Source organism: Primulina eburnea, chromosome 11 (assembly GCF_022965805.1).
Source record: "Primulina eburnea isolate SZY01 chromosome 11, ASM2296580v1, whole genome shotgun sequence".
NCBI lineage: Eukaryota > Viridiplantae > Streptophyta > Magnoliopsida > Lamiales > Gesneriaceae > Primulina > Primulina eburnea.
In genome coordinates this window covers 40,841,635-40,901,161 of record NC_133111.1, presented here as the reverse complement: position 1 = coordinate 40,901,161, position 59,527 = coordinate 40,841,635, and the positions used below count along the sequence as shown (strand labels likewise).

Here is a 59,527-nt window from a genome sequence, read left to right as displayed (position 1 = left end):
TGTCTCTAAATCGCACATATTTACTTTTAAAAACTTTCTTTTATATATAAAATAAAAAATAAAAGTACTCTATTATTCGATATGCAAAATTTTTATAAAATCGATTCAATCCGCAACAAGAAAATAAAACTCTCATATATAGAATAGGTCAATCTAGCCCGTAGAAATGAGCGATTTTTAAATAAAATAAACACAACGAATAAGTCGATATTCCAATTAGTGTAAGTAGAGAATATGTCTCACACATAAAGTATGTCGCACTTAATATTTTGGCTTTTAATCCAACGACAAGTGAAAAAGTTATAACGCAATTCAAAAGGTGACAAAAAAAAGTGCTCGACAAAAATATATATTTTTCCAATACAAATGAATCAAGCAAAGGGAAAGGCGCCATTAAAGAAGATACGTGCATGGTCATGCTTTGAACAAAAAGAAAAAGATCAAAGGCATAAAATCATTCCAACGATATGGAAAATCAAAATCACAGCTTTTTCCCAATTTAAAATGGAATTTTTGGGCTGGAACTGAGGTTTCTGGTATATATATGATCACACGAATGAAGGAAGAAATGAACAGAATCCACTAAGGAATGGATAATATTGAAGAATATTGTTATCGGCTTTTTACACGATAAGATAATGAAATTATTACCATGGATTTCTGTTTTTCTTTAACGTGTAAATGTAGAAGGATTAAATATAAGTTAGGAATATATAAATGATTAATTACGTCTATGATTAGAAGAAAATCATCTTCTTAACCATCTTTCCTTTAAAATTTTGCAAGCTACGCGATAAGATATATTGTAAATTACACGAGACTCACAAATTTTAACGATACCCGTATATTCGTGTGAAATCTTGCAATACGGCATCATAACAAATCTGGAGATACTAGTATTTTTAAAGTCATACAACAACTCAAATATTGTCATCAGGGATAATGGAATTGGATATACAGGGATGGCCATGATATATTTATCAAAAGAAAAATGATGAATACACATGAAAGTGCAGTCCAAGATAAAGTCTTGGAAAGAAATAATGAATGACACCATTTCATTACAAGATAAACGAGTGGGCTTTACTTTAAGAAAAGTCGGTGACATATGATCTGGTCCTTTTACGTCTTTTAGGATATAAATAATAATTCCAAACTACATATATTGTCCTTATCTAATAATCAAAACGATTCATATTCCCAGTCCATGTTGTGCACGAACATGTCCTTATCCTTACGATAAATTTTGATCAAGATAACAATTAAAGTCGCTAAACTTCATTAATCGAACATGCGCTATCATCCTTTAATGACAAAAACTTTAGTGAAACAGTCTCACAGATCGTATTTTGTGAGACGGGTCTCTTATTTGGGTCATCCATGTAAAAATATTACTTTTTATGCTAAGAGTATTAATTTTTAGGCAAAAAACTTTTGTGAGACGATCTCAAGAGTCGTATTTGTGAGACGGATCTCTTATTTGGGTAATTCATGAAAAAATATTATTCTTTATGCTAAGAGCATTACTTTTTATTGTGAATATTGGTAGGGTTGGCTCGTCTCACATATAAAGATTTGTGAGACCGTCTCACAAGAGATCTACTCTTAAGGGCAAAAACTTATGTGAGACGGTCTCACGGGTCGTATTTGTGAGACGGATCCTTTATTTGGGTCATCCATGAAAAAGTATTATTTTTTATGCTAAGAGTAGTACTCTTTATTGTGAATATGAGTAGGGTTGACTCGTCGGTCTCACATGAGCAAAACTTTTTTAAAGTTATTTTTTAAAAATTTGAATTTTATATGATCATTGATTTAAATTTGAATTTACCGATTAGTTCAAAGCATTGATTATTATTTAGCAACTGTTTGAAGGAATTTACAAATCGGACAAGGGTTGTGCCTTGAAAGGGGGACAAGAGATGAATTTCGAACGAAATATTATGGTTAATGGGAGCTGTATGGCTTCAATCATTGTAGCACGCATTAAAGTGCGTGTACACATGTCCACTGTACACACTCGACAAATGCATATTCGTTTGTTAGTGCCTAACAATAATTAACAAGAAATAGATAGTATTTACGATTAAAACGTGTATCCCTATTTTTGAAACGTGGCACAATACTGTATATTTCTATAGAGTAATTTTAGGATGTAATTTTTTTTTTATTTTCTGTGATTTTGATTTTTTTTTTTTTTTTGACGTGAGTTGATTTAACACCAACGTGGTGGTGCTCATATGTACGCAATGTCAAATCAGTATTTTCAATAGAAATTATTAAAAATTGTTAAAAATTAAAATATTTGCGACAAACCGTATAACAATTTGTTAGATCATAATCATATATGCCTAACTAATAAATTTATGATACATTTATAAGATCTAGCATTTATCGTTTGTATATAGTTTGTGTTAACGATATAATTATAACATTTTTGACTGTACAAGACCTCAACGACACGTAAAGCAATTTTACTCTATAAATTAGGTATGTATGTTCATCAAATTTCGTTAATTAAAATTTTTCCATCGATACAAACCTCTAAAGTTCAACAAAATAAATATGTAAAGAACATTAGGTTATGATTATTTATACAGTGTCGTGTCAATTTTTCATCTAAGTGTATCCAGCTCAGACCGCACACGACCCCGACCCGACCAAACCTTGCTTGATTATGATATTGATTAAGGTTTCTAAACATAGCCAAAATCCAAGAAGTTGGATAATTATACCAAACACACCACTAATTAGCAACAATGGTGGGGCTTGGCGGGCGGGAAGACGGGAAATAACAACGGGACAACACGAAACCTTATCCACCAAGAAATTAAGGCAGCCATCCATCATTCCCTGCTGAATACGCTGAATAATAATATAAATATAAAATATCCTCAAAACGGAATCAAAATTTCCTATCAAACCAAATCATTTGTAGGACCCTTCTGTCTAATCGTGATCTTATTACATATTATTGCTTTATCTAACTACATTTATCTATTATTAAAAGATAAAAATTTGTGTGAGACGGTCTCACGGATCGTATTTGTGAGACGGATTTTTTTTAGGTCATCCATGAAAAAGTATTAATTTTTATGCTAAGAGTATTACTTTTTATTGTGAATATGGGTAGGGTTGACCCGTCTCACAGATTAGTATCCGTGAGACGGTCTCAAGAGTGATACAGTTTAGTTTTATTTATTTTCATTAGTAATCTCATGTCCAATTTTTCAAACTCATCCGGATATGGGACGGGTCATGGGTCCTATAATACCAACCTCATACTCGTCTCATATATGTGGATATAAATGTTCTAAGGTTTAGTTTTATTTATTTTCATTTTTTTAGTAGCTCACCTCAACCATAACGATTTTAGCTATTTCTATGTCAACTGTTGCATTTGAATATGTTTTTAGCAATAGTGGAAGAATGGTCGATCCTCATCTTAGTAGACTTAATCCAACGACTTTGGAGGCATTGATGTGCTCGCGAAGATGGTTGTGAGATAAGGTGAAAAGGTAAATAAATTACAGTTTTATTTTGTTATCATACTTTCATTTTAATTTTTTTACTGTACTTTCTCTCTTTAATTACATTTTTTCACAATTTGAAATTAATTACAGTTTTATTTTTTCAATGTACTTTCTTTATTTAATTTTGTAGTTAATTCTTCAAGTAATTTACCAACTTGTCTCACCATTCTTGATGAAGAAGAAAATGATAACGAAGATTGTGTCTGAAATATTGCCTACTCGCTGATTTTATATTGATCTGTTTAAATTATGTTATGACTTATTTTGGGGATGTCAAGATTTTTTTGGAGAGCTGTAACTCTTTTGTTTATGTAATTTTTTATGTAATGAAAATACTTTGTTTGTTATTAGTAAGTGTGGTCGAAGACATGAATTAATTTTTCGCAATGTTGTATTTAGAGGTTTGTTTGTTTCATAATTCAGTCATGTGAGAAAAAAGATTATTTTTTTATTTTAAAAAAATTCGGGTCTCATAGGTCTATCCGGCCCCGTTTCGTTCGAAGAATATTTAACCGATGTGAGACGGGTAATGCGTCAAAGTTTTTTTTCATGGGGAGGGTCTTGGGTTTAACCAAACCCATCCCATTGACATCTCTATGCGTGAGGACCTCAAACATATAGTTCCTTTTCAATTTTTAATTTTTTACCTTATTTAATTTTTTCCATGACCTTTTATTTAAAACTATACGTGTAATCCTAAGTGCAGGATAATGTTTAAAGACATGAGTTATATACACACACAGTAATATGCAATAAGACAATATTTAAAAAACGATAATGGTATACATCAAAATCTTGGTTCTGTTGTGAAAAAGTAAAAATTTACGGTAAAAAGTAAAAATCTCAAACTCTCAAAATTATCAAACTACACACTTTATAATATTTTTCTCTCAACTCAATTGTTATTTCATTCACAAATGAGTGCTCTATTTATAGAGTTTCATATACAAATATTCCAAAATAAATTACCTCATTACATACATCATCACACACTAATTTTCAATATTCAACACCTAATTTTACCTAATTTTCAACATTCAACATTCAACATACATATTTTAATATTATATTTTCAACACTCCCCCTTGTGATGATGATCATAATGATTGTCTTCATTACGTGTTTTTATACTGCCTCGTTAAAAACCTTACTTGGAAAAACCCATTGGGATAAAAACCATAGTAAGGGAAAAAGAGTGCAGTCACGTAAACTCCCCCTGATGTTGACATGAACAGTTCTTCACAAATTTCGTAGATTGCGCATCCCAATATTATATATGTGCTTTCTGAATATTGACGTAGGAAGTGCCTTTGTGAAGAGATCTGATGAGTTTTCACTTGATCGAATGTGACGAACATCAATACATTTATTCTTCTCAAGCTCCTTGGTGAATGCGAAGAACTTAGGAGGAATATGTTTAGTTCTGTCGCTTTTTATGTATCCTTCTTTCATTTGAGCAACACATGCAGCATTATCTTCATATAGTATTACAGGTTTCTCGTCGAATGATAATCCGCATGAGATTTGGATATGTTGGGTCATTGATTTTAACCACACACATTCACGGCTTGCTTCATGTAGTGCAATAATCTCGGCATGATTTGATGAAGTTGTTACTAGTGTTTGTTTCTGTGAACGCCAAGAAATTGCAGTGCCTCCACGAGTAAATACATATCCAGTTTGGGAACGTGCCTTGTGTGGATCAGATAAGTATCCAGCATCAGCATAACCAATTATACTTGGATTAGCATCTTTTGAATACAAAAGTCCCAAGTCTGTCGTTCCTCGTAGATAACGGAATATATGTTTAATTCCGTTCCAGTGTCTCTTTGTTGGATATGTGCTAAATCTTGCCAACAGATTCACGGCAAAAGATATATCAGGCCTTGTACAATTTGTAAGGTACAAAAGGGCACCGATGGCACTTAGATATGGTACTTCTGGACCAAGAATATATTCATCATCTTCACATGGACGGAATGGATCTTTTTCTATGTTTAATGATCTAACAACCATTGGAGTACTTAAAGGATTTGCTTTATCCATATTAAAACGTTTAAGAATCTTTTCTGTATAATTTGTCTGGTGAACAAATATTCCACATTCTTTTTGTTCGATTTGCAAACCCAGACAATACTTGGTTTTTCCAAGATCCTTCATTTCAAATTCTTCCTTCAAGTATGACACAACTTCTTGAATTTCCTTACTCGTTCCAATGATGTTTAAATCGTCAACATATACAGCAATAATTACGCATCCGGATGTTGTTTTCTTAATGAAAACACAAGGGCATATTGAATTGTTTACATATCCCTTTTTCATCAAATGATCACTTAGTCGATTATACCACATTCGACCTGATTGCTTTAACCCATATAACGATCTTTGTAATTTCACAGAATAACATTCTCTGGGTTTTGAACTTTGTGCTTCAGGCATCTTAAATCCTTCAGGGATTTTCATATATATATTACTATCAAGTGATCCATATAAGTAAGCTGTAACAACATCCATAAGACGCATTTCTAAATTTTCAGATACCGTCAAGCTAATCAAATACCGAAACGTAATTGCATCCATCACAGGAGAATACGTTTCTTCATAATCAATTCCAGGCCTTTGAGAAAAACCTTGTGCAACAAGTCGAGCTTTAAATCTTACTATTTCATTTTTCTCATTTCGCTTTCGAATAAAAACCCATTTGTATCCAACAGGTTTTACACCTTCAGGTGTAAGGACTATAGGTCCAAAAACATTACGTTTATTTAGCGAATCTAATTCAACCTGGATGGCATCTTTCCATTTTATCCAATCCTGCCGATTTTTACATTCACCAAAAGATTTTGGTTCATGATCTTCGTTATCATTTATGATGTCGATTGCCACATTATAAGAAAATATATCATCAATTTTATCTATATCTTTTCGGTTCCATATTTTTCCAGTATTAATGTAATTGATAGAGATTTCATGATTCTCGTCAGTTTGTGGTTCTAACAGAACATTTTCATCATCATGTGTTTCTTCAGGAACACCATTCTCTATTTTGTGATCATCATGTGTTTCTTCAGAAACATCATTCTTTATTTTGTGATCATCGTGTTTCTCTATGAATTTTCTTTTTCGAGGATTTTTATCCTTGGAACCGACTGGCCTTCCACGCTTCAGGCGTTTAATGACATCATGAGTATCTTCCATTTGTTTCTTTGGAATTTCAATTCGAGCAGGGGCATTTGCAGCATGTATATATGATTTAGTTACCCCTTTTGTGTCTGCAAATGCATCTGGTATTTGATTTGCTATTCTTTGCAAGTGCACAATCTGCTGTACATCCTTTTCACATTGTTTTGTTCTTGGATCCATATGTAACAATGATGATACATACCACGTAATTTCCTTTTCGGTATGTTTCTGTTCTCCCCCTAACATTGGGAAGATTTCCTCATTAAAATGACAATCAGCAAAACGTGCTGTGAACACGTCTCCTGTCTGAGGTTCAAGATATCGAATGATTGATGGACTATCATAACCGATATACATTCCAACCTTTCTTTGAGGTCCCATTTTCTTTCGTTGCGGTGGTGCAATAGGCACATACACCATACATCCAAAAATTCTCAGATGAGAAATGTCTGGTTCTTGACCAAATGCAAGCTGTAATGGGGAGTATTTATGATATGCACTTGGTCTGATGCGAATTAATGCAGCGGCATGTAAAATTGCATGTCCCCATATAGAAATAGGGAGTTTTGTTTTCATAATCATTGGTCTAGCAATCATTTGCAGACGTTTAATCAATGATTCAGCCAATCCATTCTGTGTATGTACATGAGCAACAGGATGCTCAACAATGATTCCCATAGACATACAATAATCATTGAAAGTCTGGGAAGTAAATTCACCAGCATTATCAAGTCTAATTTTCTTGATTGTATAATCGGGAAATTGATTCCTCAATTTTATTATTTGAGCAAGTAATCTTGCAAATGCAACATTTCGAGTTGACAATAAACATACATGTGACCATCTGCTGGAGGCATCAATCAATACCATAAAGTATCTGAATGGTCCACATGGTGGATGGATTGGTCCACAAATATCACCCTGAATACGTTCAAGAAACATTGGTGATTCAGTTTGGATTTTGCCTGGTGATGGTCTTATAATAAGTTTTCCGAGAGAACAAGCTTTACATTGAAACTTATTATTCTGAAAGATCTTCTGGTCTTTCAACGGATGACCATGTGTATTTTCTATAATTCTTCGCATCATTGTTGAACCAGGATGTCCCAATCGATCATGCCAATTGGTTAATATCGAAGAATTATCAACTACCATGTTTGATTCAATGGGACTTATATGTGTATAATGCAATCCAGTAGGGAGCATTGGTAATTTTTCAATCACATATTTCTTTCCTGATTTATATGTGATAAGACACATATATTTCTCATTCCCTTCATTCATTGTTTGAGTATCATACCCATGGGAATATATATCATTAAAACTCAACAAATTTCTTTTCGATTGTGGTGAATATAAAGCATCATTGATCAAAAATTTTGTACCATTAGGTAACAAAAATTGTGCTTTACCACATCCTTTAATCAAGTCTACAGGACCTGATATTGTATTCACCGTTGTTTTTGTTGGTTTTAGTTCCAAGAAATATCTTTTATCTCGGAGGATAGTGTGCGTTGTACCACTATCGGGTATGCAAACTTCAGCTTTGCTCATAGCATTTTCCATATTTGAACTTCAAAAAAATATGCAATGAAATAAATTACTGGCAATATATATTTAAATATAACACATATCATAATTATACAATAAAACATTATTTTATGAATACATGAAAAACAAATTATTGTACATTTATATTCTACCACTATATTGTTCATTTTCAGAAAAATCATTGAGAAAATCTGCAGCATCAAAATTGTTCATTTCTATCCCACCAACATGTTGATCATTTCCAGAGAAATCATTCATAAAATCACCAGCATCAAGATGAGTTGAATCACTCAAACGGTCACTGCGTTCAGTGAAGTTGGTCTCCTTTTCTTTCCCCTTTAATGATTCTTTATAAAGTTTACAAAGGTGCTCAGGGGCTCGACAAACTTTGGACCAATGTCCTGGAGTACCACATCTGTAACAAGAACTTTCATATCTTTTTGAGTGATTCTCATTAACACTTGTATTCTCATGATGCCTTTTCTGTGGATGGTTTGGGACGCTCTTTTGAGATGAGTTATAAAAATAACTATCTCTATTATTTTCAAAACCACGGCCTCGACCACGACCACGGCCAAATCCACGTCCACGTCCACGTCCACGACCTCGACCTCGACCTCGACCAAAATCTTGTCTTTGAATTTGATTTTGGTTCCGAGGTTTAAATTCATTTTTATTTACAGCATTTACTTCGGGAAATGCTGTTGATCCAGTGGGTCGGGACTGATGATTTCTCACTAGAAGCTCGTTGTTCTTTTCCGCCACAAGAAGACAGGCGATGAGTTCAGAATATCTGGCAAATCCACGTACTCTATATTGTTGCTGTAGAGTAATATTTGATGCATGAAATGTGGAAAATGTTTTTTCAAGCATCTCAGATTCAGTAATCTCATGGCCACAAAATTTCAATTGCGAGATTATTCTATACATCGCCGAATTGTAATCACTGACTTTTTTAAAGTCTTGGAATCTTAATGTATTCCATTCATCCCGGGCGGTCGGAAGTATAACTTCTCTTATATGTTCAAATCTTTCTTTTAATCCCTTCCACAAAGCCATGGGATTTTTTTCAGTCAGATATTCACATTTCAATCCATCGTCGAGATGTCGACGTAAAAATATTATGGCTCTTGCCTTTTCTTGTGACGTGCATATGCCATTTTCTTTAATGGTCTCGCTTAGACCCAATGACTCGAGATGCATTTCTACATCTAGAGTCCATGGCATATAATTTTTCCCAGTAATGTCAAGAGCGATGAATTCGAGCTTTGTCAAGTTTGCCATGGTGGTACTAAAAATCACGATGCATTTTATTAGTTAATGAATATTGCAATACAAAGTAATGGATAAACAACAAGTACAAGTATTCGTAAAAATAAAGAAAACACACGAGGAGGATATTCTCCGATAAATACAAGACTCGTGAGTATGATAACTAAAATAATTAAAAATAATCTTGCGAAAGCCATCTTCTTTTTTCTCCGAAAATTTGATGAAGAATAATTTTTAGAGAAGAAGAGAAAGTTGGGGTGATTGAATGAGTTTGAGAGATCATATTTATAGGGCAAAAACTAGCCGTTTTGTTACCGTTTATGACCGTTGGTGAATAAAAGAATAAATGTATGTATTTGTATAATTTTATGGTAATAATATGGTATATATAATATTAGACATGTTTAAATAATTATATATATCATATCATAATATTATAACGACTGTCATAATTTATTTTGTTTAAAAACCTTATAGGCTTTTATACTTGTCGTATCCCTTGCCGGGAGTGTGGGATGTCGTCTTAACATCCTCCCAGGATTTATAACAAGTTTATGAAAAATTTATTTTATTATTTCTAATAATAACATTATATTGTATATTAAATAAATACACAATAAATAAATAACAGTAAAATAAATATAATTACTTTTGTTACCTTTTTCTTCTGTTTGGAGCTTGGAAAAGTATGTAGGACTTTTAGAGCTTCGTGCTGATAACGTGTTGTGAAAAAGTAAAAATTTACGGTAAAAAGTAAAAATCTCAAACTCTCAAAATTATCAAACTACACACTTTATAATATTTTTCTCTCAACTCAATTGTTATTTCATTCACAAATGAGTGCTCTATTTATAGAGTTTCATATACAAATATTCCAAAATAAATTACCTCATTACATACATCATCACACACTAATTTTCAATATTCAACACCTAATTTTACCTAATTTTCAACATTCAACATTCAACATACATATTTTAATATTATATTTTCAACAGGTTCAACGATTAAAATTGCCCCATTTTAAGACTTTTGCTCACACAAGCGACAAATGTTTATATTGTTAATGCAATTAAAAAACCCAATTGTTTTTTAAATATTAATTGTTTGATGGATCGGATGGGATTGGAGACTTGATTAGATTAAGGATTGTTTACTAGATCATAGGTGGGTATGAATTTCTAATCATCGGGATAAAGTGTTATGCCCAGGACTATCACTACACAATAGGTTCATATTGAAATTATTTCGTATTCATTCTCATTTTACGAAAATAATTAATATAAGTTGTAAGGCCCGAGACCGAAGAGGACGGAAGGCGATCGTCATTGCCATAAGGTTGCACTGACAGTAAGCAGCTCCTGGCAGGCTTCTAGCTGAAGGAAACATGAATGAACCGATCTAACATCGGAAGGAGAATGATTCGAAAACTATTGTGCAGTTGAGGAGTGTTTAATAGAGATATGTATTACTCATATCAAGAATATGCATCTTATTTTCATGAGCTTGTCACATAAAAACTCCAAAGTTAAGTGTGTTTGACTTGCGCCATTTTGTGATGAGTCACTGGAAAGTTCCTAGGGTGTGAGTGAGAGTGAACATATAAGCACGTTGGAAATATTCATCTTGGTACAGTAGGAAAAGTTATCGAATCTGAGACATTATAGTTGATATCTAAGACGACCTCTCATAGTACGGTGTGGTTCAGGGATGAACCAAACGGAAGCTGGTAGGCATGTGAGGCTCGAGGTCGAAGAGAGCGGGAGGCGATCGTCGGTGTCATGAGGTTGCACGGAAAATGAGCTGCTCTTGTCAGGCTTGAGTTGGGATAATTTTGAGATTGATGACCCTCCGGAAAGTTTCTTAGGGCATATGAGTATGAACATAAATACTCTAGAAAGACTCGTTTTGATACAGTACGTGCATTCGTCGAATCTGGGACATTACACAAGTTGCTAAAAGAGTCTATTGTAAACCTTTATATAGCATTTTAAACTTTCATTTTCAATTTTCCTCATTTAGAACTCGATGTTATCGTCGTTGCATGTCCCTCGATCCATCAACGTCGGGGATCTGGAGATGAATTTTACAGGTTTAAGAGGTGACTCACACCCACATAGCACTTTGTCTCTTGATGCACAATGAAGCCCTATAATAATTACTTCAAATACCAAAAAATCAATTCAATTTATTATAAGTCTGTGTTATAAATCATTATAAAACATTTTAAACTTTTATTTTCAACTAATTTGAAATAACGATATCACATAAAGTGCAAGTATTTTTTTTGTAGGACATAATTATTCCAACTCACGTGTCTTCCACTAGCATTAATGAATCACACAAGGAATGGTGGGGTACTAGGTGAAACATGTTTCCACCAAAGATTAAATCTTGCACCAATTATCACCATCTCACAGCAGATCCAATAAAGGAATTTATATTATTAAAAAATGAATTTATATAATTATTTTTTAAAAAAATATGTATATGTATAAAAAAATATTTTACTTCTCATAAATCATTTTTTAAGTTATTTAGTATAGTATATTATATTATACAGGGGTTTTAATTTTGAATTCAAATGATCAGCTGCTCAATTTTATGTGGGGAGGACTTCAACGCTTATCAAGTTGTTAATAAAAATCTCGTCCACTAAAATATGATATATTTTAAATCTTATACAAATTATATGAAAACTTTATCAATCTTAGTCTGACGGAGCTCTAACTAGTCTGGTCCTGGTGAAATCTTGTGAACCAAGGAATCTATAGTAAACTTCATGTTTTTCATCATAAAATTTTACTTTTTGATAACGCGTAAACTTTTATTTGAAATTTTTATTATTGTCGAATTTTAGTTTTAACTTTGTATTTTTTGATTGTCGATAATTTTAATATTTTTCATCATGAATACTAATATAGCACCATATTTTTCATCGTTGCATTTTTGACGCATCAGTATTATTTTGAAAAAATGATTAAAATTGCAATGTATAAATATATATTTATATCACGTAAATATTTGATAACATAAATGACCAAATAAACGCGTAAGACCAAATTGCAGCTTTTTTCATTTTTTTTATTGAACATAAATTTTAGATTTATGAAATAATTAAATGTTTAATTGATTATATAACTTTTAAAATACTTGGCCATACAAGATTTATCTCTTAGCTTTCTTTTATCTTATCTTTACTTAATCAAGAAGTTTTTTTAAACATTCATAAAAAAAAAATACTTCTTTGAAAAATTATACACACATACATAGATGCATGCATACATAATAATATCGCTTCATATTACTTGGAAAAAATTAATATTATTGAGATAATATTAGTTAATTGCAATATGATATATTTCAAATTACTTCACTTGCTAAGATGAAGAAAATTGAAGTGAATTTAAAATTCACCTACTATCAAGTTTTTGCACTTTCAAGATAATTATTATTGATTTCAAATCTTCTCAAAATGGATATTCATCCATGGAATATTTCCCGAAATCAAATATCAACATTCACGTCCAATTCCCTTAAAATAAGAGCAAAAACTTATGTGAGACGGTCTCACGGGTCGTAATTGTGAGACAGATCTCTTATTTGGGTCACTCATGAAAAAGTATTAATTTTTATGCTAAGGGTATTACTTTTTATTGTGAATATAGGTAGGATTGACCCGTCTCACAGATTATGATCTGTGAGATGGTCTCACATGAGACTCATTCTAAAATAAGAACCTCTATTTTTTTATTTTTTTTATGAGAAGAACTTATCATATAACCTAAAAAATATTGAATTATTTTTTATAAAAAAATATTGATTTTCAAAATTTAGCACATTGGATCAATGATTGAACATGTAAGCTACATTGGTGACCCGACTTAACGTCAACATCGCCGACAATGCATTATTGAATGAGTTTGCAAAAGGCTACAGATTAGCAGGCCCTCACACCCAAACACTCCCTATCAGACTTTCTAGTTAAGCAAAGATCCTGTTCCTATATCAATATTCCATCAATCTAATTTATATATAATATCATATATACAAAAATATATTGAGTAAAAATCTTGCTCGTGTAAGAAGGTAAATTAAAATTATATTATTTTTTGAGAGTCAAAAATATATTATTTATATATAAACCAAAAAAAAATCTAGGGAGGCAAAGGTGTTTGTTTGTTGGATGATTATAACACTAGGGAGGCAAAGCCTCTGCCATCGAAGACATGACAAAACTACTGATTATTGATTCCATTAATTACCTTATAATTAATTGTTTGTTGGATGATTATAACACATCTTTTTCTTAATCAATATAATTGAGATACAAAATCAATATGCTATTACTGTAAAACGTAGCGAATACTGTAGACGAGATATTGACCTAATGATTAACGTTGAAGCTCTGAAACTTACTGATATCAGATTCGAGTCTCGTTGATTACATGTAGCTTTCATTATTTATTTAAGCATATTTAGTTGTTTTTTTGTATGTTTTTTTTGTCCGAGATAAACAAGTCTCGGATCCACGTTCAACTTTTGGCATTAATATAGACAGAGTCTGAAATAAAATCATATGTGTAATCTAAAAATCAATGTTGGTAAAACTAACACATGGTGTGTTCATACTAACTTATTTTCTCTTTATCTCTTTCGTAGACAACAAACCAGAAAAAATAATTAGTGATGCAACTGTTATTTGAGACAATATCACGAGTGGTGAGTAAGAACAATCATCTCTGATGAATCAAAATCACTATCTAATTCTGGTCAATTCACAGGATGATTTTAAAAATTTTCAAGAAAAATACTCTTGAATATATTTTCGCCCTCTATGCTGCTAGAATCGTTCGGGTCGTCAATATTTTTCGGATCGAAGCCGACACACAGTGTACTCGATCTACCTCATCTTCCATGATATTCCATCGGATAATACATTCCATCCTCCACATTCCATATTGCATTGATTGGAAAAGAAGAAAAGAAAAATAGTCAGCAAAGGAACATGACACACACACACACACACACACCTATTTCTTACAAATGAAACTAAGGATGGGGTGAGAGACATGCCATGTGCTCTGTTAAAATATAGTCTTCACAACTAAGTTGTGGGCATCCTATGAAACAACTTTCCCGACCATAAAATTAATTGTAAAACGCACTCATCTCTCCACTTTCGACATTTGTAGTGAAGAAATGGGTTGATTTGGATCACACCAATATGGAGGATTGGCCTACACGACAAATATTAATCTCCATGATATTTTTTAAAGATAAAATTATTGCTTTTTTGTGTGATTATTATGGATATTTCCAACATTAATCACTTTGTTACGTTAAACTACTCCACACAAGCAACATGCATTAAAGTATTTTTTTTGTACGTACAAAGCCGAATAGGACGGGAAATCATGGACATTTCCGCTCTTTTAATTAAGTCTAATTATCTCATTAATTTTTTGTTATATCATATACGAATCTTTGAAAATTCATATATTCTAACTTCTTTGATCCAGTAAATCATCAAAGTTCGATCTTAGTGTAATGAATTGTTTTTTTTTTTTTTATTTTTTGTTTTGTCAAATGCTAACTAACACACTTTGGCAATGTCTATTTCAAGTGTATGTCATGTCAATGATATAGAGTATCACATCAGCACTTCAATATAAATGACTAAAAGTCGAAAAAATAATCATCTTACACTAAATCAATCTATGACCACTTGCATTGTGACGCTTGGTGTCGAAGAGGATGGCAGTATGATCGTCAGTATCATGACGTTGCACTGACAATAAGCGGTTCTTGGCAATCTTTTAGGTAAAGGGAACATGAATAAACCGATCCACACATCGGAATGACAGAGATTTGATATGTACTACTCTTATTAAGAATGTGTATTTTCTTCTCGGGAGCTTGTCATGTAAGAACTTCATTGTTAAGCGTGCTTGACTTTGGACGATTCTGGGATAGTTGATCCCTGGGAAGTTTCCTGAAGTACGTGTGAGTGAGGACATAAATACGTTGAAAAGACTAGTCTTGGCTTCGAATATGAGACATTACATGCATCACAAAAAACCGAAATAGAACAACTTGTCGGACCATTTTGCTAATTTTCTCATTCTTATATATGAATTTAACACAATTCTTTCTCTCGTCATTTTTTTAAATCATCCAAGGAAAGGATGCCCACGAGCCACAATATCATCAAAATTCCAAGAATAGTATCTAGGAAATGTTTTTTTTTTAAAAAAAATATAAGCCGTAGATTAGTAGCACGTCTAGAACAAGCTAGATGTCAAACTTTCAGCACAATGGGTGCATTAATTATTACTCAAGGTTAAAAAAAACAAATGGGGGCGAGAAATGATGAGGAGAAAATGGAGTTTGTGGTAATAACAGTAGAAATTGGCAAGATAATGGGTGGCGAGAGAGCAAACGAATCATTATCTTTGACGTGTGTCCCTCATTGCCAAGGGCATCAAAGTATTCATTCTTTACACACATTGATTCTTGTCATGTGAGATTGATTTCAAAGGGATTCCTTGTTGTTGGTCATTATAATTCAAGATAAGGTGTGGTTCAATTTGTCAACCAAGGTGGAGTCGAGACCAACTCGAATTCAAATTTTAAAATATCAAGAGAGATTTCTCTTACACCTGTTACTGTTACTGAAACATGATATTCAAACCGCTGCGGTGTTTAATTATATGAGTTATACTATCTCTCTCCACATTGATAATGGGCAAAAACTTGTGTGAGATGGTCTAGCGGGTCGTATTTATGAGACATATCTCTCATTTGAGTCATCCATGAAAAAATATTACTTTGTATACTAAGGGTGTGTTTGGTTGAGTGGATTAAATAAGGATAGATTAATAGTCCAATATTTATCGTTAAAATTTTAAGTTGTTTTAATAATCATTTTGACCCGGTTTAAGATCCAATTTTATGGATAACTATTTGATTAATAAAATTGGATCTTAAACCGGGTCAAAATGATTATTAAAACAACTTAAAATTTTAACGATAAATATTGGATTATTAATCTATCCTTATTTAATCCACTCAACCAAACACACCCTAAGAGTATTACTTTTTATTGTGAATATCGATAGGGTTGACCCGTCTCACAGATTAAAATCTGTGAGACAGTCTCACATGAGATTCACTTTCGGTAATGAATTGATCACAAAACTTTTTTGAAACGATATTACGAGTCAATTATTAAAAAAAAAATTGATTTGGAAAATATATTAGAGTAAACTTAAATACTAACAAAAGGCAAAAACTTGTGTGAGACAGTCTCATGGGTTAAATTTTGTGAGACGGATCTTTATTTGGGTAATCCATGAAATAGTATTGCTTTTTATGCTAAGAATACTACTTTTCATGGTGAATATGGGTAGGGTTGATCGTCTCACAGATTGAGATCCATGAGACGGTCTCACATGAGACCTACTCCTAACAAAATTAAATAATAAGTGTTGTGTGTGTGAGAGAGAGATGGGGGGCCTTTTCATTATTTCCACTTTCCAAAATTCCAATCAATACTAATTTAATCCTTTGATTATTTAATCATAGAAGTCTACCCACCCACCCAATTCTCCCTTTACAAAAGTCTCCTCCCATTCTTTGTTGCTCCTCATTTCACACAAAGAGGAGAAAAAAGACTTTCAATATATACTTTCAAACGCCATTCTTGATTCTTCCCATACAAAAAACAAACACCGTCTCCCTTTCACAAGCCAAACTTTTCGTCCAAATCCCCCCAAAAGATTGATGGATTTCGATGATTTATGCAACCCAAGCTTGGTTTTGGGGCTGGGATTATCTCCCTCAACCGGGGAACCCAAGTCTGCGAAACCATCCTCCGCCCATCAAAAGCTTCACAAAATTCAGGAGCCATCGTTAACTCTGAGCCTGTCCGGTGAAATTACTCACAATAATCTCCAAGTTCATGCTGCGAAAAAGGTGGATTCCGAAGATAATATCAAGGTTGGTTTTAACGATAACCAATCTGGCGATCATTTGTACAGACAAGAGAGCGCTGCATCTTCTTTCTCTAATGTCAGTGTGAAGAGGGAGAGAGAAATCGTGAGCAGTGAAGAGGAGGAAACAGAGAGGGTATCCTCTAGAATTAGCGATGAAGATGATGATGGATCCAATGGTAGGAAGAAGCTCAGACTCAGCAAAGTTCAGTCTGCTCTTCTGGAGGAAAGCTTCAAGGTCCACAGCACTCTCAATCCTGTAAGTAATTTGTCTCGGGTTTTTCACTTCGAGAATGATATTTCTTTTTTTGTGTTTTCTTTTTTCAATAATTGGGATCGAGGATGATGATTTTTATTTTTTTGGGTTTGTTTGTTTGATCAGAAACAAAAGCAAGATTTGGCTCGGGAGTTGAAGCTAACCCCTCGACAGGTTGAAGTGTGGTTCCAGAATAGAAGAGCCAGGTATCTTCCAGATCCGCCCAATATGATTTAAACCAGATATATTAAATTATTGGTCGAGAATTTTAAGGAAATTATTTTCTTTGAAAAGAATATATAACAGAAATCGTAATTTTTTTTTTGCTTTTTGTTGTTAAGATATTGGAAATATTTTAAGGGGCCCCTCCTTGTATTAACTTTTGGCTCTCTGTCAAAATATTTTAATATTTCGAAGCCGGACTAGTATTCTTCTTTAATTTATTACTTTTGTCCCCGAAAATGATGATGAATCCCATATCTCTGCAGAACCAAGCTGAAGCAAACGGAAGTAGACTGCGAGTTTTTGAAGAAGTGCTGCGAAACACTAACGGACGAGAACCGGCGGCTGCAGAAGGAGCTGCAGGAGCTAAAGGCGCTGAAGTTGGCCCAACCTCTGTATATGCAGCTGCCGGCTGCCACGTTAACCATGTGCCCCTCATGCGAAAGGGTCGGCGGCGCCTCCGCCTCTGCCTCCGCCGCTGAAGGGATTGGTAAGAGCTCATTTACCATGGCTCCGGCACCGCACTTCTATAATCCCTTCACCAATCCATCAGCCGCATGTTGATCAATTAGCCTCCAATAATAATATTGTAAAATATTATATATATATACACACGTATACATATACGTATTCGGTAGTGTATATGGCTATGGAAACACCCTCCCACAACCCTCTTTTTTTTTTAATTTATTAAGGGCTTGTGAAAAAATATTAAAGATATATGTTGCTAATTAATAGATCTTACATAATTACTAATCTTTGTCTCTTTTTTTTTCTTTTGTTTTTATGTTAAATATTGGTTGTAAATATTAATGAAGTTATTATTGGTTATTATTTATCTGTAATATCCATCTCTTTTTTCTCCTTCGGAGTCATATGTTCTCAATTATTAATCTATGATTGGTGAATTATTGAGCATACGACCTATATTTAGTTTAAAAGATATTATAAAATGTGATTTTATACCCTCAATGCATACATACATATATATATATATATATACATACATATATATATATATATATATATATATACATACATATATATATATATATATATATATATGTGTGTGTGTGTGTGTGTTTGTGTGTCAAAGGTTATATTTATTTTAATAAGTTAGACAAATTTTTGCACACATGCAATTTCGTTTCCCCTCGATGAAGGGCGGTAGTTAGATCATGCAAAAGTATAATATTTTTATTGGTTTCAAAATTGTAGCCTATAGATACATTATTATTATTATTTTTTACAAAAACTATATCGTGTTTTTGGCAATAAAAAAGTTAGTGATAAATTTATGAATTTAGTGTGTGTAATCCACCAAATAAAAAGAGGAGAGACGTGTGGAATAAGAGAGGAATGGTAAAATCTTTTCTCATTTAATTTTAATAATAAATAAATGAATTATTAAATATATATATATATTTATAAATAATTAATTAAATATAGTTGGTAGAGGGGGTGGTGAGCTTGTGTTATTCCTCAGCTTTAAGGGAGCATGTGGGTCACGGCCCACGTGATGTTCCCGTGTCTCTCACATATCTCTTACGGGACAACACATTTTCGTGGATGGTTGAACTTCATTTTAAATTATTTTATTGACATTTATATTTTACTGCATGTCCCGTGAGAAACAATTTTAAATTGAAAATAAAAATTCGTCAAATTTATCTCCCTTACTATTCGCGGTTTTTTTTTTTGTTTTTAATAATATTTCATGTAATATAGTAGAGAATATTATTATTTTAGGACCACTTCACCGTTTGATGAATTATGACTGAAAAACAACTTTTAAAAAAGGACGAACATTAGAGATTTTAACTACTTGTAGGACTCTGATTAAAAGAGAGCAATTTCTAGGATGATTTTTGTAATATTCACAAATTAAAATTTCCATTTTTTTATTTATTATTGAAGTCGATAAGTGATGCTTGCTCTGAAATTAAATTTGAAAGCCTTTTGTTTTTCAATAGTTTCTTGTTTTTTTATTGTACGTTTTTTTAATCGGCCTTTTCTTGACGGTTTTAGCAATCCGGTTAATTAAATAATATTAGGTCATGAATAATGCATTTTGGTCATCTTTTTTTTACTAGAACATGTGATCTTTTGACCAATTCGATTTTGATGACCAGTTATTTGGAAATTATGCCCCCGAGACTTTGATTCAATTCAACATAAAAGTTTCCTCACGTTATTCAAACATTTGAAATATCACATTATACAATCAAAACTTTTATTAAGTGTTTTTAATTAAATGATCATATAATATCTCCATAAATCCGAATCGACCCCCTTGAATGCGGTTCCATTCAATTCGGTTTTGTTTTGTTCAAACAAATAACACTAAAAAAGGCAAAAGCTTATGTGAGACGGTCTCACGGTCGTACTTTGAGACGGATTTTTTTATTTGGGTCATCCATGAAAAAGTATTACTTTTTATGTTAAGAGTATTATTTTTTATTATGAAAATTGGTAGGATTGACCCGCCTCACAGATTAAGATCCGTGAGACGGTCTCACATGAGACTCACTCATTTGGGCAAAAACTTGTGGGTCTCACGGGTCTTATTTGTGAGACGAATCTCTTATTTGGGTCATTTACGAAAAAGTATTACTTTTTATGCTAAGGGTATTACTTTTTATTGTGAATATCCGTAGGGTTGACTCGTCTCACAGATTAAGATCCGTGAGACGATCTCCTGTGAGACGAGTCAACCTGACGGATATTCACAATAAAAAGTAATACTCTTAGCATAAAAAGTAATATTTTTTTATGAATGACCCAAATAAGAGATTCGTCTCACAACTACGACCCGTGAGACCGTCTCACACAAGTTTTTGCCATACTTTTTATTGTGAATATGGCAGAGTTGACCCGTCTCACAGATTAAAATCCTTAAGACGGTCTCACATGAAACCAACTCTTAAATTTATTGTGAATATTTTTTTCCTATTATAAAATGAATAAAATGTTGATGTATAAAAATAATTTATCCTTTAATATCAAACGGTCCAGATATGGTGTTTGAAAAGTAAACGATGATGAGGTTCGATTCGATTTCTTCGTAGACACGTCATCATAATTGGTCGTGTCCAAATTTCAAATGCTGAATCATTGGCAGTATCTGTCGTCTTCTTTTTATCCGGTCCACCTTAATCTCCATTACCTTTTTCTTCCGTGGACTGATATTTCAAAATTATAATTAAACAGATCTAGTAAGCTCTATTGTTTTTATCCACTGACCCCAAAACTTGTTTTGCACTAGTTCTTGAATCTCATCTAGGGTAGTAGAATCCGAGATAAAAACTTGTATGAGATACCATCATGAGTCGTATTTTGTGATACAGATTTTTATTTGAGTCATCCATGAAAAGTATTACTTTTTATGCTAAGATTATTATTTTTTATTATGAATATTAGTAAGATTGACTCGTCTCAATCAATCTCGTGCGTGCAATATATGATTGAAACCACATATCTGATCCACAATCAATCTGCGCTCCACCGGAGCCTTGGAATATATGATGGAAACCACAGATCTGATCCACAATCAATCTGCGCTCCACCGCAGCCTTGGATCACTATCGTTGCCAAATTTCTTGCCAATAATAGAGTTCTTTTAGAACAGAATATGTGTGTTAAGTAATATCTGGTTACAAGAATACACCAATCATTTTCAATAAAATACTTTTCCCAAAACAAACTCCTCACTTCTGAAAAAAATCTTAAATTCCTATTTTGATAAATTAAATAATACTTTATACTTTAACAGAAAAAATGATTTTATGAAAGGGTTATAAACTAAAAAAAAATTGCATGATTCGTTGAAAAATAAATAAGTGAAAAATAAATAAGGGTTTTTAATTTATTTTTCTGAGAACAATTATTAGAGATGAGGGGAAGATTCGGAAAAATCGTGGATGCACACGTAATCTCTACGATGAAAACAAAGGAAGAAAAGAACAAATTGGACTTAATGGACTACACATGTCCTATGTTTGATAAATTGTCGGTTGTACTCATTATCTATATAGATATATATATTATCGTACCTATATATGCATGCATTGCGAGTTTATACAATATTTTTTATTATTTATTTGGTTTATATTTAAATGATGATCAAAATGTAATTATAAAAAATAGCGAGAGACTATACTGTACTTTTGATATATGAATTTTTAAAAAATTGATTAAAGTAAGAATTGAATCTAAAACTTGATACTTAGAAAACATAGTTATTTCAAAGTTAGTAATATAAAATAAATAGTATAAATAATGATTATATGCATATAATGATGCATCATCCATCATGTGTTGTTATCATGCTTCAATGCGTCTGACTCGGCTCCAGCTTTCTAATACATAATCGCATGTCATACTCTGTCCAAAAACATCGTATTTTTAAATTAATTAAAGGGCAAATTATATTTCAATCTCTAAATGCAAAAATATTTGGTATTTTTAGACGTCCTTCCTGCTTGTAAACCTTAAAAAATGGTGGTTGGATAAATGTAATAGATAAAAATGGTTAATTTATGTTACACCTATTACTGTTTTCTTTTAGTTCGATATCATTTGATCATGTGAGTTTCTCACATTTTTATGAAAGTTGACATATATATTGATGATCCGAAGATTAACAATTAATCAAATCATAAAGAAAAAATAATTCATGAATAATCCTAGATCAGATATAGAATTAAAAGAGTTTTTTCTTTCAATTTTTGTTTATAACGGAGAATATGATATTACGCATGATCGGGAGATCATGATATTTACGTGTTGATACATGTGTTGACTCTCATAATACAAATAGATTATATTTATAATTCTAATTTTTAAAAAGACGATCTATTGTATCAAAACCGAAATAATCCAAAACTTTTAAAGATAATTTTCGATTATACTTAGTTGTAGACTCTTATTTGATAGTTTACAACTCATAATTAGATACATATAAACCAGTGGTAGCTCCATAATCAAAATCAATTAGGTAACATTATTATTATATGATTGATATTTTTCAATTTTAAAATTAAAATTATTTATTAAAAAAGGCATGAATCCTCTTGATTTTGTGTTTTGTTAGGAGCGAAAATATATAATTGCCGATATGCTCGGATTTAACGTAATAATAATTATCTTTCGGTGCCAAATTTTTGTACGTTGTGTTTTGGACAGGATTTCGTTATTTATTTGCTTCGCTATATGTATTGGACTGTGACATTTCTGAAGCCTCCCAACATATAATTTACTCGAATCATATACTCATTTTCATGCATCATCACATAGATTTGAACCTATTACAATTTTCGGGTCGACCCGGTTCTTTTAACCCGAACGACTTAGAGATCCAACCTTCAAATAGGGATGTAAAGGAGGTGATCCGAACAGTATTAGGCTCGTGTTCGGCTCGTTTAAAGTGTATATACTCAATTCGAGATTTTAGCATGAGACTCGAGCTCGATTCATTAATAACTTATTTATCATGTTTAACGAGTCTTGCTCGAACTCAGCTCATTAAACAGACTCATTTTCGTGCTCATTAAGCAGGCTCGGCTTGTTAAGAAGCCTAATACTAATATTTTTATTTGCTAAACCAATAAACCAACCGATCTTGAGCTCGCGAACAGGTTTACAAGATTATGAGTCGAATATCTTTAAGCTCGATAAAATATTTGAGCTCGAAATCGAGTTTGGCTCGATAAGATTAACGGACGATCTCGAAGGAGTTTTTTACCGACCGAGCTTCGAGTAACTCGCGAGCAGGTTGATTCATTTACATACAGTGATAATATGTTTTAAGCAATAAATCGGCGGTATCTTAAATCGGGAGAGCTTAATAGATATCTGTAAATTTTTTTATAGCTAAAATTCTCTCATTTTTATAAATTATACTTTTTCTAGGTAAAAATGATATCTAGTTTTCGACATTATATAAATTAGGTGCTAACCTACTTACTCCACTAACTTTATTACCCAAACTTCGGTACTTATATCTTAATCTTACCACGTAATTAAATGTTTTACGTGATCGAATGATGTTAGCAAAATTTTTTTATCTTATTTGACAGAGAAACAGGAAACCTTTTTTTTCCAATTTTAGAAGTATCGATAATATTTTTATTTTTAAAGGCTTAGCTAATTAATTCTATGTAGCGTCAAATCATACAAAATTTCACTATTTGGCATTTTGCTTCACCAGTCTATTGTGGCCCAAATTTTACAGCCCATTCTTTTGCGGGCTAAGAACGTTCAATTAAGCTTTGGCATTTCTTTTCATGATGGACTTAGATATCCACACACATTGCTATTACGTATCGATGACTCGTAATTTATCTGATAAAAAAATATTTTAAATTCGAGAGAGTGTTTCGGGTTCGAAACATAATTCTAACAAATCATATCTCAACTAAAAAAAATTCATGAAAAAAAAACAGTGAATTCATTGAGGCACCAAGGGGTGAATATAGCTACTCATTCATTTGAATTGGAAGCTGCTGTTTGCAAAAAATATTCTACAATATTTGGTATATAAACTATTCAAGATTTTGAGAGTTTTTTTTATTTGAAAAATATAATTTTATATGATATTAAAAAGAAAAATAGTACGAGTAGATCTATGATGATCACTGCATATTTTCTAAAAGAAGAGAAGTGGGATATGGCGTGATGAATTGGTCATGCTAGCTGCAACCAACCACTTCAAGGAATCCCTTAAAACTATGTACCGACTTCAGAAATAGTAATTTTTATTATCATGATTATTTATTTAAATTTAAAAAAGGTGAAAAGTAATTTTATCAATTATTATAGTTATATATATATATATATCTCTTTTAAAAAAATAAGGATTTTTGAATTATCCTAAAAAATATATTGACAACTGATGCATAAGTTATAATGTTATCAAGTTTTATGTGACGAGTCATTGTCCGATATATTTTGCACGTGTAACCTTTGGTCATGTTCGATAGTGTTTTGTGGAAGCTCAAATATTTTCGTGAAATGTTTTTCATTGGGGAATGTGTATCTATCAAAGTTTTAGTTTTTGGAAGAAAATATTTTTTACAGTATATATAATATATTTTATAACCGTGGAAATATTGTTTGACATCTTGTTTTTATGCTCGTCTTTTTATTCAGATTTTATTTTTGATGTTTTGAATTAAGACTATACTTTTCGTAGATGTTAATAATATTTATGATTTTCTTTATATATATAAAAAAACAAAGAGTGAAATATACATCATGAATTGTAATATAATATAACGATGAAATAATTAAATAAAACAAAAATAGAAAGGCCAAAATGAAGACTAGCTGCATTCAGATGTGGATGAGTCCTCTCCCTTTTACTGCAATCTCCGTGGCTTCTTGCTGTCTTCGCCTCTTGTCTTCTTCCCTCTTTCCCTTTGTTCTCTCTATTGTTATTACTGCCTTCTCCATTAAAATTCCCTCTCTTTCTTACATTACAGTGTAACGATATTAATGAGCATAAAATTGTGGTAATATCATATTCATATGTTTCTTTCTTTCTTTCTTTCTAATTTGAATCGAAAAGGGCTCATTCCACGAGGTTCCCCAACTTATATACTCCAAATTCTTTGCCTTCGATCTCCCTTTTTCCAGCTTGTTTATTTTGATTTTTCCTTGCATCTTTTGTGTGCTTTTTATCACTTCTCTGATTTGTCCTTGCACGTTCCATCACCTCAACTTCTTCAAAAAGCCAAAAAGAAAGATAACACCACCAGACCACCCTCCATGCTCATTCATTAGCTAAAGATTCACAAATGTGACAATGTGTTGTTTGTAATTTGTAGCGCAAACTGTTCACTCAATCAATGATTGTACCCATCACACTTGTTGGTGCTTATGTTTCGGGTCCACTCCTCGGAATATATAATAGTTGTTGATGCGTGAGAATATATATTTGATTCCAGTTTCGGTTTAGGAAACAAAATGAGAAGGGATTTCTAGTTGTTTGCACTTAAGGCCTTCTCCATATCTGCTCTTCTTGAATTTTTTTCTCTGGGGAACTAAATCCCAGAATGGTATGCAGTAAGAAGATGATTTGTGGCCGGAGGATTCATTGTTTCGCTGTTTCTTTAATCTTTTGCATGGTTTTGATCTCGTCCCAGTCAAGATTATACAATGCTGAAGGTAAATTGATGACTCCCCATTTAGTAATTTCTTGAATTTAATGCGATCGACTAATGGTTCTGTGGAATACAATTTTGGGCTAAAGTCACGATCTTGTGCATGTTTCAGGTAGAAAACTGGCACAAATAGGTGATAACTCCCAGGTACACTTTTCCCATTTTCGTTCTGTGTTTCTTCATAAAACATAAAATAAAATCATTGATGGAAGTGAATTCTTTACATTTTTAGACGGTGAATGAAGAAAAAGCAATCCTGCGAGCAAAAATCGGCTCCAGGCCGCCGCGCTGCGAGCGGCGATGCGTCTCCTGCGCCCACTGCGAAGCCATCCAAGTTCCCACAAATCCTCAAACAAGAAACGGAATCAACAACGTCTCCGCCGCAGTTTTTGCCGCCGCTGCCTACGTTAGAGGTGACGACACTTCAAATTACAAGCCAATGAGTTGGAAATGCAAATGCGGGAGCCTCATTTTCAACCCATAATTTTTGTCCGGAAAATCCAAATCCGAACTTTCTTCTGTAAATAATTAATCAATTTACTATATTATGACACTTTCAAATTATATTAATCATGGTTCAGTTCACCTAAGCTAAGCAGTTCTTCCCCTCCTCGGCTCCACCGAAAGGGAAAAGTCACTTGTCTTTTTTCGTGGGCATCTCCGAAATTTCCCCATCTGTCGCGTAAAATCTTCAATTATTACGCCAATATCGATATGCATTAATATTTTATATTGAATACATGGAGGCAATCAATCAATCATCTACCTTACATCTCTGATTTCTGAGCTTTTTTGATATTGTACCGAAGATTCTGATATGTACAAGGCAGTACTCAGAGTAAATGCGCGGTGCTGTGAGCTTTTGCCATTAGCATTAAAATTTCAGCAGAGGATTAACAAATGTGGCAGTGGTAACTTGGAGCAGGAAGATGAAAGATTTTGTTTTAACTGTTGAAAAAAAAAGACAGATTTTACAGTGTTTTTTAGCGGTGTTTCTTTAGCAGATTGAGCTGTCTTTCCTCGAATATGATCTCACCTTTGATTGAACACGCAAGAGTTAGTTATCATAACTAACCTAAGTCATTAATGCTAAAATGAATTCAATAGCTTCCATGAGATCATCTGCCCATTTTGTGTCATAATCCAATTATTTGATTTTGCATTTATAAATTTTCAAAACGAAGTAATTCAGGTTAAAAAAAAGTTTCGCACCGCTGTCACACTTAAAAATATATATTTGGGTAGGTCTCTTTGTGAGACGGTCTCACAAATCTTTATCTGTGAGACGGGTCAACTGTACCGATATTCACAATAAAAAGTAATATTTTTAACATAAAAAATAATATTTTTTTGTAGATAACACAAATAAGAAATCCGCTATCGTCTCACACAAATTTTTGCATATACGACCAAACCAAAAGTTTGGTTTGTGGTCAACCCTATGTGAAATTTTACTTAAAAGTATGATTATATTCTCATCATATAACTTTATTGATAAAATTTTTGTTTATTTTTTATAAAATAACCTTTCTTTTAACTCTTTCAATATAAATGTACAATTGTATTTCAATTCACTTGTATATTTTCTATATTTAAAATGGTAACTATATTACTCCTAGGCAAAAACTTGTGTGAGACGGTCTCACGGGTCGTATTTGTGAGACGGATCTCTTATTTGGGTCACCCATGAAAAAGTATTACTTTTTATGCTAAGAGTATTACTTTTTATTGTGAATATGGGTAGGGTTGACCCGTCTCACAAATTATGACCCGTGAGACGGTCTCACATGAGACTCACTCTTACTCCTAATAAAAAAAATAAAGATTGTTAATTTTAAATTTAGAAACAATATGTTTAGATAAATATTTCAATTTAACAAGCACACAATGTGTGCGAAGTAATATTATATGTACTAGTATTTTTCTGCACTTTTGCGTGCCTGTATAATCAATTTTTTATAAATAGTTTTTTTTCTGAAAAATAATTAGAAATTAAATTGTAAAATTAAAATCAAACGTAAAATTTTCTTATTTTTGTAAGTTTTTTGTTCTTTTTTTTTTACATAAATGTATTTTGCAAAAAAAAAAAAAAACTTTGGGAACTGAATATATAATATCTATATACAAACTCGAAAATATATGAATATGCAATCTTGAGGAATCGTTTTTTTACTATATATATTCAATTGGCAGAAAATAAAGCAAGAGCAAGGAAGGAATTTCATTCTCTTTTGAAGTGTAAACTGAAATATTGCAAAGGGGAAAATTGCTTTTTCCGTGTTCTATATTTGATACAGTGTGATTATGGTGTTATGTTGTCACAATTGAGTTTTAATTATGTTTTTTCCTTTTTAATTTTTTTTTTGTCATGTTAGTATCTTGAAATTTTAATCCTTTTATACGAAAGTGCTAATGTACAGTAACGAATTAAAATTGAAATTCAATAATATGAAAAACAAAAATCGCAAAGACACAAACATGTTTTTTTATTTCTCTAATGTAAAATGTGTTACTAAATAAATACTCGTTATGCATTTGATTATCAAGATCATGGACACTTCGGAATTGCACTGTGACTCAGAAGTCAGATGTATCTGAAGTTGAGTACTTAAATCTATAATAAGAAAGCATCGGTTTTCTATTCACAATACTCAAATTCTAAATGAATATGTTTTCTGAAAGAAAAATGATGGGTTAATACTATTTATAGTGAAACATAATTACAGTGCATCTAACTTTGTTTGCTTGATTTGCAAGGAAGAACATGGATCGATCTGAGAAAAAATTAGGTATTAATCAAATTGATGGAACAATCTTAGTTTTTGATAAGAAGTTTGATTTGCTCAATCCGACTCTATTTTTTTCCCAATGATAAAGAATTGAGAGATTTAAAGGAATTGAGAGATTTATGATTGGTAACATGCATTTTTTCTGTGTCATATAAATGGAAAGAAACAAGAAACGGAGGATGACACGCAAATTGTTTAACAAGTCCTGTTAAATGAAAGAAACATTTGAGTGAATTTACCCACATCAAGTACGCATGATCCAAACTACTCACAATAGGGTACCTAATGTTATGTCCCTATCTCCATAAGTGATCATCATGCAATATAAATATATATATATATATATATATATATATATATATGTGACGGTCAAACGAATCTTTATCTTTGAAACGGGTCAACCCTACCGATATTCACAATAAAAAATAATATTCTTAGCATAAAAAGTAATATTTTTCATTGATGACTCAACTAAGAGATCTGTCTCACAAAATATGATATGTGAGACCGTCTCACACAAGTTTTTGCTTATATATATACACATATGTGTGTATGTATATTCATTCAACTAACTGAAATAAATTTTTGTCTAAAATTACATCCATGATTAAGTTTAACATTTTTAGTTTAAAACTATATAATTTTAAGTTAATTTATCAAGAATGATTAGAGGAACCTAACAAATTATGGAAGGACAGTTGGGCATTGGGAAATGAATTAAATCTTAAATGCTGCACGGACTATCTCACCAACTCTGAAAGATGCGGAGCTTTATGTATGAGTTTTGGCTAAAAGGTATGCCAATGTATGCATTTTTTTGGATTTCATTCGGGGTGGTGCAAGGGGTCATTCAACTTTTTGAGGATCTTAGTCTGGAAGGGTCTATTGCTATGGAAGTTAACACATATCTTCGATTTTCGGTGTTTGTGTCTATGAAGCATATGTGAAACGTCTAGCTCGTGAAGTTTTTTTTTATCATGATCAAATTTGGAGCTTAATAATTATAATATACGATATTGGCTTTGTGTTAGTGTACGTCGTGATTCTTATATTTGACTTTCTAGATAGTTTTATTTCAAAAAAATATCATATCAGCAATTCTCTGTGTTAACTTTCGAATTTAAAATTCAATAATTAAATCTTTCACTTGACAATTGTTCTTGAAACAATGTAATATTGTCTATGAGTAGCAGGAACAAGAATGTGAGAGATTGGTTTCCTAAGTGGCAATTAATATTTAAATTCTATTAATTTTTTTTTTAAAATCAATTCTATTAATTATTGTATAATGGTGTTTGCATTAAATATGAGAGCAAGAAGAAAAATGATTTTATTTAAATGTAGTGACGAGATTGATCGAAAGAAGGATCCCTCTGTCAAAACAGGTTAAAAAATAAAAATAAAAAACTTTGATTAGAGATGGCTTGTTGAATCTGTTGTTGCCATCTCGAAATCGAAGGGAATATTAGGCGATGGGACATTTCATACACCAATTTCCCTCTCCGGTCTTCTCTACAGAACTAACATCAAACATTCGAAAATTTTATTTCATCATAAAATTAAAATATATACAGAATTCTTCCCCTATTTTTCAAATTTTGTCAAATTGTCCCTATTTTTCCATGCTATATTAATCGTGAGGTTTCCAAATTTACCTTATTTTGCCATGCTTTTCATTTTATAAAATAATTATTATGTTATATTTATATCCGTTCTATAAAAATTAGAAAACTATATATATTCCACAAACTAATTACAAACATTGACGAAACTAGAATACATTTACAAAGGACAAAAATTTGTGTGAGACGATCTCATGAGTCGTATTTATGAGACGATTATCTTATTTGAGTCATCCATGAAAAAATATTATTTTTTATTATGAATATGAGTAAGATTGACCCGTCTCACAGATTAATATCCGTGAGACGGTCTCACATTATACCCATTCTTTACAAAGAATAAACTCACAGATTTTCATCGCTTAGGAGAGGGTATTTTTTATGGGATAATTTTCTAAAAAACCTCAATTTAAAAATAGTTCTCTCCTACGCAACAGTCAACTCACGTGTGGAATCATGCAAAATTTTAAAAAGTGTCCTAAAATAATTCTATCTTCTTATCATTGTACAATTATCCTAAATTCCAAAGTAAAGAGAATGTCTAAAAAGGCTTGATCAAGACAGGTAGAAGCAATGGCCACGAATATATATAAATAAAGACGAAGCTTTTATTACAGAATGAGTATGGCTAAAAAGGGATTCCGATTCCCAAAGCCCTTGTCTTTGTTATGTTACAAATTTCAGGGATATTATTTTCTCGGGGAACCCTTTTCGAATTTCTCCATTTCTTTAAGTTTAGCACAAAAAAAATCAACGATTCTTTGATCAGCTGATTCAAAAAAAGAGTGTGTCATTCCTCGGAATCAAACAATCAAAAAGCCAAAGAATCATTTTCACGATTGACCCATCGTGTAATAGCTTTTTATCTTGGATGAATCCAACGGTCGAAGCAGGTCGGACAGAATCCTGTGAACCATTGTTTCCATTCACGTGGTCCGAGTGACTGGTCACTCTTTTATACCAACATCATTTCATGGTTACGTGGGACATTTCTAAATTGATTCTTAGCAGGTTCACAAGACATGATAGAGATCCAGTGAGAAAAAAGAAACTCAGCGAGCTCAAAGGTTTTACATGATCCTCGTACTAATCCATTAGTCCAAGAAAAGCAAATAATTCTAACATGTTAGCCCGTGACGGGGGAGAAAAGGGATAAGTTACTTGAAACTGGGCAGAAAGATCGATATCGAAATCAAGATTTGTTTGAATAACCACGAGGATATCCAAAACTAACCAAATCACAGATCGTACGTACAAGCAAGTAAACATTCAAGAAGAGGGAGTGGGATAACAGCATGGAGAATTCATTCTGGATCCACCAGATCACGACCCAATTAGATAAATCATGATGAAATGATGCAAGAATACGTAACAAAGACAAACAATATAGAAATTTTAGATTCAATATAAACCGAAAATCATCATTATTCTCCACTAAAACCCTTGAATATCAGGTTACTAGGGAAAAGGTTCTGGTAACTAATGAGAATTATCAAAGAAAAATAGAGACTTAAAGCATACACATAGAACTTGGCTGCTCATTTTGGTCAATTCGTGGAGCAAAAGGGCGGTTTCCACAAAATGTACAGTACAAGAAGTTCAGAATACAAGTTCTGTCAATGATTATATGTTGAATTCTGATCAATAAAATTAAGTAAATTATCAGTTCGTCCAGTTTAATACCATAAATTTTGTAAACTCCAGTTGTATTCTAAGTTGTTAGAATGATAAAATATAAAGAACAAACACCAGCATAAAACACCCAAGTACCTAACACATAATATACTAGTGAACATGAAGATGCTGTTGCATCCCTGTGAAATTGATTGTAGTTCACCATCTCGCTCCAGAAATGTTGACCTTTGCAACATGCTGCAACTAGAGAAGCCTAGTTTCTATCAAAGAAATAAACAAGATAGAAATGCACGAGCACACCTTTAACCACTAATCTCCCAAATGAGAACAAGCTCTTTAACTCGGAAAAGAGATGGAAAAAGTAAAATATGAGTATTGAGAAATCTCGCATTAAAAATCTCAACCTGGAAATACAATTTCAAGTGGAAGAAGAGAAGTTTCTAAAAACAGTTCATAGATAGATTTGACTACCAGGTCAAGAAGATCATACCCTCAAAGATAGGCAAATAGTGTACAGCGAGACTTGAATGAAAAGAAACTTAAGAGTCTAGAAAAGTCTTTGGCTCTGGCCTCAGGACTAGAGAAGTGGATAGATTTTATCCTTCCAAAAACTTAATACGAACATAATCCCTATCATCTAGCATAGATATGAGAAACAACTCCAAAATTATGATCGATGGCAACTGATAACTCGTAGAGGGGCATGGAACTGAAAATACGTGCCTAATCATGTTTCAGGATCCGTCACATCTGCCAGCATCAAATATATGAAAACACAAAGAAAATCACTGACTTGGATGCATCAGTGAAGTATTTTATAACAGTTTTTTACCCCGGCAAATATCCCTTCTAAATCAGAAGGGGTAAGATAAGAGTTAATTTGTCATAGAATTCATGCAGAAAGCTCCAAAGAAAACTTGAGAAATTTCCTAAGTGAACAATCTCAATAAAACAAGTGACATTAATAATTGATCTATAATTAAAGCATAATCATGTAACATGTAGATGGAGGAAACCTTCATATTCACCAGGATAAATAAAACATTCCTACTGATATAACTGAGATTGAACATTGAAACAGGATATATTTGGTTTTGCTTGAACATCTGGTATCAAATTGTCAAAAGACATTGACTATCTTCAGTTGTTACAAAGCAAAAGCAATCAAATAAAACTATAGGACAATGAGCGGCTAGTTGATTGAGCAACAAAGAACACAACAACTCTCACAGTAATAACCTCAAAGAAACATATTGTATATCCCGCTCACTAATACAAAGTACAAATAAGTACCAATCAACTACCAAAATTCAAACACGGAACAACTATGCGAAGTATATATGATAAAACCTGGTGAAACAAATGGCACTTCGCGTGGTAAGCTAGCAGATGGTACCACTAGCCTGCAACTCCAAACACCAGGGGCTTCTCTCAAATTATAGTCGTCAGTACAAAATACCCATAATACTCTGATCACCTAGTGCTGCGACCATTCGATACTCTTGATGTCAATCCCATCCTTGTACATTTCATAAAGAGGGCTCATTTCCCTCAACTTCTCCACCTGCTTTACTGTGAGCTCCATTGCCTTATCAATTTCTGCCTCGGTAGTGAACCTCCCGATCCCATATCTAATGGAGGTATGCGCCATATCCTCTTCCACTCCCAAAGCCCTCAACACATATGAGGGCTCCAAACTCGCACTGGTACAAGCGCTGCCACTCGACACAGCCACTTCCTTCAGACCCATTAACAAGCTTTCCCCTTCGACAAATGCAAATGACAAGTTCAAATTCCCCACATACCGGCTCTCCTCGCTTCCGTTCACAACGACCCCTTCTAACTTCGTCCTTATACCATTCAACAACCGCTCCTGCAACGTCCTTATCCTTTTCTCATCATATTCCATTTCCTTCATTGCTAGCTCACACGCAGCACCAAACCCAACAACCAACGGCGTAGGGACAGTCCCACTCCTTATCCCCCTCTCTTGTCCACCCCCATTCATCTGGGGCTCCACTCGAATTCTCGGCCTTCTTCTCATGTACAATGCCCCAATGCCCTTAGGCCCGTAAATCTTATGACCACTCAAAGACATTAGACTGATATTCATACTATCCACATCAATGGGAATCTTCCCCAAGGCCTGTGCAGCATCAGTATGCAGAGGGACATTAAACTCCTTGCATATTTTCCCAATTTCTTCCATCGGCTGAATAACACCAATCTCATTATTAACCATCATCACAGAAATCAAGCCGGTATCGGGCCGAATGGAAGCCCGGAGCTTTTCCAAATCTACAAGCCCGTCGGACTTCACCGGAAGATAGGTAATCTCAAACCCCTCATGCTGTAAATGCCGACAGGAGTCCAATACACATTTGTGCTCGGTCTGGGTGGTGATAACGTGCCGCTTCTTCTCTTTGTAAAAGTGCAGAACACCCTTGATCGAGATATTGTTAGACTCGGTGGCGCCAGAGGTAAAGATAATTTCTTTTGGAGAGGCGTTGATTAGGGCCGAAACTTGGGCTCGGGCCGCCTCGACAGCCCGTTCCGATTCCCACCCGTAAAGATGGGTGCGGGAGTGAGGGTTCCCGAATTGGGAAAGATAATAAGGCAGCATAGCATCGAGAACTCTAGGGTCCACCGGAGACGTTGCCTGCATATCTAGATAGAGAGGTCTCCCAGAGATTTTTACGCCTTTCATCGATATTCCCGTTGACTCCTCTTCTAATGGCTCGACGGCAGCTGCGGCTGCGGTGGAAAAATTACGGCGGACGAAGGGGGTACCATTAGGTTTGTGGATGCTGCGGCGGATGGCGGCAGCGACCAGCTTTGATGCCATGGCTGTGATGGTGGTGACGGGTTCTGGGATTATGGTACAAGCTTAATGCAGAAGGTAGCTTGTGCATTGAGGGTTGTACTTTAATAGTTGTATTTTAGATTTTTTCGTGAGGAAAAAAAAAAGAGAGAATTATTCGATTAATTAATTAATTTATTTATTTATTTTTCGAGAATCCGCAACTTTCATTATATGATTGGAATTGTAAGTGGAAAAATATTAAATGAGACGTCGCAATATTTTAGATTCTTCGAGTACTTACTTTAAGAATAATAATTTTATTCTTGAATAATAATTTTTAATTTATTAACAATTTTGGTCTATGTATTTATATTTTTGCAATTTGTGTAATTTATAATTTAATAAATTTTTCACAAGAGTGTTTATACAACAATATAATAGATAAATTAGCACAACACAAAAAAAAAACTAAAATTGAAGGGAAATAAAAACATAAATAGTGAATTACATTTGAAATTTAACAGACACAAAACCAAAATCGCATAAAGATAAATATAAGGCAAAAACTTGTGTGATATGGTCTCACAGATCGTATTTTGTGAGACATATCTATTATTTGAGCCATCCATAAAAAAATACTGTCCTTTTTGGTTTATATAATCAAGAATTGCATGATCAGCTTTTGCATGGTCGAATTAACTGAGGATTTTTATATTTTCAGGTATCGGTCTTTTTTAGCATTCTCAAGATTGAATCTTTGGGATCTTTTCTGTTTATGGGCATTAGTTGATTTATCTTGCCCTTTTCCTACCACATTTTCTTGCAAAATTCAACCTCTTTCATCGACAGAAAAAGTAGGAAATTGGATCTTTTAGGAGTGGAACTGAACTCCAATCTGTTTCCGTGAAGGCAAATCATCAATGTTTAAGCAATCAGCTCATAGAAATCAGAGAACTAAAGGGTTTAAGGAGAAGCATGTTGCGGGGCTTTGTTTGTTGATTGTAGTTTGCACCTGGTTGCTTTACCAGATGCAGCACACCCGTAGCAAGAACACGTCTGATCAAGGAAACAATGTTGAGATTAAAACTTAGACTTAACTCAGTCTCAAAATTTAGCGGAAGATTGTTCAAATCTATATATACAATTCCAAGAGTCCAACCGATGTGTACAATTAACAAACACTAAAGTTTCGGACAAGAAGTTGGTGGGAAAGAGATCTTGAACTTGCGAAGGAAACATCTTCATCCCAGGACGAATGGAGATACAGAATCATGTCTCAATGATGACAAGACGACTGAAGACAATGCAGGCAAGGAAACTAGTAATTCTGCGGACGGTGCGAGGGTGGGCACAAAACAGGAGGAGATGAAAGGAGAAGAGAAGGTTGATACTGGAGATATGGAGAATGACGACAAGAAACGAAGTGGTGTAGAGAAGGAAGATGAGAAGCGCGACAAGGAGAATCATCGTCAAGAAAACGGGGGTGAAGAAGGGGACGCCAAAGAGAACAGAAATCAAGAAACACCAGAAGTAAATGAGAGCGAAGAAGCAACAGAAGAGAAGCATGTAAATGAAAATAATGGTCAACAACTGCAAGTGAAGGGGACAGAAAGAATGAAGTAGTGCAGGAGGAAAAAAGTACAGGACAGAGCAGTTGAAGGGGTAGTAGAGAAGATATCAAAGATGAAGAAGGGATAAGCAGGCCGATGGAGGAGACGAGCAAAATGTCAGAGGTCGAATTCGGTGGACAATTGATGACTAATGAGGTAGAGAAAGAAGACGGGGCAAGTGGAGAAAGTAGAAGAATTAATCCAATATAACAGAAACAGAGAAAGTTTCCATGGTTAATTAATTCGACCATTGCTTCAATTGGTGACCAAAACAACACATCTGGTTTAAGTTTCGAAACTAGGAGTGATCAGCTATAGATAATGTAGTCGATTCATCTGCCTCTGCACTGCCTCAAGAAGAGGGAACTGAAGCTAACATCCATGATGCGGTTGCCTAGTGACTTTCATACGAGTTCCAGGTTGATTATTTGGTAGTTAGTTGTAGTGGGATTTCTTCTTCAATTCTCTGTTTTTTGAGCTTCGGCGATTGCTAAGGATCCACGATAGCACGTTATTATTACTATTATTTGTTTAAATTCCTTTCCGTGTGAATGCAAAACATGCAAAATTTTCCAATAATTTCTTTACTTATATTCGGGTCAATCATAGTGTAGCAATTAAACTTTTCCGATAAAGTGATTAGTATCTCATTAATCAATCTTGTGTTCGACATTTATTTTGTCTTGAATGGTTGGAAGCAAGAAATGATAAGTTGCAAGTTCAAATGGAGTTTTACTTCACTCTCTTAACAAGGAAAAGTAGTACAAAAGAAATCAAGAAAAAGAACAATCCACACTGCATTCTAGAAGAGTAGAACTTTTAGTTTCAGGGATTTTCACCATAATTTTTTATATTCCAGTGCAGTTTGGACATCACAAGTTTAAATACATCACAGAAATGCACTAAACCGTTCCTTATTCCTCTGAGTTTGCATTCACTCGACATAGAGCAATCAATGCTCCTTCACCTCAAAAAGGCCATCTGGACCTGCATTCACAAAATGTATTTTAGATAAGACAGTTTCAGGGTAGAAGCATAAAAAAGGACTACTTTATTTTATAGCATAAATGTCCATTAAACTTTACTCTCATGCACTAATTCAAGCATTGTGAGCGCGATCCACATACTGAAATTCTATTGTGTTGAAAGGACAGTAACAAGGCCTGGTTGAATATTTGTAGTCGCGATTTGAGAATCCACGAAAGTATACATGCTTTTCAGACTTATCATGTTGATACTATCCCAGAGAAATAAAAAAATCACACAGACACATGTACAATTATGTCAACCACTTCGATCTATAATAGGGGAATTTTGAATGAAGAGTAGGAAATACAAAAGAAGCCCGACGCTAAAAAGTAATAATAATATAATAATAATAATAATAATAATAATAATAATAATAAGAAGAAGAAGACACACACAAGAAGCCCAAGGTTAGGATTCGTTTGATTCAACATAATGATCTTCAAAGATAGCTTGATACAGTAGTTATGACTGCACTTAGGAAAGATGTCCTTTGCGAAATCCTTCAATAAGTAGATTACAAGATTCTACCTCGATTATCCCATAATCCGGCTTCCTAGTTTATGCGAACCAAACATAAAAAGAAAACTCAAAATTGCATCAGTCCTGTTGGGAGGGAAGTATGCTTAGTCCAAAATGGTGGACCACAGATGCATGGTTTTCATGGAACTTTAACTTTTAAGATTATTAATCTATTCAATGAGTAAACTATCACCGTATACCACAGGTAATCTGCTTCCAATAGGTACGAATAGTATTTTCCACAAATTTGCTTTCCTCTTTATTTTCTTCAACTATATTGTTTATATTATTTTTCTCACTCAACACAATTATATAGATAGTGATGAAAAACAAGGCTATCGAGGGAAGATATAAAGCATGAAAAACAAAAAAGCAGGGAGTTGAAATTACAATGAAATGATTTAACAAAGAAAATCAGAATAATATTGGTAATTCCTCGTAAGAGACATAATAATCACATTAATACTTTCCTAGAAATTTTGATGAAAGTTGCTTATTGTCGTTTAGATTTTGAATAGTTGAACAAGTCAGGGAAGTCACAGAAAAAATTGCATATAACTTCAAATTTTACCCCTATAGTAGCAATGACATTGCAAATTGTTTATCTTCGAACATAAAAAAATCAAATCAGAAAGAAGTGAACAATTCATTCCACAAAATACCACTTGCTTGAAAAAACGTATTAGATTAGAACTCTAAGAAATCGTTTAGACCAGAAGCCATGAGATACAAGAAAAAGAAATGAAGTTAATTTTACTAAAATTACTGAATCATGAGAGATGCTCCTTCAAACTCAATATCAATATTAATATTAACAACAAAAATGACCTAAAAATCGAAAGTCTTTTTCCGAATCAGAATTACAACTTAGCTGCACTGCAAAATGCAACTTTGGGCGGAGTTTTTAACGTCAATAATATTCATAACATTACTCGCTCGTCAATGAAATACATACAGCTAGTTGGAATTCCAAAACGTAAAATAGAAAATTAGAAACATCCAAACCAACAAAATAAATGAAAAAAGGAGTAAAATTGAAGGAAACTGACCCCAGGGAAACTCCTTGTTACGAATGTGCAAGTATGGGTATGGCTGCACCGCAAAGTAAAAATTACATCAGAAACACAGGAATCGAGCTCCACGGCATTAAAAACCACGGTAAGTGCAATCTTCAATACAAAGAACATAAAATTTCATACGTTTTCATCGAGGGAAAAAGCACTTACAGGGGGCTCTTCAAAGTGATGATGCCCCTTGGAGAGGTTATAGATGGAGAGAGTGGTACATGTTGCTATTCCTGCGTAAGTTATCTTCTCCCACTTGGAAGCCTCAGCTGTATAATACCCAAACAATAGAATAAAATCATCGCAAACAGAAAATGCTCCGTTATTTTCCACCGTATCCTCGCATTTAAATCAATTTCACGAGTAGCAACACATCTGAACATATATAAGCAATACCCGATATAATTTTATTCGAGAAACCTAACACATACACGAGCGAAAAATCCAATAAGCACGTATTGATTAACCTTAATTAGATCCCAAAAAAATTTCCCAAAGCTGTTTATTCAATAACTGAATTTTAATATATATACAATTCTCAAATTACCAGCTTCATCATGGTGGGCAGACGAGGAAAATGACCTTTTCGGAGAGGGGGAGGCGCGTGGGGCAAGTGCGCCGCCGCGGAGGGTGGAGCGGAGGCCAGATCTCACTATCGCGGTCGCCATTTCTGTTTCCACGAGCGATTTTCGACCTGAATTCAGCTGAATTGAAATTTCGTGAGGTCCAGCCACAACGATTATTTACAGGGTTACACTTGGTGAAAATTAGCGGACGGCCCGGTCGTAAATGGGCCGCTATGAGTCTAATATTGAATAATGGACCGCTATTGTTGTTCGGCCCAACTAATTTGACCGAGTGATTCCAACCCGATTATCCGAAGAATGGTTCCATGTGATTATTCAAAAATATTTGTTTTAATTACTAAAGGATTTTGTTATCAGGCCAAAATTTATGTAAGACGATCTCACGAGTCATATTTTGTGTGACGTATCTCTTATTTGAGTCATTCTTTAAAAATTATTATTTTTTATGTTAAAAGTATTACTTTTTATTGTGAATATCGGTAGAGTTTATCCGTCTCACAGATAAATCACTTCAGTGTTGTAATGTGGTTGGATTGTCAACATGGTTCGATGTAAAATGTGGTTGCTTCGATGCTATATGTGGGGGCACTGCCCCACATGGTTTGGATGGACAAGATTCACACACATATGTGATTTTTAAAAAATTAGTAGACCTCTGTGTATGTGTGGCTAAATTTAGGTCCTTGATTCTATCATGGAGTAGTGCCCCTACATTTAAGTTGGAATCAACAGTAAAATGTTGAGTTTACTATAATTTTCTAATATTTTAATATAACAACAAAAATTGTATTTGACTATAAATTATGAAAGTTTATGCAAGCGTATAACTATATAAAAATGAAATTATAAAATGAAAGCAGAAAAGATAAAAGATTCATGGTTCAGTTATAATTATATTTTGATAGTTGATTCAAACATGAAATTATAAATTTATCCAATAGTCTTTTTTAATTTAAAAATAATAATCTAGATTTTAAGTTTCAAAACTCCGGGCAAGGATAGTATTACTGATTTAAATCCATTGGTTGATTGTATATATCACAAATCGCTTTTAACATACTACACATACAAACGCAAGAAAACACACATCTTAGCAAACCATTATCTCAGCCACCCTCAGCTAACCAGAAACCAGAACTACGAACACAAAAACACTTTTATTTTCCTAAGAATTCGACGAGCTCTTCACTGGGTACGAGTAGGCGAATGATCCTTGATCAATTCGACAACCCTCCTCATAGAAGGTCTACTGGCCGGTAACTCAGCCGTGCACTGACAAAGCCACGTTCAGAATCTTCTCCACCTCTTCATATTCGATGGTTGAAGAATCCATTCGAGGGTCTACAAGTTGATCGAAGCAAGTTTTGTCCATTGTACCAGTAGCGTTCTCGCTTCCACGTTCAGAAGCTGCAAACGCCACCTCCATTACCCACCTAACAATGTTCTTGTTCTCGCCAAATGAATCGTCATTAGGTTTTTTTCCAGTTATTAGTTCTAATAAAACGACTCCAAAGCTGTAGACATCACTCTTTTCTGTAACTTTCATCGTATAGGCATATTCTGCAAAAAAGTTAGAACAAAATGTAAGCACGTGTACCAGATGATTTTAAGTTACAGAAATTTTGGTGCAAGTAAAATTATGGCTAACCGGGTGCGATGTATCCATAGGAACCTGCAACACGAGACATGACTTGATCACTCTGTAGTTCATCTTGTTTCACTATCTTGGCCAACCCGAAATCAGCTACTTTAGGCTTAAATTCTTCATCTAACAATATGTTATTCGGTTTGACGTCTCTATGAACAATGGCGGGCGCACAATCATGGTGCAAATAGGCGAGCCCCTGAGCTGCTCCTAATGCAATGGCAAATCTCTTAGGCCAATCCAAATAGGTCCCATGCTTCTCGTCATTCAACATGTCTCCTAAACTTCCATTTTTCATATAATCATACACCAACACTTTAATATCCTCGCCCATGCAACTAAACAACAGTCTTACAATGTTTGCATGTCGAATTTTGCCCAACGTATCCACCTCAGAGCGGAATACCCCCTCGGATTCTGCTATACAGTGTGTGCCCCAAAGCCTCTTGGCAGCAACAGTCTGCCCACTTTTCAATTTGACCCGATAGACCCGTCCTGATCCACCAGACCCAATAAGATTCTCATCTCTTAAGGCCGCGAACACCTCCTCTTCATTGAACCCAATCCGTTGGAACGATGTGATTTTCCAAGATTTCTTCCTTTTACCAACGGTAATTAACTTCTTGGTCTTGATCAAGAGCCAAAGTAAAACCACCAGTATCAATGCAAGAACTGATAGAATTCCCACTAGTACAAAGTTCACGTGTTTGGATCTCGAGCAAGGAGGAAACGGCTTGAGATCCGGACTACACAAATTCGGGTTTCCCATTAGACTTGAGAGAAAAAACTTGGTATCGAAACCAAGTGGGACTTTACCTTGCAGCCTATTATACGAGACATTGAACTCGTTGAGCTTCATATTCGTCAGCGCTGCAGGAATCTCACCAGAGATTGAGTTGTGGGAAAGATCCAAGTGCGTTAGCACAGGCAAACTCCCTATCTGTGCAGGAATATTACCTGAAAAACGATTGTATGATAAATCCAACTGTGTTAACTCTGTCCAATCTCCAACACCTTTCGGAATTTCCCCGTGAACTGGTTTTCTTGAATGTGAAACTCCTGTAACTTGCTCAGTTGATAAATACACGAGGGCAGATCACCAAAAAACTGATTTTTACTGCAATCCATTTTCTTAAGCTCTTGCAAACCGCAAATTTCTACAGGAAACTTGCCTGAAAAGTTGTTGCTTGAGATCAGCAATTGTTCTAGCCCTTTTGCATTTGAAATCGAAGGTGGGAAAGAACCTTGTAGCTTGTTATCTGTCAGCTCAACCATCACAAGTCCACTAAGACCCCAGAATCCATCTGGTACCGCTCCTGAAAGTTCATTTTCTTGAATTCTCACGTAAGTTAAACTAATGCATTCGCCGTATGATTCAGGGATTGTGCCTGAAATTCTGTTACCAGAGAGTATCAAACGATTCAGGTTCTTCTTGTAACACAAATTCTGAGGTAACGGGCCGTCCAATTTGTTATTAGATACATCAATTTCTTCCAAATCCGAGTTCATACCCATGAGTTCCGGCAAAGATCCTGACAAGCTGTTATTAAACAGCCTCAGTGTGATAAGATTTGGGTTTAAAGCTAAAACCTCTGGAATTCCACCTTCCAAGAAATTGTCCCTGAGTTGTAAAGATTCCAACTGAAGACCCGCCAGACTTTCAGGTATTTTTCCGGTAAGATTATTAGCCGAGGCGTCAAACTGCCGCAACGAAGTAAGATTGGAAAATGTGTCTGGCAATGCTCCCGATAATTGATTTTCAAATAATTCAATCACTTCAACGCTTTTCAATCCAGCAATACTTTCTGGTATGTTTCCTTGGAGATTATTCCCTGACAAATCCAAGGTTTGGAGAGAAACAAGATTTCCAATAGAGGCCGGGATTTTCCCGACAAGGTTAGAATATGAGAGAACAAGAATCTGAAGATTTCTGAGGCTTCCTATGTTTTCCGGCAATGGGCTAGAGAGGAAGGGATTTTCAGACAACACTAGCTGAGTTAATCCAGTTAAATTGAACAAGAAATCCGGTATCGACCCATTCAACAGATTTGAACCCAGAGATAAAAAATTGAGTCTTGGCAAATTGACAAAACTTGCGGGGATTTCACCTGAAAAATTGTTGAAGGACAAATCCAAGACCGTCAAATTCAGGAACTTCACCGGGAACTCCGGCAAGACGCCGACAAAACAATTCCATGACAGATTAAGAGAAAAAAGATGAGAACACAGTGAAATGGAATCAGAATCAATGCTCCCGCCGAGGTTATTGGATGAAACGTCCATATTCCGGAGAGTAGAAATCCGGCAAAAATCCGCCGGAAAATTCCCTGAAACACTCACATCAGATAGCTCGATTGAAACGACGCTAAGATTCTGCGAGTCGCAAGAAATGCCCGTCCAACTGCACGGCGCATTCCGGGCCGACCCGACCCAGTCTTCGAGCTTCCTTAACGGATCGTGGAGTTGGCTGTTCTTCACGCGGAGCAGAATCGCCGCGTCTCTGTTGTATGAATCCGCAGTACGTATGAAACAGATCAGGAAAATGGCAAATGTGAAAAACAGAAGCAGGATTCGATTTCTCCCCCGACAACTCATTTTGTTTCTGGTTAGAAACACAGAATTATTACAACAAATGAACTCAGTTAACGAATGACTTGTACTGAATGAACTGAAAGATTTTTTATTTGATTTCAAGTTCAAAAAAAGGGTGAAAATGGTGTTTATGGTCGGAAATTAAAGTGGTCAAAAGATGATTTGAGCACGGACTATGGAGAGTGACTGGGATTTTGATAATAAAATGACATAATACAGTGAAATCTCACGAATTGTGATTTCCCAGGATTAATATAGTATATCACACGGGAAAGAAAGGTCCATGGAGATGATGCGCAATACTGTGGATATTTGTACAAGTTAGTAAAAACAGTAAATTTTTGTCACGCCCCGAGCCTGGGTTCGCGTCTGCGTGACTGCACATAATAGGCCCCTATAGCAACTACTTCGTATTCGTCCTCGCTTTACGAAAATGATTAACCCAAGTTGCTATAGAAGTCCATTGTAAGTCATTATAAACTCATTTTAAATTTTTTTATTTTTTCGATGTTGGACAAGGTATCACAATCACCCCTCCTTCAGAACGCGACGTCCTCGTCGCGGTCTGACCACTCGATCCACCAGCACCAAGAATCTAGAGGTGGCTCCTACAGGTTCAAGAGGTGGCTCCCGTCATGTAACACTTTGCTCCGCAGGTTCAAGAGGTGGCTCCCATGCACGTAGCACTTTGCCCCGCATAGCACTTATTTCTCGGTGTTCCATGTCGGTGACCGGCTCTGATACCATTCTGTCACGCCCCGAGCCCGGGCCCGCGCCTACGTGACTGCACACAATGAGCCCCTATAGCAACTACTTCGTATTCGTCCTCGCTTTACGAAAATGATTAACCCAAGTTGCTATAAAAGTTCATTGTAAGTCATTATAAACTCATTTTAAATTTTTTGATTTTTTCGATGTGGGACAAAGTATCACAATTTTGGGACTATATTTGGTCATTTTTAACTATGTTTAAGAAAATTATTGAAATATATATATTTTTTATCGAACATTATCCAACTTATCAATCTTATTACTTCTATATTTATATTAAGACTAACAAACAATATCGCTGTTAATAAGTTCTCAATATTTTGCTATGTTAGATTAAGACTAAAAAACAATAACAAAATCAGTATGGTTTTTTGGAGACAAAAGAAACAGTTAGTATATTAGTTTCATGCAACAGTCTTTTTCGTAAGAAAATTGAAAAAGAAAAAAATAAATGGTAAAATTAGAAGTAAAAAAATAAAATTTAATGTAGAAATAGAAGATTGAGAATAATTTCAAAAAATGATGTTTTTGTAAATAAATATTCAATCAAATGATAATAAATGTAAATCAATTTTCAAATACGACATTTTCCTAAATAAATAGCTATAAAAAGAGAACGAGAGAGAGAGATTTTGGTGGTACCAACTTACAACACTAGTTTATGTGAAATCAAAAAAATTATTTAAAAAAAATATATATCTTTGCATCTTCCTAACAAAAAGGATTGACTTATTTTCTTGTGAATGAGTTAGCAAGGAAAATAAAATCTATGACCAAATCTAAGTTGGTTGAACCACTGGCAAAGCAAAAAAATATTAATTAATTAAAAAAGAGACTATCATTTATGTCCTCCTGAGTAATAAAATAGTGAGTATGTATTTTATGATATGTTTTCAAGAATTTTTATCCGTAATATAGATTAATATAATCAACACTTATAATGAAAAATCAATATTTTTATTGACATAAAAAATAATATTTTTCATTAGTCGGGTCGTGTTAAAAATCGTTATCACAAAATCGATCCGTGAGAAGGTCTCGTAAGAGTTTTGTGTAAAATAATTTGTGTGAGTGAATCTATGTAGCAACCTGAGAAGTCAATTTGGATTAGTAAATAGGAAGAGTGGTATTTTTCTAGAATTAGAATTTTGATTAAAAGGATGGATTCCAGTTTGTTTAATATCATACAAGAATTGTTCTATTTAGTAATTTGACAAGGAAATTGAAAAACATGAAACAAAATTGAAAGTAATGAAATTCGGTTTTATTTCCACGACAGCATTCATGCATCACCATTGCCAATTTGTCAAGTAGCTTTTTTTAAAAAAAACTTTTAAAAATTATTTAATACATTTAAGGCATAATTTGATACACATGATAGGATAAACATATGATATATAATATAAGGATAAGTTAAGGATAAATAATATGTAGGATATTATATTTAATTTTTGGTATGATTTTAATAAGAGTGATTAAATTTATATATTAGATTGTAATGACAAAATTAACCTTATCATAATAAATTTTATAATTTCAAAGTTGTTGTTTGAGTTCATATATTTATCTGTTCATGTGCCGATAGTACTTGCATGATTTATTTATTTTTACCTAATTTTATATATTATATAATATGATAATTGAGCAATTGATTTTGTGAGTCAAGTCAAATATCAATTTTTAAGGTTAATCGAGTGATACTAATAATTTTATTGAGATTTATAAAAATTATTTATATAATAAACTCGAATTCATTTATATAATTATCATATTATATAATATAAAAAAATAAATAAAATATTTATTTGATTTTAATTTCTACTTATTAACATAGATTTATAAAAAATCATTTATAAATTGAGGGTAATTAAATCATTTGTAGTGTATTTTATCATTGAATTAAAATTATCACACCTTCTATTAGGGATATTTTATCTTTCTAAAAAATTATTTATCAAGGGCCCATGATATTATCATTAACTTTTTAAAAAGGTACCAAACATAGGATAAAGAGGATTATTTATCAATCCCTATCTTATCCTATGTACCAAACTATGCCTTAAACATTAAAATAACAAATTTGAGACGAGATCTCACATTCAAAATATAATTACAAGTTGTATCCTAATTATAAAAGTCGCGGTTTCCTAAAGTTCTACTGCAAAATTATATCATAAATATGTTTGTAAGATGTGTTTTTGAGATTCCTAAGATCGAGAATAAAAGTTTAGATTAAGTATTTTTTTTTTGTTTTTTATTAATTATTTTTAAAAATATATTTGGATAAAGAGTTAAGATTAAAATTTTGCGCAATACATTTGAATGTAATACCGGATGATATTCGTCAATGCAATGAACTTTAAAATTAAAGTAATCTGTAGGAGTGAGCATTCAGGTGATTCGTTCGTCAATCAAATCAACTGAATTTTCAAACAAATAAAAAAAATAGAAGTACAAAATATATGGACATAAACATAATGCAAATTTCTATAAACACTCGTACATTTCGTGAGGAAAGAAATATTATCGAACTATAAATCATGAAAAATAATATGTACATTTTATTTTGTGTAACGGTTCAAACACCACGGTTCGATCGCTCTTCCAGCGAAGACAATTATTGTGTATCAATAATCTTCCTCCTAATATTACGCTTTTTGCAATAAATGAGAATCGAACTCATGATATTGATTCTGATACCAATTGTAGGATCGAATGATTGTCATTTTATTAAAAGTTATAGCCGGTAGTAAAGGGACAACTCAAATTTTTTAAACCGCGTATCAGCCCAAACTACATGATTTGATTGCTCTACTCAGCTAAGACAATAATTCATAATTCCACCTCAACAATTTTTAAAATAAAAATTATTTTTTAATTTTTTTTATAACACGTAGCCTATTATGTGCCACGTACATTACTGTTAAATTCATATTAGCTTGATTGTAATGATATAATTGCAGGAAATACTTCTATGAAATTCTCATTGAGTTATTACCTTATTTGTAACATATTTGAACAATTTAGTCCATCTGTTATATTTTTTTGAGCATACAGACTAATGTTTTATGAGAAAATTTTGCAAAATACTCATCAACGTTTTTTTGTGTATTTCATTCTTTTTTCGTGTTCAATATATGATTAATTGACACAATTAAATCGAAATAATTGTGAAAAAAACTTGATTTGAAGTAGATAAATGGAATTTTTGAGAATTAATTAGCTAATATTTTACTCATTCAATATGCAAATTTTTAATATGTTTGTACTTTGTAGTGTTGCTTTATAACAAAGTTAATTTGATTTTAAAAAAGCAATTTTTTATTGTCATGTAGCCAATTTGGTAAGAAAGAGTACATATTTCTGTAAATGGTAACTGACATTTCATTTGCAGTACTTAATTGTGTAAAGCCATCGATATATATTGTTATTTTCTGACAATTTAAGAATCCCATATAGTAAATGTCAAATAAGATTTAGTCTGAATTTCGAGCCTTAAAATCTATTCAATTATATGATAATGTTTGTACATATATGCATAAAGCTGTCTGGCTGGATACAGATTTTTTTTTTCATTTATTGAAAATTTTAAACTTTGTTCATGGTTAATTACTTACTTTGAAATATATTTGTTTGTACACAGATGCATACTCCGTGGCGAAGCCAGAAACATGGCTCTGTCCGGATTGAAATTTTAAACTCTAAAATCTTTTAATATTTTAAATTGATCTACTCGTGCTAATATCATATTATTCGAAAATTATACAAAATTTACATATATATTTTTTTAAAAAAAATTGGTCAGCCTAGGTAAAAAACCATGTGGCTCCACCTCTGCATACAGAGTTGTTCATTATTATCAAAATTCTTGATCATGCCGTTAAATATTTATTTGGATGTACTAATTTTTTATTTGGAAACCAAAATTTTTGGGTAAAACTGTTATTAATTTTTTTTTTTTTTTTTCAGATTTCTTAGTTTTTTGTGATGGAGACTAAATTGGCTACATCACTATCACGTCACTTTCAAAATCGTTACTAAAATCTCCTCTCTCTTTTTTGCCTTGTTTGTATTATAAATACAAATTGTACCCATCCAACTTTGAAAATAAGAAATTATTACAATGACTCAAAACTTCGGACCTTCACAATTATTGATTGAACGAAATGTTGATTATAATTTTGTATGGATATTGGTAGATGAAACTACTTTCACTAACCTTATGTGACTCCACATTTTTAAATTGCATGGCTCTAGCTGTCCAATGACGTTCGCAGACATTTTTTTTTATTTAAAACATTTTAAGCAATAAAATAAATTATGGATATTAATTTAGTATTTAATTTGTGTTTTATATGAGTGAGTGAGTGAGGTTAGCATTTATAAAAACTATCTCAAAGACCAAAAAAAAAAATCAACTTCGAATCGAAGTCGAATATGTTTGAACTTTTTTATCAGTTGAATTCGAGTTCAAATTATTTTTTGTCTAATAGTTCGCGAACCACTTGCGAACTTTAACATATTAATATGATATAATATAATTATGTATATATTAAATAAAAATATTTTGAACTTTTATTTTCGAGTTGATCACTAATATGTTGATATATTTCTAGTTTTGAGATTGATTTATATTAATATTGGAATTTGGACCTAACCCAACCCCAAAAGCTAGCTCAAAGGGGGAGGATTGTCCAAGACCATATATACAACTCTCAGGTTAGTAATCAACCGATGTGGAACAATTAACACACCTCTCACGCCCAGGAACGAACCCAGGAACGAACATCTGGAGCGTGGAGTTTACAAATGACTCAATTATGGGCAGAATGAGTTGCCTAATTATAGGTGGTCCAACACATAACGGTGAACTCGGGCTCTGATACCATGTTAAGATTGGAACTTGGACCTAACTCAACCCCAAAAGCTAGTTCAGAGGATGATTGTCCAAGATCATATATACAACTGTCAGGCTATTAATCAATCGATGTGGGACAATTAACAATTTGAACTAAATTAATATAAAAAATATTAAAATTTTCGAACAAATTATGAGTAACTCGAGCCTTTAAAAAAACGAGGGTTACATATAATTTATTTATTTGATTTGAAGACTTACATATGATTGAAGTCACTGTCTTTTGACTTAGATGGACAGAAAATGTCGAATTAGCAGTCTAACCGAGGGCCATGTTTGGCCAAAAATATTAATTTATTTCGACACAGTTTCAATATTATTGTTCGTATACGTGACAGCACATGGACGTCCAGTCCCCCACAATCACCGAACAGTTTGATTTTGTTTACATTATAACGAGCTGTTTTTCTATGCTTTTATTCGTTTTTGGATTCTCTACTTTTGCACACTTGGTCAAAATCACTTTTTCTTTAGGAAATTAAATCGTGCTTTTACTTTAGTATGCTTTGATAGCGTTCTTAATTCGATAAATGAAGTAATTGTCACGTCTCGAGCTTGGGCCTGCGCATGCGTGACTAAACAATGAGTCCCTATAACAATTATTTTGTATTTGTCCTCGTTTTATGAAAATGATTAACCCAAGTTGTTATAAAAGTTTATTATATGTTCATTATAAAATCATTTTAAATCTTTAATTTATAGGACAAAAATATTACAACTAGAAGATTTCGAGCAGACAATAAAAGAAAAGGTGGCAAAAGGTCCAACTAAGACACGTACATGTGTGAGAATCTGATGCTACCGATAAAACAACTCATTCACACTTACTTTTTTACTGTGGGTTAATCGATCTATATATCACATATTACATCTGCTGGTCCATGTGTTTGCAACATGAGCAGTGGATGTTAGCCGGATAGCATCGAAATTTCTTATGGGATGGGTTAATTTTGATTTTTTTTTTTTCCCATTAATGTTTTACAATTTATTTTTTCCCATTTTTTATTATAAAGGGGTAAAGCAGCATTGAGTGGGGTTGATTGAATTTCATGTACAAATTGCTCCACCATTGAATGGGATAATACAAATAAATAACTAGTGTGTTCAGTCGTCGAATATGACGAGACAAATGATGTTCTAATATGTGGGGAACTTGTCCCAGCTTGTCCTAATACGCACTAAAAGTAAAAACAATGTCAATTTTTTTCTAGAAACTTGATTGGAGAATCATTTAAGAATAATTGGGCCGAGTATTATTCGTATGTGGAGAGCAATTATAGAGTAAAATGCATTGTTTTGAAGATATTCCAATAATTCCACTTGAGTGGATGCATGTATTATCAGGCCCGACTAGTTCCGAGTTGTTCAAGTTTCTTTTCTTTTTTCTTTTTCTAAAGTAAGATGTCATTATTTAATTTGATTTTTTTTAGTGTTTAAACCAAATCTTTTAGGGAGTGTTTGGTTTGGTGGATAAGGTGGGTTTATTTTTTTTTAACCCACTTTATCCCTCGTTTGGTACGCGTGATTATTTAACCAAGTCAATACCTCCTATGAATGATTAGGTTATATTAGGTGGGTTAAAATAATACCTACTCATCCCCTAGGATTATTTATCCAACTCTTAATCCTTCCTATTTTTCAATTTTACCCTTCTTCTATATCCAAACTCACCACCACTTCCCGCCGCCACCGACCACCGGCCGCCGCCGTCGCCGGACCGCCGCTGCCACCGACCGCCGTCGGACATTGCCACCGCCAGACCGCCGCCGGAGTGGTAGACGAAAAAAGAAGAAGAAAGGGCAATTTTGTCTTTTCATCAAAAAATTCAAAATTATCCTTCACTTAAAAATCATACCAAACATAACACCATATATTACATTCCTACAACAATCATTTTCTTTATCATTTACTTACTAATCATTAGTTTATTTTATCTTCCAAACCAAACGCAGACAAGTTTAATTTTTCTAGCTTATCGAATACCTTAGTACATCACATTTTTATTCAAAGTTCATCTCCAAACCATCTTATTCTACAAGTTCATTACAGTGTAAATTGTTTTGAATGTCGTTGTAAGAAGTATTTTTGAAAATGAGAAGTTAATTTATATCTAGCAACTCTTTGTTAAACATGGCGGGAAGTTCATATACACAAACTAAGCCATAGTCGCGTTTCTTCAATGGCGCAATTCTTTCTTCTGTAATTTTTCGGTCTGTCAAAAATTTAGATCGCATTTTGTATGTGTGTGTATAATTTTTTTTCTTCGATTTAACATTTGGAAACATGTACTCCGTTATTTTTAGAATGCTCGAATTTGACTTAAATGAAGTCTCTATTCTTTTGCTTGATTTGTACGAAGGACAAATAAAATATCATAATCTATTATTCATTGACAAGAGAAATTAACAGGCGCTCTGCTAATATTAAGATTTAGGTTTAACTTCATCTTATTAGTTTAAAAAGGATTATTGTTTAAGTTCATATATACAATTATCAATAACTTAATCTAGCTCGAGAGCGTAACCAGCGATTTTTTGACAATGGGTTGACTGATCAGATAATTAGAACTCAAGTCATACACTTGGATATTACTTCTTTATTGATAACAAATAAAACAAGAAAATTTAGAATGCAAAATATTTCACTCAAAACAATCTAAATTTAACATTTGTTTTTCCCCACTTATCATATTCCTGCTAATGACATACATTTTTTAAGAAAATCTCACACTAAATCTTGTATTTAACTTCTACACTTGTGAATGTAAAGAAAAGATTTTGTGTTTTTTGTGGTTTTAGAATGAATAATTAATTAGTATTTATAGGTGATGTTTAGATAATTAAAAAAAAATAATAATAAAATAATATTTATTACATATTCAAACAAACTATTTTTACTAACTTAATCTATTTGTTACTTATTTGTCAAAAATGTGTTGTTGATTTCAAAAGTTATTGGGTTAATCAACCCATATATTATGCTATTAAGTGTGAAATACGATGTACAATAATAATAATAATAATAATAATAATAATAATAATAAAAGTAGGTTTCTTGTGAGATGATCTCACGAATCTTTATCTGTGAGACCCTACCGATATTCACAATAAAAAGTAATACTCTTAACATAAAAAATAATATTTTTTCATAGATGACCCAAATAAAATATATGTATCACAAAATACAACCCGTGAGACCGTCTCATATAAATTTTTGCCTAATAATAATAACAAGTCCATCTGATTGCGTTGTATACATGACTGACTGTTAAAGGAAATTTAACGAGATTTTTTTCGCACGTGTGCTTTCGGTATTGTTTGAACGTTCTCTTTTCAATCTATATCGTGTCAATTATTTTGATTGGTGTGTCGGTATTTTGAGGGTAAATTTGATTCTAGCACGCAGGTGTTATCTACTTGTGTGTTTTCCAGTCGTGTTGTCAAATAAATATATATCACCAACCAACCTGTTGTATACGACGATCCATGTGTTTGCCACATGGGTTGTGAATAGGCCCAGTCAGCATCGAAATTTCCTATGAGACGGGTTAGTTTTGATTATTGGGAAAACTTGTTTGAGACGATTTTACGGATCGTATTTTGTCAGACGGATATCTTATTTGGGTCATCCGTAAAAAAATATTATTTTTTATGCTAAGAGTATTGATTTTTATTGTGAATATCTGTAGGGTTGACACGTATCATAGATAAAGATTCGTGAGTCCGTCTCACAAGAGATCTGCTCTTGATTATTTCACCCAAGTTTTTTTACATGGATATTATATAAAGGGGTAAGCAGAATTTAGTGGGGTTGATTGACCTTAATGTACATATTGCTCCACCATGTGGTGCGATATACAAATGATAACTAATGTATTTAGTCATCGAAGATGACGAGACTAATGATGTTTCTACCTGTAGGGAACTTAGCCCCGACCACTTTTATTATGGAAACCTTTTATTTTAAGAATATTTTATTTGGTAATATTTCATTAAAAATGTCCATTTTTTTTCTAGAAACTTGATTAGAGAATCATTTAGGAATAATTGGGCCAAGTATTATTCGGATGTGAAAAGCAAGTATATAGTACAAAGCATTGTTTTCAAGAGATTCCACTTGAGTGGATGCATATGTTCTCAGGCCCAACTCATTATGAGCCGCTCAAGCTCTAGAAGGCTATTTTTTTCCAAAAAAAAAAAAACTTTATTTAAGTTTGATTGTTTTAAGTGGAAAAAATATATTTTTTCGTTTAATATCTTTATCGTATTTGGTTTTTGATCAATTTGCAGCTTGTTAATTCTTTATTTTGGTATATTATCTTTTCATTATCGGCTATTTTGGTCCATTCTTTTTCTGAATTGCCAATTTCCATTGGAAAATACTGACGAGACGATGACTGAAGCTGATATAGCTAAACAATTGACATTTCTTTTCTTTTTCCAAACTTGGACGCCACTTAATATGAAAAATAGTTTTTTTGGTACATTACTTTGTCACTTTTTTTGTTTTGGTCATCAACTTTTTAGTTTTTTGTTTTGGTATAATAACTTTTGAATTTCGGTTATTTTGGTTCATTTACAATTGAAATGTTCAATTTTCGCTAAAAACGATGATTAGATGATTGTTATAGCATATTTTGGTGTCACAATTATTGAATGGTTATGGTGGAATGCACATCCGGTGAAAATTTGCAATTTCGGGTAAAAACGGACCAAAATATCTAAATATGAAGATATAATATATCGAAATAAATTTTTTGACAAATTAATAGATAAAAAATAAAAAGTAAAGATACTGCAGAAAAAATATTTTCCCATTTTAAGTGTGTAAACAAAACCATTCACAATTTTTAATTTCTCTAGGTTCTTGAATTATCTCACCCCTCACAACACACAATTTTTATTCGAAGTTCATCTCCAATGCTATCTTAGTCCTGTAATACAAGTTCATTTCAGAAGTTGCAGAATGCAATGCGTGTGTCAGATAATTAAATAATAAAAGCTTCCCAAAAACTTTACAATGGCACGATATTTGAAATACTTGTAGATGCAATTTTCGTCTCCCATATTTCTGTTGTTGTAGTTTTGGCCTTCTGCTCGAATCTTGGCCAATCATCTCTCAATTTTTGGTGATTTTTTTATCAAGAGTGTTGATGCGATAACGAATATATAAGTACTACGTTTACATCAACCTCACATTAAAAAAATGACAAAAAATATTAAAACAATAGTAGATTGAGACTGAAAATTTGCCAACATATATAAATAAAATCATTAACAAAATAGTACCAAAATTGTTATTTATGCAGTTCATGCGAGCATCATGTTTATCATAAGGTTGATGAGGGGATTAATCTGCAACTGAAAATTTTCAGGGGCCAAAACTATGAACTTTTGCTAATTTCTGATAAAATAAAATAAAATAAAGCTGTCCACACTAAGCCACACACACATATTGATATATTCTACATCTGTCATCTGCCGTGCATTTTTATGCAAACATCGATGAGATGTCATTCACATGTTCGATGTGATGTGATATGATTAAATTTTCATCTACCGGTACTACTCAGACAGATAGTGTGTAAACTTTTGTACAATATTTTCTCCTTACAAGTCACAAACTTAATACGTTTTGATTAACAGTCATTTTAATTAGGGGTGTCAATCGGGTGGGTTGGTTCGGGTTTCGGGTCAACCCGCGAATTTTTTTTTATTTTTTTTCCAACCCGAACCCGAAGCAACCCGAAAACCCCTAACCTGAACACGAACCCGTATAACCCGACTCAACCCGTCTACCCGAATTTTATTATTTTTTTTAAATTTTTTAAAAAAAATTAATGAAAAAAATTCAAAAAAAAAATAAAAATAATAATAATATTTTAATTTAAACACTTCATAACAAAATTTCCGATTTAAATTTGAAAGTTTAATCGTAGAAAATTAAAAATATATTTACTAAATCAAATAAAAAATTGTTAAAAAATAAAAATATGCAAAATAAATATTAAATGATGAAAATTTATCATATAAATATACAATAAATTTTGTTCAAACATACCATATATAAAAATATAGGTAATATTTTCAAAAAAAAAAGTTCACGGGTCAACCCGCGACCCAACCCGAAACCCGCCTAACATAGCACTAACCCGAACCCACCCAACCCGTACCCCAAAAACCCCAACCCAAACCTGATTTTTTCCGTGTTGGGTCGTGTCGGGTTGACGGGTCGTGTCGTATTTTGACACCCCTAATTTTAATTTATATTACTTACAGTTTCATCTTCATATTCTCTACAAAATCAAGAATTTCACAAAAATTTAGGTTTAATTTTTCTTTAAATGTTCTTCGATCATTTAATTGTTTTTAAAGTTTGTCTTTTTGCGATCGGAAATGATTTCATGTATATTTTTCAACTGTAGAGTTTAAATTTTTCATCAGATATTGTTTTAATGGAGATTTTGTATGTGTTGTTCTGCGTCATTTTTCTAGTGTTTCTCGTCAACTAATACATGTTTTTGACTGTGTACCTTGTTTTCGAACCATAAGACTCATATTTATGATTTTCGAAACCAAGTTTTTTTTTTTGATTTATTAATTATAGTATTTTGTTATCGATATTAAACCAATATCTTGACTCCAACTCTACTCAAATTTGTCATTGCTTCCACTTGTTTTTTCAGTCAACGCGTAAATTTTTGTATATATTTACCTCAAGCGAAATGGTAAAAACAAGATAAAAAATAAGTTGGAGTTATTGATAAAGGTAAGTTGCAATTATGTAATATGGACATTTGGTATACTGAACATAAGGATTAATTTACATCGAACCATTTCAGATTATTTTTCAAATTTATATTTTAAAAAAAATTAATATCCTAATTTCAATAAACTTGTTTGGTTATTTTTGGATTTCATGGATTTTAAATTCTTCTCTAATCATTTTACTCATTCATATCAAGTAATATTCTAGTAGATTATTAAATCTTTTCAATGCAAAGTAATTTGCAATCCACATCACATATTATTCTCTCCAATATAAATCATTCTGTTCCACGACAAGCTAAAAAAGGAGGTCAATTTATCAAAAATAAGGTAGCAGAATGAACAGTACTCTGCGCATGCATATCATATATTGGACCACTAGGTCGAGAGGCACAAAATGCCTCAAAAAATTCGATAGATTTCGAGACCCCATGGTTATAAGCATAAAGACAACGGTGTTCAAACGTAGGATCTTCAAAAGATTTTGCATGCACCTGATGTAATCCTCAGAGTTTTCGAAAATCTTACATAATAAAGTTAAATCTCAAACTCCTCCTGCCGGCTTCTCCATATATCATTTGGTACGCAGATGTCTTGCAACTTAGTATCAAACGTAAACAGTTTGATGTCACGGAAGGCATGCAAATGTTCCACTATCATTTGAGGAAAATATAACAACGATGATATTTTTTAAAAAGCTGAAAACTGATCGAACCCGACCCGCTGAATGTCTAAATTAAATATAAATTATAATATCGAAAATGGAAAGATCGTTATAGTTAAAAACACCGTCTAGCTCCGCCTCTACCTATGTAGTTTTTAAAGATCTATTTATTTAAGATTTTTTCAAAATAAATATGAGAAAAAATTGATTTGGTTGGATAGAAAATAATTTAAAATAGTAAGCATCTAGTATGCTTTGATGGCATGGATTTAATGTCAAGAAAACACAGAGTAAACATTGCTTGTTGGATCCAAGTTTGAAATACAAAATGCAGTCTTTTTTCAAAAGAATTAGGTTGGCGTCATGTTTCTTTTCCTTATTATTTAATTGTCAAATCAATTATTTATAGAACATCAACTCCACAAGCTACCTCTAACAAGCATCTGCAGTAATTGATTCGCTGATGCAGAGAATTAAATATGTGATTAGAAATTAAATAGATTAGAATATGTAATACAGTGAACCACAGCCGTTTTAAAAGGACATTTGTACAGAAAAAATAATTTATTAAATTCGAAAAAGAGTGAAAAAAATTCAGACGGGGGTTTGCTATTTTGTCATAGGAGCAGTCACATTAATGCTTGATTGCAGATAATATTGAAGAGGCACGATTATACACTGAAAAGTAAACTAAAATACAGATAATTTATCAACGTCATTAATGAACTTTGTACCATAATTGTTGAATAAAATATTTGGAAACCCGCAGCCGATCAAACTCAAATATATAAAAACAAAAAGAAGATAAGAAAAAGCTATTTAATTAGCACCAAGAAATTTGGTAGGCAACCATTTGTTTTATATTTTGGAAAAAGAACCACATATTAATATAATCACGCTATTTTATATTTTTCAAATATATGGTTGTATTATATTTAAATTTTTTAAGATAATCACATAATAACAGTAAAAAAACTGATTAACCCCATCTTATAATATGATTAAAAAAAATTCCCAACTTAAACAAGAAGTCCATAATCCATAAAACTCAATTTATTGCTAAACAACCTGCATGCATTTGATTTGTCTCAAAAAAAAAAACCATGCATTTGATAAAATGCAAAACAAACAAAAGTGAGAGTTCAACAAGAAAGAAACGCACATTTGTTGGAATTAAATAGGATAAATGTTAAAAATACCACAAACATAGGATCTTCCTTACATTTCAACAAGGATTTCTTAGTTCATCTTTAGATTCACATATATGTATGCATCTATGAAAGAAAACCCACAGTAAAAAAACTTACAGAAACATAAAAAAAGAGATCTCGTTAAAGAGTTAATTAAAGAAAACTGAAGAAAGAAACTATTGCCTGGCTCCGTTCTGTTTGCCTCTTCTTAGGACTTTTCAGATGGCCAAAATCTTCACTAAACCAGCGTGAGATAAAACTATGTAATTCTTAGCCTTGATGTTGTTAGTAAATGACCACCGAGGACTGAAAACCCAGTCCCCGGCGACGTACGTATTCTCCGTTCTTGGACCAGGGGCACATCGGTCATTGCATGAACCTTGGATTGAAGCTTTGGAATGGGGGAGAGCAGGTGAGTGTTTTCTTGAAACATTTTCACATCTGGTTTCCAGAAAGAAATGTCCCACCAACTCTCTCTCTCTGATATATACCGTACATTTCCTGATATATATATATATATATATATATATATATATATATATATATAAAGTGGGAATTTACATGTAAGTATAGGCGGGGGTTAAACTCCATTTTGCCCCATGAGCTTCTCCTCTAAAGGAGGGAGAGGCGTTGGGAGTGGAAGAAGGCGAAAGGCTGGGGGATTGTTTGTGTTTTAAAATGAAGCCGAAGAGGCAATTTGTCAATGCCTTGGCGAGGACAATATCTCGAAAGAAATGAAGGCTTTTAATTGTATTTATTGTATTTGCTTTAAAAGTCAATACCACATTTTATATATTCATGACTTATATTTATATATTCGAATAGTGTGGTACATCCTATATTTATTAACAGCCATAAATAAATCAGACTAATAATGTCGTTATTATTTTTTAAAAAACTAATTTTCAATTAGGGTGATGGCAAAGCTATAGAAATTTTGGCAGAACACAAATATTACAAATAGACAACACATTAATGATCTGACTTATGTGATCAAATATAATTCGTCGAAATATTGATATTAGTTCGTAGTTTGACGTTAATCCTTCTTACGTGAGATTTTTCTTTAGCACTAGTTGATTTTTAGTGAATAGAAAAATAACTTTGCATTATATTACTTTGTTTCTGAATTAGAGAATATAGTTTCAA

At 32.9% G+C, this 59,527-nt stretch overlaps 5 protein-coding genes across 5 annotated transcripts; 2 read left to right on the top strand and 3 right to left on the bottom strand.

Moving 5' to 3' along the window:
• Positions 1–17,135: 17,135 nt before the first annotated feature.
• On the top strand, positions 17,136–18,856 carry LOC140806101 (homeobox-leucine zipper protein HAT22-like). The gene is made up of 3 exons (XM_073162579.1): positions 17,136–17,792; positions 17,916–17,995; positions 18,278–18,856. Exons 1-3 carry the CDS (start codon positions 17,325–17,327, stop codon positions 18,573–18,575), a joined length of 846 nt encoding a protein of 281 aa, XP_073018680.1. The 5' UTR covers positions 17,136–17,324; the 3' UTR covers positions 18,576–18,856.
• Positions 18,857–25,487: 6,631 nt separating this feature from the next.
• LOC140804996 (EPIDERMAL PATTERNING FACTOR-like protein 2) lies at positions 25,488–27,061 on the top strand. The gene is made up of 3 exons (XM_073161174.1): positions 25,488–26,177; positions 26,286–26,320; positions 26,406–27,061. Exons 1-3 carry the CDS (start codon positions 26,066–26,068, stop codon positions 26,655–26,657), a joined length of 399 nt encoding a protein of 132 aa, XP_073017275.1. The 5' UTR covers positions 25,488–26,065; the 3' UTR covers positions 26,658–27,061.
• A 6,223-nt stretch (positions 27,062–33,284) lies between these two features.
• LOC140806100 (cysteine desulfurase, mitochondrial-like) lies at positions 33,285–35,127 on the bottom strand. Its single transcript, XM_073162578.1, has one exon. The coding sequence runs from the start codon at positions 35,062–35,064 to the stop codon at positions 33,697–33,699; it is 1,368 nt and encodes a 455-aa protein (XP_073018679.1). The 5' UTR covers positions 35,065–35,127; the 3' UTR covers positions 33,285–33,696.
• Positions 35,128–37,340: 2,213 nt separating this feature from the next.
• Positions 37,341–40,012, bottom strand: LOC140806098 (cytochrome c oxidase subunit 6a, mitochondrial). The gene is made up of 4 exons (XM_073162576.1): positions 39,792–40,012; positions 39,407–39,513; positions 39,230–39,272; positions 37,341–37,619 (listed from the first exon to the last, which is right to left on the bottom strand). Exons 1-4 carry the CDS (start codon positions 39,910–39,912, stop codon positions 37,585–37,587), a joined length of 306 nt encoding a protein of 101 aa, XP_073018677.1. The 5' UTR covers positions 39,913–40,012; the 3' UTR covers positions 37,341–37,584.
• An 823-nt stretch (positions 40,013–40,835) lies between these two features.
• Positions 40,836–44,298, bottom strand: LOC140806099 (LRR receptor-like serine/threonine-protein kinase HSL2). The gene is given in 4 exon segments (XM_073162577.1): positions 40,836–41,106; positions 41,108–41,391; positions 41,480–42,514; positions 42,517–44,298. Coding segments are annotated over 4 exon segments (2,964 nt in total). The 5' UTR covers positions 44,072–44,298; the 3' UTR covers positions 40,836–41,016.
• Positions 44,299–59,527: the final 15,229 nt, after the last annotated feature.

Coding starts and splice junctions, on each gene's coding strand:
- LOC140806101 (XM_073162579.1), top strand. CDS start 17,325: ATGGATTTCGATGATTTATGCAACCCAAGCTTGGTTTTGGGGCTGGGA. Junction 17,793..17,915: donor TCCACAGCACTCTCAATCCT/GTAAGTAATTTG, acceptor TTGTTTGATCAG/AAACAAAAGCAAGATTTGGC. Junction 17,996..18,277: donor TTCCAGAATAGAAGAGCCAG/GTATCTTCCAGA, acceptor ATATCTCTGCAG/AACCAAGCTGAAGCAAACGG.
- LOC140804996 (XM_073161174.1), top strand. CDS start 26,066: ATGGTATGCAGTAAGAAGATGATTTGTGGCCGGAGGATTCATTGTTTC. Junction 26,178..26,285: donor AAGATTATACAATGCTGAAG/GTAAATTGATGA, acceptor TGCATGTTTCAG/GTAGAAAACTGGCACAAATA. Junction 26,321..26,405: donor AAATAGGTGATAACTCCCAG/GTACACTTTTCC, acceptor TTACATTTTTAG/ACGGTGAATGAAGAAAAAGC.
- LOC140806100 (XM_073162578.1), bottom strand. CDS start 35,064: ATGGCATCAAAGCTGGTCGCTGCCGCCATCCGCCGCAGCATCCACAAA.
- LOC140806098 (XM_073162576.1), bottom strand. CDS start 39,912: ATGGCGACCGCGATAGTGAGATCTGGCCTCCGCTCCACCCTCCGCGGC. Junction 39,514..39,791: donor TGCCCACCATGATGAAGCTG/GTAATTTGAGAA, acceptor GGTATTATACAG/CTGAGGCTTCCAAGTGGGAG. Junction 37,620..39,229: donor TAACAAGGAGTTTCCCTGGG/GTCAGTTTCCTT, acceptor TTGTGAATGCAG/GTCCAGATGGCCTTTTTGAG.